The sequence below is a fragment of the Syngnathus scovelli genome, chromosome 1 (genome assembly GCF_024217435.2).
Source record: "Syngnathus scovelli strain Florida chromosome 1, RoL_Ssco_1.2, whole genome shotgun sequence".
In the NCBI taxonomy this organism is placed as follows: Eukaryota; Metazoa; Chordata; class Actinopteri; order Syngnathiformes; family Syngnathidae; genus Syngnathus; species Syngnathus scovelli.
In genome coordinates, this window is record NC_090847.1 from 27,022,765 (window position 1) to 27,083,712 (window position 60,948).

Below are 60,948 nucleotides of genomic sequence, written 5' to 3' on the forward strand. Positions count from 1 at the left end.
TAGAGTTACACTGCAGTCACCACCACCCTGAGGTTCCTTGCCATACAGATAAAGACGTTCACACTCTCTCTCATACCTTCATCCTGGAAGCGGCGTGCACCCGGCAGGCTCATCTGTCATCCAGGTACAAAGCTGGACACGTGGGGATGAATCCTGGAAGAAGAACCAGGCTTAGGAAGACTGAACCACGAGAGGAAAAGTGGAGGATGAATTAGGCCATCTGAGGAAGTGGAGAAGGTAAAAGTTGGCTTATTTGGAACAGAGAGATCTGAGTGAAGAAACTTCGGATGCTTTCAAGGTGTTAAATGCCTCTCCAGCTTGAAGTTGACTGTCGAGCTAAACATAGAACAAAGAGAAATATGTGTATTTAAAAGAAGCTAACAGCTGCGCCTTAAGAATAGCCTTCCAGCTTAATGCTAACATATAATGGAAAATGCCATTGATATGCTAATGCTAAAAGTTAACGTTGATAGTCGTGGTTTTCGAAGCAATGGATGTTGGAACACAAACGATGAGGCAACACATGTAGACATCACGATGCAGGCAACTCCACGAAAAATGACTTATTTTAAAGTCTGAGTAGAAGAAGAAGTAGAAGAACTAACATTTGTTGTGTGGATTCCTCCACTACAAAGTATGACAGAGCGAGTGAGTGACTTCCAAGATCAGAGCTTCCACAAGCTCCGGCGGGCGTGCCTCCGACGTGGCGCCCTGTTCAAGGACCCTGAGTTCCCCGCCGCCGCCCAGGCGCTCTTCTACAAAAGGGCGCCGCCGCCAGGGCTGACCTGGAAGAGGCCGCGGGTGAGGACGGTGTGGCTTCGTGACGCTGGACGGGTTTAGGCTCATTGCCGCATCTTTCCATCCCAGGAGATCTGCAAGGACCCACGTCTGTTTGTTGACGGCATCAGCACGCGGGATCTGCACCAAGGAAGTTTGGGGAACTGCTGGATGGTGGCGGCCATTTCCTGTCTGGCGTCCGAGCCCACCTTGTGGAAAAAAGTACTTCCATCGAGAAACATCATTCGAATATAGATTTTTAATCTACTGGTGGCTCCAATCTGATTATTTCCACTCGTCCCTCCAAGGTCATCCCCGACCACATGCACCAAGAATGGAACCCCAAGCGTCCAGATTTGTACGCAGGGATCTTCCATTTTCGCTTCTGGCGCTTCGGGCGCTGGTTGGACGTGGTGGTGGACGACCGCCTGCCAGTCAGCAGCGACGGGGTTCTGCTCTTCTGTCGCTCGGCCACGCCCAGAGAGTTTTGGAGCGCCCTGCTGGAGAAAGCCTATGCCAAGTTGGTCACTCTCCGACCTCCACGAAGAAGCTGATATAAGTTGACGCGGATTTGTCACGGCCGATGTTCTCGCAGGCTAAATGGATGCTACGAGGCCTTAGAGGGAGGAAACACGGCCGAGGCTCTGATCGACTTCACCGGGGGGGTTTCGGAGCCTCTCAGCCTGAAACGCGAGACCCTCAGCCTGCACGCCGACCAAAGGAAGTCTCTCTTTCAGACGCTGGCCAAGGCCCACGAACACAAAGCCCTCGTCACATGCTCCATTCGGGTAATTGATAAACAAGCGGAAACTATCATTGGTAACTTGCAATAAAAGGACTTTTTCGTTTTGGCGACATTGCCAGCCGTCTGAAGGCGAGACGGTGGAGTCCGTGATGGACTGTGGGCTGGTGAGGGGACACGCTTACGGGGTGACGGCAGTGAGGAAGGTGTGGAAGGGAAGCGGGACATCTAGATTGTTCTTGGTGCGCATGCGGAACCCGTGGGGCACTACCGACTGGACGGGTGCCTGGAGTCAGCGGTGAGGGGCCCACTAAAACCTCCGCTGCCCTTTACAATTTTCTGGTCAAATCGTGTGATTGTGATTTTTTTTTTAAACCCTTGTGTAGGTCACAACAGTGGCAGCAGATGAGCCGTGCAGAGAGAGAGAAGATGGGACTTGTCGTTCGAGATGTTGGCGAGTTCTGGTAGTTATTTATTTAAATAAACATTTAAATGTATTGCAGGTTGGAGAAACTGTAACTGATCTTGATGCTCTATTTTACTCGGAAACAAAAATTCCGAGTGACGTTTTGCTCGCTGTGAACGTGGATCCTGTCCTTCCTCCAGGATGGACTTTGAGGACTTCTGTGGCTACTTCACGGACGTGGTGGTGTGCCGCCTGGTGGAGAGGTCTTTCCTGTGGCCCAGCTCCCACTGGAGGGAGGTGCGCTGCTACGGAGAGTGGGCCCCGGCACCATCGCGCCCCAGTAGGCCTCCGTCGGCCGTTTGCGTGCTGAGCCGGAGAAAGGAGGAGCCTGTTGAGGAAGGAAGAAATGGAGACGGTGAGGAGGAGGAGGAGAACGGAGGCCGGGAGTCGCAGATGGACAAGAGGAGCCGATGCGGAGGATGTATCAACCATAAGGACACCTTCCTGCACAATCCACAAGTAAAGCAACTCTGAATCTTTCATGCGGGAGGGAACAAGCTTGAACGCGAGCGTCTCCCTCGATTTTCTTTCGCAGTTCATGTTTGAGATCCGAGGCCACGAGGAGGAGGTGCTCATGTGTCTGCAGCAGGAGGACCAGAGGATACGACGGAAGGACGGCGGAGGAGACAACTTACCCATTGGTTTTGAGGTGCTCAAGGTGAGCTCACCAACAGCCTTTGTTTATTTTTAAATTTATTTATTTATTTATTTACTCACTCCACCCTCATAGCATTTCTGGATATCGATTAAATGGTGAAACTTTGAACTCTGCGCCCCGCCTGGTTTGACCTTCAGGTGGAGGAGAACCGCTGCAGCCGAGTGCAGCGGGTGGTGGAGCAAGCGGCCAGCTCCGTCTACATGGACTCTCGCAGTATCACGCTAAAGGCCACGCTGGCGCCGGGCTCCTACGTGGTGCTGCCCACTACCTACCTGCCAGGAGCCAGCGGACACTTCCTCGTGCGGCTCTTCTCGCATTCACATCTTCACCTCAGGTCCGGCATCTTGCGTACCTTTACCTTTTGGTATTTGGTAAAGATGGGAGGGAGGAAGATATGTGCAAGTCATATGTAGGGCAAAGTTTTGTGGCTGTTTGAACTTTTAATTGATCTTCTTTTTGTCCACTAGGGAACTGAAGAACGACTTGCCATCACCACCTGTACTTCAGTGCTTTTTACCTCAACCCACTGTTGTGACCACAGTCCACCTACAGAGGGCGACAGGACTCTGCCCTCCCAAACAAATAGGTATGTGCTGTCATTCGGCCATTTTTTTTTTTTCTTGTATGGCGATAATGACTTAAGTGACTTAACTTGAGGCTTCAACCTTTTTCAATGCCCAATGCCACAAGTATCAAACTCAAGGCCCGGGGGCCAGATCCGGCCCGCCACATCATTTTATGTGGCCCGCGAAGACAAATTGTGCATCAAATTCATGTGTCATTACTAGAATTGCTAATTGTCTTCACTTTTAATATCTTTTTTTTTACATATTTGACCGGTTTTTACTAATATGAGGTGCTCATACATTTATTTGGGTTGACAGTCATAACGGCCCTCCGAAAGAAGCTACGACGACAATGCGGCCCGCGAAAAAAATGAGTTTGACACCCCTTGCTCTATGCTAGCTTAATGTTAGCACAAAAAGGGAACAACGTTGAAGCAACACAGGCTCTGCCATTTTGGGTGAAGTGATCCCCGTCTCTCGTAAATGCGGCGCTTTGATCAACAGCTCCCGATGTTTACGCCATCATTCGTTGTGAGAGCGCCACCGTTCGGTCTCAGGTGTTTAAAGCCAAAGGAAATCCAGAATTCCACCTGAGAGCCATCTTTTACAGGAGATACCCCGATGCACACATCTCAGTCGAGGTTTGCCGTCTTCCAGTTATGATAAACATTTGCCTCGGGGGGGTTTATTTGACTGAGTGTGTTGTGTGCAGATTTGGAGAAGAGGCCTCCTGTGGGACTCCATTTTGGGACACGCCCGACTCCACACGATGCTGACCGACCAGAGTCGGGACCACGCGATGGAGCTACGAGGAGGCCGTTCGGGTTCAGGAGGCCGCGTCTATGTGGAGACGTCATCGAGCGTAGGCCTGACGGACTTGTAGCCGCCTCGCCGGCTCGTCAGGTTGGTGCGGTAACAAGAACCGCGCCATCCCCTGGAGCGTTTTTATTTGAATCTACCAAAATAGGGACGATGCCAAATGCTTGGAACTGATGTACATTTGCTATCCAAAGTTTTTTGTTTCCATGTCATTTCTCAGATATTATTGTTTCTTCATCGAGTGTGTTTCTACGTTCCTGTCATCAAGCGACACCATCTAAGATTTTTTGTCATGGAAAACTAAACCGCCAGAGAGACTAGTGGCTAATTAGTCTGTATTTAAATATTTTCATTTTAGGGTGTGCTCACTTTTGTTGCCAGCATTGTCATTTCGTCACAGTTGTCTAATGAAAACGTACACCCCACTTACTCAATTGTTCTTTTCAATTTACACATTATTTATTTACACTTTTTCCTTTACCTCTAACAAAATTGGGGGGGAAATCCGACTGGATATTTTATGTCTATCTTATTTCTCAAAGACATTTTTTGTCTCGCTCAATAATTATTTTTATTACCGTTAAATAGATGCCATTTTATTTTACAGTGTACTATCGTGAATGCCTGCATTATTAGATGACTTTAAAGATTAAAAGTATTTTTCTTATGTTAGGCTATTTAAAAAAATACAACGAATAAAACTTATAAACAAATTCTTAGCTCACCTGACAGCGGAGGAACCTCCCTCGCTGACGTCATCAGCTGAGCTCCGCCCACAAACTTGCCGCATGCAAACGGTGTGGCAGTGATTCAAGGAAGCGGAGAACTCCCCACGTTTAACCCTGCAGGAGGTCGTCCGCGCCGGTTCGGGTAAGAGGAAAGAGCAACTTACGTGGACACGTAAGATATAAAAATGGCGCTTGTTGTATGTTACATGCGTTTGTGTCAAAGTAGGGTATGGTGCTAAAAACTTTTGGTTGTGTTGTTTTGCTTCTGATAAATGTGTTTTGCATTGCTTTTACGTTGCTCCCCCCCCCCCCAAAAAAAAAAAAACCTTCCTTCAATGTCTTTATCAAACAGCACAAAAGTTCTTGTTGCCATAGCTACTTGCTGAAATGTAAATGTAGTGTGCGTGAGGTGAATGTTGTGTACCTGTACTTTTGGTTAAACTGGCTCGGCTGGGAATGCGGTCCAACTGCTTCCATGTTCGGATCACGCTAACCTCTGACTTGTATGGCGACTTACTTCCCGCAACTGTGATAATGACTTGAATTCCCAAATCTTCTCCTCACCTTTAGCTCCGACCGTCATCATGTCCGACAGTGTCCTCGTGCACGTCATCGGTAAAATCCCACAACCGTCAACAGCCGTGTTAGGTGAGAGACTCCTTAAAAGCGGCCAATTTGAGGAAGGAGACAATCCTGATGTTCTCCTTTCTGCTCCCCTCAGTGCTTCTCAAGGTGCTCTTGTGCATCATCCCGATTGCTATGATCGCAGTGGGTGAGTGACACTAGTACCCTCAAGTAACCTTCGAGTTAACTGTACAAGTTAGTAAGTGTGACGTAACTCGGTGACATCAGGGGCAGAGCACCTGGATGATTGCCCCCGCCAACGCAACATTCCCGTTTACCTGATTGTGATGGGCGTCTTCCTCATTCTGCTGGTGATATCGGTTTACCTGCCATGCACCCAGCAGCCCAAAGACGGCCCTCCGAACCCGCTTTACCGACTCTGCCTGGGTTGGAAAGTTGTGTTGGCCGTGTTCCTCGTCATCTGGTTCGTCGCCGGTGAGTAGCGGAACGTTTTAGCACTTGGAGGCCAAACGGCGCTTGCTACTTGGAGACTTTCCCATGAGTACCTAATAAATCCGATATTTATTGGAATACAGATTTGTTAAGTCATTCACTCCCATTGACGACTATAGATGTCAAATATCTATTTTAACTGTGCTGGCAGTGAATGGGTTAAAAAAAATACTCCTTGAAAAAAATAATCATATTAAAATGTTAAGGGGGGAAAATGCACGGATTACTAAAACTTTCCATATTCCTTCTTCTAGGTAACGTGTGGATCTACTCCATATACAAGCCCAACTACTACAAGAACATCACAATGCATGAGCTCTACTGCGAGAAAAGACTCTACCAGTTCGCCTTCTGGACTATGACGCTACTCTACATCCTGGTGGGTGTCATCGTGGGACTCGGCTTTCTCGCGCTGGTGTGCTTATATTTGTTCGGCCAGGCCGACCCCGATGATTACGTCTAGAAGCCCGCTGAGGTTTCGCCCGACCGTGTAGCGGCGGACGAGCGGCCCGCCGCTGAGCCTTGACAGTATCATGACATTGTTGGCGGTATGAAGTGATTACAGATGACACCACTCGTAATTTAAAATTTTGATTCTATTTTTAAGGAACATTTGGCTGCAATGTCAAGTAGTACTTGCTAAAATGAAGTGACAGGTCAAAAATTTGATTGTGTTTTTATATATGGAGCTACCTAATTGTATTATTTTTTAAATAATTCAGGTTTTTTAAGAAACTGTCAATTTTTTTATTTGAAATTACAGCGACTTAAGCTAATAATGTTTAAACTGCTAGCAACAAAACACATCCAAATTGGGCTCGTTTAGTTAAATTTGCAAAATGTCTTTTTTTTTGGTGTCGTCCACTTTTGTGAGATAGCTGTCTTTTTTTTTTTTTTTCTTCAAACTAGGCTTCTTCCTCTTTGCTGCAAAGTCTGTCCAAGCGAAACAATCCTGTGAGGTTGTTGTTTACATGTTAAATCAGGAAGTCTTGTACAGCTTTAAACGAGGACAATTTAATTAGCATTTAAACTATGACAATCTTCAAGTATGACATCTGAGGTTATGTCACCATGTTTTTGTTAAATAAAAGACGCACTGAATGGTGAATTGACCGTGTACAGGAAATGATTCCGGAATTTTTTCTGTGCAAGCCGTTTTGCATGTTGCTTCGTGGAGGAATTTGTTCAAATCAAAATTAAGCACTTAATTGCCCCTTTGACCCGGACACCAGCATCACACCCTTTTTTTTTTAAACATAAATTACATAACATTGTACTGCTAATGTAGAGCAGAAGGAATCTTAGTAGGTATTACACTATAGTCTTGTTTGTGGTGCCCCGCCCCCTCTCCCTCCTGATTGGCTGACTTGGCTGTGATGTCAGACGTCAGCAGCCTTTGGCCGCCAGGAGGTCGAGAGCTTTGTCGTGCACCGACCTGTAGAAGAGGGTGAAGCTGGACGGGGTCAGGAGTCCTTTTCCCTGGGGATCTACTTTTCCCATCAGCACGTAGTTTTGGCCTGGGGACAAACATAAAACAAAAAACATTTAAATTGTTTCTCTATGAAAGGAAAGAGAGAACAGATTCTATTTGTTGTTCAAGATTGACCAAAAGCAGCGTGGACTGATGAAATTGCGGGTTGTGTGAGCAGTTAACGAAGATCGCCCAGATTGACTAAATCGAATCATGTTCTGACATTTCTTGTAAGAAATAAAATCCTTCTTATCTGGAAGGCTTCGTCGCCGTTCAACCGTCTTTTCGTCATACCTTTGTTCAGGCCCGGACATCTCTTGCATGTCGAGGTGAGTTTGACAGTGGCGACCGGTCCTGCTTTGTTGATCTTCAGTTTTCCTGCCTTATAGGTTTTGATGACAGACACTTCCACCGTGGCGGAACCTCTCGGACCAGCGATCACATCTGTAATTTTTCCTGTAACCACTAGAAGGGGAAAGGGCGTAGTATGTATTAGGGTAGAAGCGACCAAGCCTGGAAGGGGTCGGTTGTGGCTTACCGAAGTCGTTGGGGCAGAAGCTGGTCAGGAGAGTTCCTGGTTTCTTGCAGGCTTTGGTGCACAGGGGGTTCAGTGGCAAAGCTATGGCACAGATACACGAAAATAAAGCGATGGTCAAAAAACGAGTTGAAGGAGACGATAGGGCGACTTACGTTTCTTGTTTACTGCCGGCTTCTTTGGAACCACCTTGGTCACTTTAGGTTTGGGCGTCACTTTAGGTTTGGGCGTCACTTTAGGCTTGGGCATCACTTTAGGTTTGGGCGTAGGTTTGACGATGGGTTTAGTTTTAGGGGTGGGTTTCACTGGTTTGATTGCTGCTTTGGGAGTGGGTTTGGTCTTTGGTGCGGGCTTGCGTGTCGGTTTGTCGACTTTAATGACTTTGGGTTTGGATGAAGGTTTTGTTTTGGGTTTGGGTGGTGGCTTTTTCACTGGCGCTTTGGGGGTGGGTTTAGCTGTTTTGGGTTTGGCCGTCGGTTTACGCGCCGGAGGCTTTATCGGAATCTTCACCACTGGTTTTTTGGCTGGTTTCGGGGTGGCTTTAGGTTTGGGTGTGGTTTTGACGGGTTTGGGTGTGGTTTTGACGGGTTTGGTTGTGGTTTTGACGGGTTTGGTTGTGGGTTTGACGGGTTTGGCCGTCGCTTTGACGGGCTTCTTTGGCTTTACGGACGGTTGCCGCGTTGTGGTGGGGACCTCGGATCGATGGATGAAGTCTCCCCCGGCGGTGGGAGCCCGGGAACCCCGGGGCACGCTGTTATAGTAGGCCATGAAGCCATCCGAGGTCACGCTCAGGTCGGAGACAAACTGGACAAGGAGCTGATTCCCATTGGTCACGATACCCCTACGGAAGACACGCTGTCAGGTCGACAGCTACCGCAAGATCTCCCGGTTAAATCAGACTCACCCCGGTACCCTGTCGCCACAGAACTTGCCAATTCTCCTGGAATCGTCTCTCTCTCCCCCGTTGAACAGAGCCACGTAGTCATAGCGACAGTACGTGTCCGGTTCCAGGTCCAGCTTCTCAAACTTCAGCTCGATCACCTGGAGAAGAAGCGGCGACAGGCCAACACAAACTGTGACATGAAATAAATAATAAGCGGGCAGCCGAGGCGTGTTTCCTGAATCCCACCTCCGCAATACAGAGGATGCCATTTACCCCCGCTCTCGGCCCGGTTTCCTAATTCTTCAATCTATTGGCACGCTCATAAGGAACTCTTTCATTGGAGCAAGAACTGCTACTGGAGAGGGAGCCTTCTTTTGCAGGTATGTTCCTGCCTCTTCCTGCTCCAAAGAACCGCAGTTGGCAAGATTTTGGAAACTTATATAAGAAGCTATCTAACGCGAAGTTTTTTGGGGGGATCTAAACAAATGAATCTAAAAGAATTGAATTCTCAAGTCTGCTCACGTTGCTCGGCTCGACCGAGATGTACCAGGAGCAGCTGATGCCCGCTGGGTAGTTGGAGTTGGGCCAGTTGGGCGTCTGGATGGATCCCTGGGCTTTGGTCAACCGCCCGCCGCAGAATTGATTCTCTGTGGAAGCAACGGGGCGAAACCACACCAACATTTGCCCATATAGTCATCTAAATATATTTATAAGCGCCACAAAAATGCCACCACACCTTCCACATGTGGCTTCCCCGCCCGGAAGTAGGCCAGAAAGCCCCTCCCTCCCGTGGCTTCGTCCGACACCATATCCAGCATCATGGTGTTGGAGGTGGAAATGAGCGCTCCGGGTCGGAAAGTCCCGCAGAAGCGGCCCAGTTTCTGTACCAAGCGCGTGTGGCCGTTGTAGACGTCCAAGTAGTCGTAGCGACATGTAGGCTCGGCCTCCATGTCGAATAAGCGGAAGGACAGCATGACCACGTGACCTTCTGGAACCTTGAAGGAAATTAAGAATAATATGACGTCCGTTCCTGAATGCTTGCTAATATCCGTTAGCGAAGAAAGACGTGTGACTCACGGTGATGTACCAGGTGCATTTACTGTTAGCTTTGTAAGGACTGGGGAAGCCTTCGCTGGCCACGATTCCCGAATCGACGACCAGATGCCCGCCGCACTTGAAGACGGGCCTGATGGAAGGTAGAGAAGCATATACGAGGCCACCATAAAACGCAGGGCGACTTCAAATGCCAAGTTTAATGAGACGCGGCGCCTGCTAACGTTTTCGTGCGGGCTCGGAAACCACAGCGGCACAGTGCGTGTCTGTTTTCGTAGCCGATCATCGCAACTACTTTGGGAAGAGGGATTCATTAATTGAACGACTCGAATGCAGACTCTGAAAGACTCTCGGTTTTGTTTTTGTTCGGTTTGTAGTTTTGTGTGTGCGGCAGTACAGTAAAGACACATTTAGCCAGTGGTGTCCCTCCCTTACATGCCACAGGCATTTGGAACCCAGTGTAGAAGACAATATTCCAGGTGGTTCATATACAAAGTCCAGCAGGGACTTGACTTCATATCTGACCTTTGATGAAGCTTTTGAGCTTAACGAATTATTTATTTTTTGTATTTCTTAGGCTTCGGTACAATTACTTTGTTATGGTTGTGGTTCAATCTGGATTAAAAACAAAAAACACTGGTCAACAAAAACTTTTGATTGACCACTGATTTAAAAAAAAAAAAGCCTTTAGTTTTTCAGGTTTTTTATTTGTTTTTATTAGTTTTTTTTTACTTATTTTTATTAGTTTTTTAATTTATTTTCATTATTTATTTATTTTTTAAATTTGACCTATAAATGCTTGCGCAATATAGATTTTATCATCCGTTGTCATTTATAAAAATATCTAATATAAAAATAATTTAAAAAATCCACCAGTTACCGACGCTAAGCTTTAATTCTTAAATATTACTAAAGACATTTTGACACGTTGTTTTTTTTAAATAAATCATGAAAACCTAACAGATTGCAAAAGTACAATGTGGGAAAAGCATCACACGTGGATTGCATTTCTGACAAGTCAACCACATCGTCTCTAAGCTGCAGCCTGCAATTTCTGGGGCGCGCACACACACACACACACGCACACACACACACACGTATAACTGTTGACCTGCACGCTAGTGTGTTTGAAAGCCAGGCTGCCACATATACAAATATGACAAAAACAACATTCTCAACTCTCTCCAGTTTAGAAACCAGGACAACAACTCACCTGGTGTAGTTGGTCGGACTTTGCGCTTCCGTCCATCCTAGCGCCAACGTGAAAAGCACACACACCATCCACACCCCGACCTCCATCTAGCTTGCCCTCTGAGATTTAGAGAGGCGACGGTGGCGGCGGCGAGGAGAAGGAAGGAGGGACAAGCGGGGTAGAGGGTGGAGAGGAAAGGAGGAAGTCATGATTGGAGGTTCATTCATGTACAGTGATGTTGCGTATGGGTTTTCTTCACATGTGTGTGTGTGTTGGACAGAGTGCCACTGTTGGGTGTGTGTGTTTATTACTCCACGACAGTGCTCCACACTCAAGCCTTTCATTTGCTTCTACTCCAGTTGAGCCACATGTCTTGAAGGGGCTACGAAATCTGTTTTCAAGAAAATTGGGCTAAATTTGTTAGCTCATAGCTTTCCTGTATTGTGTTGTTTTTATCGTAAAAGAAATCCGCACAAACTGTGGATTTGGTCTGTTTAGTTAGTCCAAACACGGCCATTCCTTTTGTCTTTTTTAAGCTGTGGCAAGAAACCACCGCTGAATAGCTAGCTTGCGCCGGACACTTCTTTGTGTCCATGCCAAAACATGCAGATAATTTTACTAGAAATGGACAAAACAAAAAATCACATTTGAAGTTGTTTTATTGTCTTTTTTTGTACAAAGAATTTCACCCAAATTTGAAAGCAATTGACAGCAGCGACGGCCATGAAGCAGATTATCACTTGACCACAATAGCGTCACAGAGAGGGACAAAAGGGAATATGTAAATGGGATTTTTTTTTTTTTTTTTTTTTAGGACTTCACCACATTAGTGCTGTCTCTCTTTACTGCAAGGCCCTCTTTAATAAATTTTATATACATGGCACAAGCTCGGGTCCGTCGTCCGCTCTCAATTCTTTGTGGGTGAACATATAAAAATATACACATTTTAACAAAATAAAGTCAGCCCGTCTTTCACTGTACTGTACATTTAGCGTTTTTTTTTTTTTATTTACACAAGCCGACAACGTGATTAATAGAGAAGCCGGATGTTGGTGAAGCACATCTATCATACATGACAGGTGCTTTTTTTTTTTTTTTCGTCTTCCTACTTCAATAAATATGACCCACGAAAGAGGAAGGCGGATTCCAGAAGGTCTCGCACGTCAACATAAATGTCAGTCGGGAATTAGTTGAGACGGCGAGTCTGAAACCCTGAGTGATCCAACGTCTCATGATGATGTCATTGTATGTGTGCTTCAGGAAAGCGCACATTAAAAAGTTCTAAAAAGTTGTGCCATCTTTGGCCGCTGATTTAGTGACTCATGTCAGACTGTGGCGGCAGAGCGTTGTCCTCTTCCGCCCCCTCCGGCGTCGCTCTGTGTTTATCTGCGGTCAGCGCTTGGCGGCTTTTGCCTTCCTCCTCGTCCCCCTCATCTTCCTCGTCGTCGTCCTCCTTCTCCTCGGGCGCTTCTAACGAGTTTTTCTTGACCTCCTTTTGCGTGTTAAGCACGCTGCAGAGCTCCATCTCGTGGATCTCCACGTCGAAGGGGGTGGCGTGGGGGACCAATGTTGGGGACTTGCAGCCGGAGCAGCCCTGAGAGGAGCAAAGAAACACGTCTGAGTTATATGCGCCTGTCTCCAACTTTGCGTCACCACTTAATTTCAAGTAAGTTGAAGTCATTCCGTGGTTAAGACATCCTCACGTTTTAATAACTATGACTTTGAGTGTGTGGGTTTAAAAGGCGGGGCTTGGCATGGTGAGTGACGTGGGTGTCGGCAAACGAGTGTTATGGACTTCAAGTTCGGTTTGAGTTAGCGTACTGTACTTACGGAGATGTTGATGGCTCTGGGGAGGCGTCCCGTGCGCACCCACGGGTGCACCTGACTCAATTCCCTCTTCTGATCTTCCGTGAAACGGGGCTGGTGTTTCTGCATGCCCCTCAGCGCTTCGCGATCTTCTCGCAGCACCGCGTCCATGTCCCTGTTATACAATGGCGCGAGATAACCGTAAGTCACACGCCATCACGCGGCCAAAGCGATCCTTTTGCCTGATGCTCTTACCTGATGGGCAGCTGGTAGGTCATCATGACCTTGTCGTCTTTGTTGGCCATCAGCAGCCAGATGGGGTCCTGCAGGACACATTTGATGAACTGTTCCTCGCCACCGTCACCGCTGCCGCCCCCTGCTGGCTGCTTGCGGGAGTGGTCGTTCTCTAACGAGTCGATGCTGCCGAAATATTTGCTGGTGTGGCTGCCCTGGCTGCTACCTGGATAGACACCGAGAAGGAAATGTCAATGCGACGTCAACGATTTTTTTCATCAGGTAAAAGAATGTGACTGTACTCTAATGATAATTCAGCATTAGTAATGATTCTCTACTAACTGGTGCCACTGGTGCCAGAGGAGCAGCATCCGTTGGAGCCGGAGCCAGAACCCGAGGACCTGGTGCCAGATGATCCGGATCCAGAGGCGGCGGATCCTGTTCCCGAGCGCGAGTCTTCCTGCAATAGCAGATCCAGCAAATCGCTGGAAGTCGACATGGCGTCGTTGTTGGATTCATTGGTTTCCCCCTATGAGGTAAACAAACATGAACATTCATGATGAGGAACATGTTCCAGGGTTGTAATGATATCTCATATTATCACAATCAACAGACACCCAAAAAAAAAAAAAAAAAAACTCCACTGTACTTACGTTCTCATTTTCCTTGGTGTTGACATCGGAGCTCCTCTGATTGGCTGAGCTCTGCACACCGCCCGTGCCACCCTGCACGGTGGGCGTGGTTTGCTGAGAAGCCGCCAGCACGGTGGCGGCCTCTAACCGGTTGCTTGATGACTCCTCCAGCTGCAGCAAATTGAGGGGGGAGGAGCATCGGGACTGGAAGAGGGGGGAGTCGGCACTCTCGCGATCGGCTGGGGTCTGCGTGTAGGACTGGGGAGTGCTGCTACGAGACGCCGCGCCCGTGCCAGGTACGGACACGAGGTTGCAAACTGCTGCGGGGGCCGGAACCGGGGCTTGAGCGGTGCTGGGGTAGTTATAGTTTTGATTGAAAAACTGCAAGGGCGGGGCGCCTTGCTGAGAAATGGGTGCCCCCATTTGGGGGAACATGTAGTTGGGAAGAACCAAGGCCATCATGGGGGGCACCATCTGGGCAGGGGGGAAACGTGACGCATCTGGTGCGGTTAAGGGCTGAGAGAACGGCGGGTAGACCGGGTATATCGGAACCATGCCGGGTGCAAACGGAGCAGCGGGAATACTGGGCTGAGAGCAAACAGATGGCCAGGAGGAGGAGTTTGCGGGGGCTCCGATGTTGAGGGGCCCGGCTGCCGCTCTGCTTCTGGGATCTTGGTGTATCCCCGTGAGCCCCAGAGAGCTTTGCTGCTCAGATGATTCCTGGTGCCTGGGCCTCTTTCCGCCACGGCCACGTCTGTGACTGGAGCCGCCTCCCGCGGCCGGGTAGTCCCGAGAACAACGCACTCCTAAGAGACACATCATGAAGAGGATCAGTTAAATTTAAATCCAGCCCGCCCTAGAAGTTAAGAACGTACCTCGCGCCAGAGGGTTGGCGGCGGGCGCTTGGCAGCGCACGGTGGAAGATGTGGTCTGATCGAAAACACGCAGCTTGCTGAGGTCTTTGAATCGGTCGAGGAAGGCCTGCTCCTCCTGCTGCGTGTGCGCCGACAGCACCTCTTTTGTCAGACCCAGACGGCCGCCCCCACCTGCCAATGCTGCGCCGCCCCCGGAGGGCCGGCTGTCCCTCTCCGGCTGAGTTGGCGGCGCAGCTTGAGGGGGCATAGCCATTGGGGGAGGAGGGGGTGGAGGAGGAGGTGGAGGAAGAGGAATGGAGATGGTAGGTGGCCCACTGGAGAGGTTAGGAGCCGCGTGTGTTGGAGTGCTCGGGGCCTCCTCCATCACAATGTCTGTCGAACAATCAGGAAATTTTTTTTACAAACATGACGCTTGGCTGGGTATCTTTTGAAAAACAATCGTTGACTTTTCCAACCTGATTCCGGCGGCTTCTTATCTCCCACGTGCACGATGGTGCTACTGAAGCTACACTGGGACGTGACGGAGGCCACGCTCTCCGCCTTCATGGCTAACGTCAACGGGGGCAGCGGAGGGGGTTCGCCGACCCGGCCAACCGACGCACCTGGAGTGAGCGAGTGGCAAATATGATACGTTGCACAGATGAACAGGCGGCGGAAGGAATGGAATCAACACCCACCTTTGACGTTCCCGCCGGCGTCCTGCTGCTTGTCTTCATCGGAAGCTGATGTTCCCGAGTAGGAGCCGCACTTCCTTTTGACCGTATTAGGAATGTTACAGCTCTCCAGGTACCTGGAGGACGTGGTCAAAGAGGTCAGTAGGTACCGCGAGTCAAATAACGGGGCCGGGAATGATTGCAAGAACTATTCTTACCTGATGATACTGTCGAGACAGTTGATCTGTTGGTAGGAATATCCCGGCGGGGACTCTTTCTGTACCAGCGGAGCAGGCAGGAAATCTTTTAGTGGTTCCGTCATGTCAGCGATGAGACCTCGAACGGGTTCACTGTTGATGGCTCTCGGACTGCTCGTGGCAACTAAAGTAGACAAAAGCACAAGTTCAGAATAGGCCTCTTTAGCACATGTGGTTAGCTAGGTAGCTTAAGCTATGCTATCTTCTGCTTTCACTGGCTTTCCCTTCTCTATGACACTCTTTGCATCATACGTAGAAGTTGATCGAAGTTAAGACTGCAAGGTCGCACGTTATCAAATAGGCAAAGTGGTATAAGAGTCGGGACCTTGGAGGTGGGGGGTTAGACCTTCTTCCGCAAACTCGCTCCGCAGCTGGATCTTTCTGGCATATATTAAATAGTTCAACTGAGAAGGTAGCCTCCTGCTAATTATTATTAGCATAGCGAGCGTTAAAGGTAAAGAACTGGGACAAAATCTAACAGACCATATTTTACATATTTTTGTGAACATCACCTGTGTTGGGATTTGCTCGAGGGGCCGGCCTGTTTCGAGACTCGATGAAAACCTGCTGCCCGTTTGTCTTGACCATGTGAACGTCTTTGCAGATCTGCTGAAAGGTCATCTAGAACAACCAAACGACCATAATTAGCTCGTTGGGAATACGACGAAATTGTCAGTTGATGCCTAAGTCTTGAAACTCACAGGCTTACGCAACACGACCGCGCCGTCGTCCATGGCGGGCCCGTTGCTGTCGCTGGAGGAGGCGGCCGAGGCGCCGAGATGCTGCGGCTGCGAATGCCGCGAGCCCCGGGACCCGCTGGAACCCAGCGAGCTATAACCCTGAGACCCGGCGCTGTGCACCGGCTGCACCAGCAGACGGTGGATCTTCTCGCTCAGCTGCACTATATCGGGCGTGGAGGTGCGGCCCTCGCAGCCCTGCGCGGCGAACACGTCCTCGTTCAGCGGGCTCCTGGTGACGGGAGAAAACGGTATGTTCAACCTCCGGCGCTTTCACTTTTAGTCGGTCTAACAGGGCGGTGGCTTACGTTCTGACTTTGTGGCGCCCTACGATGAAGGCCACCTTGCGGCTCCAAGGGTTGACAAAAGAAGACCAGCTGGTGTCGATGGTGAGGTATTCCCCGTTGCGGGCGCACATCCTCAACGGCGCGTACTCAAAGGGCTGGCCGGCAAACTGAAAAACTGCAGGGAGACGAAAATCAGTGAGGGTAACCACGCCCACGAGGATTTTCTGACCATATTCAAATAAGCTTACTCTTCTCGTGTATGGCCACCATCGTGGGTCTGTCTTCGGGGTGGATGTAAAGCAAGGTCGGGGTTCCTACCAAATCCTGCGGCAGATATCCCAACAACGGTACCGCCCTGCACGTGGAACAAAATGAAAATGTCAGGAAGGCAGATCGCAGCAGACGAAGCGGCAGAAGGTGAAACAGCCGTAACTGCGTCACCCAAGGTGAGGAAACTGACCTCTCGTCGACTTCCTGGAAGAGGCAACTGGGGGTGTGACTGGTGGTGAAGATCCTCTTGTCTGTAGGGATCCGAGGTGCTGATGGGAGAAGATGCCAGGAAAGAGGGGCATGTTTAGACACAAGCCGAGCGCTCACATGTCACCCATCACGTTGCATCCGAGCCTCTGTTACGCCATGTATCCAATTAATGAGCATTTCTCGAATACGTGAGATGTGTTCTGTGTTGTCGCCTCTCTGCTAAGCGTGTCAGGAAAACATGTGAAGTCATCACATGTCTGAGATGAAGAACCTTTTTTATCATTCTGGCTCCGTGAAGGCTGGCTTAGCGTCAGGAAAAAAAAAAAGGGTTGACTTATCGCTTAGCATGTGCTCATAATCCATGGAGTCAGAATTTGTGTTGTTGGAAATAATATAAAATAAAAACCTGTTTGAGAATTATAAAGTTAATAGTACCTTCGTATCCAGAGTGGACCCTCTCCGCAATGAGCAGGCAACAGGGCTGCGGCTCGGAAGTATCCGAATCTCGGATGGTGAGCTGATAGGGCGTCAGGCGGAAGGGATAGTAGCGCATCTCGCCGCCCTGCATCCGGTTGGCGCTGATTCTGCAGAACATGGACTTCTCCTGAGTGCAGTCCATAGCGGGCGAGGCTGAGGGGAGGCAGGCGGACAGTCCGTTATCGCACGGCCCAATGAAGCCGTTCCGGACTTGCTAGGACGGGAACTCACCTGATCCCATGCAGGAGGCCCAAAGGGGTAGACGGCAAGGCGCCGTGCCACTATAAAAAGTGCTGACGTCCTGCGGAGCCAAAAGTTCGGAAAACATGGTGCCCTGGAGACGCTCTGGCTTGCAGCGCAGCACCGACGATCCCTGGGGTGACACGTAGACCACCTTCCCGGACAGGAAGGACACGGCCATTGAGAAGGTATCCTGGGAGAAGAAACGCAGCCATTTAAAAATATTCTTCTGGACTGATGCTTTCCGTGTGAACTTACCGTGTTCTTTAGTGTGTATTCCGAAGTGATGTTGTCCAACTCCTCGATTGTGAAGGCAGACAAGTCCAGGCTACAACCGTGGCACTCTTCCACACTCCATTGGTGATAGTACTCCTTGTTGGCTGGAGATAACACAGTAGGACGTGCATCAGCAACGAGATTCACAGATTTTGGTTCTCTTTGTCGATTATTGTCAGCCCTGCAGTTTCGGTGTCGCTCGTACATTTGTACGGCAAAGTTATAGCCGGATAACAAGTGTTGCGGACGTTTTATTTGTTACTGATTTCAAAAGAGACCTCCAGGCCTGAAGGAACTATTGGAAGAAACTAACGGATGGGCTGGAGTAGCTGGCCGAGACACTGACATCATATGTTGCAGCCCGGCCCAGCAGGAGTTTGCCAGAAAATCCAGATTACACTCTCCAGGCCTGAAAGTGTATATGTGTGAATATTGAGTGTGACAATTAAATTTGTCTCAGAGGTTGACTTCACTTTCTATGAATTGATCTGTTGAATGAAGGTAAAACTAGATCTTACCTCGGACTTGTCTGACACACTGCAGGGCGTATTTAAGAGCGTTCAGAGTGCTGGAGTGGCCCTTGGACTTGCGCTCGGATGGCAAGCGGAGCTTCAGCTCCTTGATGGCCTTCATGAGTTCCTTCTGGCTTTGGACCCTGGCCGACTGATTGCTGCTGCAGCCGGACGTGGAGGGCGGGTCGTGCTCGGAGCTGGTGGACAGCAGGCTGTAAGCTAGCGAGCCGCTCGGAGGCGACAGGCTCTGCGAGTTGGAGCTGGAAAGAGCAGCGGTTGTTGAAAAGACGGCGGACTTCCACTCCCGTTCTCCTGCCGAGAGTTCGCCGAGTTGCGAGCTTACCTCTTTTGGCTCTCTGTGGTTTCCATCATGCCCGAGTCCTTGCCGTTGGACGAGCTGTGCGAGCTGCGTGTGGACTGGCGCCCGCGGGAACCCGTGTCCCTTTCGCCGGAGTCGTTCCCGCTGGAGAGACCGCCGTCCATGTCGTCAGAGTTGGGCTCCCTTTGATCGCCGGATGCTTCGCTGGGGGACGACCCGCCCCCGGCCCTGTTTCCCTGCGCCATGTCGGAAACATCGTCACCGGCGCTTTTTGCGGCGTTTAGCTGCTCGGACTCAGTCTCCTGGTCATTGTCTGCAACCCTTGTCCCTCGCCCACGAGCGTTGTTGCTGGCCGCTGACTGAGTGATGTCATAACTCATACTAGACTAGGATGAGGCTTGCACCTCTCGTTTGAAGCTGTAGCCGAGGAATGAGCTCAATGCAGCGTCTACTTAGGTGGGACTACTATGTACGTACGAGTGAATCATAGCTGATGGCTGCGTTATGTAATCAGATGAGAAGAGAAAGTCACGGTCTGAGATCCCATCATCTTGCAAAAAAGAGCTTCTGAACAAAACGCCACTCAAGACAGTTGAGATGCTCAGTTGGATGTCTATCTGGTCCTGAGATGTGTTTCCAGCCAATTGGATGGCCACCTAAGAAGACAGAGAAAAATAAAGTGAGGACTTGATATTCTGCGCAGCATTGAAACTCAACGATCTTATTTATCACCATGTTCACGCCGCCCAGATTAACGAAAAGACCTTTGAAAATCGAAAGCCTGTTCCTATTTCCAAACTTATGCTGGTGTCTCATTATAGAACGGGTAGAACATACGTTGGTGTCTTAAATTAAAAAGAACATTTGGCAGTCGTCAGAGCTTAGTCGCTTTTGACCTAGAGGACAATCTGGAATGGATAATCTGTAAGTGTTCTAATAAACAGAGGTTTGCTGCATCGGGTGTATAAGTGGACATCACCTACGCAAGTAAAAGTCTCCGGCTATTTATTCCTTCAGTGAGGGAGACGCCCCGTAATCTTTTAAACCCTACAGACGCAAAGAAGACAAGCTTCGGGACGTCAGTACTTTCTAATTGATACAATTGCATGACACGACAATTCAATTTTAGATGCAGAATTTGGTCATGAATTTCGCGGCTCAACACAGGTGACGTGTCAGGACAACAATAACTTTTTAAAGAATTTTCCGACCCTCCTCAATATTACGATTTATTATGCGATTAATTCTTACAAGGTCCTCTTCACATTTTTTGGAACGAATACAAGCAATAATTGAATCTTGTATAGCAATAAACAATCTGACTTATTATAAATAAGTTATTTAGACACTACATAAATTAATTATGAACGTTTTTGCTGTGATTGTTTCTTTTCCACTGTGAAATGAGCGCTTAGCTTGGTCAGGAGAATGACAACACTCCCACATGACAAAATGTGTGCTCCACAGTTGGACGTATGGACGAGAAATATGAAAGCAGGCTGTGCGAGTGGGTGTCAAGGCCGGCTTTCATCCATGCGGACTTCCATGGGCTTTGGTCCGGACACACACAGCGGCGGATCAAAAAGACGGTGAGGCTAGAAAGGCCATGACAGCCGCCCACCCAAATTATTGACCGGATATGCACCGTATAACCTGTGAATGTCTTCTCAAAATATGGAAGCAGACTTGGGATATGAGCTGAGTTTGTTCCGTGGCCACGCCGGGAATGGCATTGATACGTTCCAGTTAGAGCTAAACGTTTTTTTTGTCATTCCTTCTGGTATGTGCGCAGATACAAATATACTTTTTTTTTTTTTTAAACGATTGAAGTCAAAACTCCTCAGTAGCGATAATAATAATTCTTTGCAAGGGATAAAGACAATATGCCTTATGCAAAAATACTAATTGTTAGCCATTGTTGCTTAGCATTCAGGCATCGGAGGCTATGTGGTTGTTTTAAATGCACATTGTGTTCTCTTTTTTATGTTTATTTTAATAGTAGACTTCAACTGAGTGTGACAAGTAACAGTTTGAAGCCTCATTCTTTTAATAAGTTACTATCCACCAAACTGTTGTTTATTGTGAAGTGAGTCACCATACAACACTTTTTTTTTGTTCTCTATGAATTGGCAAGCGTGTTTTGGGTCAGCTCCAGATTTGAATCAATTCTTGTAGGTCAATCTTTTATTCCCCAGTATGTTTAGATATGTAAAGATATTGACCTTTCTGACATGTTCTCTGTGCGGTTTAAAACGCGATAAAAAACTGTCTGAGTGTAACGTCGATGGAACACGGGCACATGCGAGACCACAGCCTGACACTTGACGTGACACACTTCCCCGTTGCAGTGTACAAAGACTGAATGTGGGTGGGGTCTCGGCTCAGCATCGTGCGCCTACATGTGATGTGAGCATGCCCACCAAATATATCGTACTAAAAAAACGATTGCATTTTAAATCAAGTTGCTCCAACAAGGGTGTTTTCATGTCCATTTTATGATATTTTCCAATGTCTAAACCAAAACACCAAGTCTTTATGAGCCCCGTACATCAGGCACGTGTACTCGGCAGTGGTTTCCACAGTGGTTCGCCGGGTACTGATTGGCTAAGCAATCGGACCAATCAGAGAACGCGCCGGTGAGCCGCCTGCCTGTTACTGGCTGGCTGAAACTCCGCCCCCTCGCCTGGATTTGGCCGGTATTCCAACTGATCCCAGGTCAGCGTTGACAGCTTTGCACAAGATGCGCACCATCATAATCATATTGTATGATACAAAACCTACATTTTGAGTTTCGTATAGGGAGATTCAAAGAATCAGTTAGAAGACTGAAGCCAGATGAAAAACACACAAATTATAACAAAAATCGTATTTTATGCAAAGCTATAATTGATTTGGGGTGCACATGATCCAAAATGCACATATAAAAGCCATCGGGTTGTTGTTTTTTTGCAAGTGCACTTTGTGCAGCTTGGGTACAAGATATACAGGCCACATCATTTGATTGGCTTGCAAGCTTGCAGAGTCTACCAATAGATGCACGCTATCAGCAACAGTAACGTTTTTTTTTTGTTTTTTTTTTTACCAACACACCCACCACCTTGCAAAAAAGTCCATCAGCGCATGCCAATCTCAAAATACAAAACATCGGAGAAGAATGTGTTTTAGTAAATTGACATGATTCAATCACGACCTAGTTTATTTGCCTGTAATTTATCAAGAAACCAGAATGTACGTGTTAATGTGGCGTGGGGATATACAAAACTGTTATCATCTTAGTCACTAGTAACCAAACAAATTAAAGACAGGCTGTCGATAATCGACGTGCACGCAAAATAAATCCCGTTAAGACCTAAACTCACATTTTGCTGACACCCTAAATTCAATCTTAAGCATTTGATTAAAGCACTCACTAGAAAAAAAACCCTGCGTTACTGTAATAAATAATTATTAAATGATTACTATATATTGTAGCTACAAGTTTTGGTACGGTGTCTTGCGCTATATGTTATTATCCTGATTATTACACTGCTATTGCGTTAACATGCTAGCGCTAAACCAGACCGAAGACCCGAACTCAACAGTCGGCAACGTACCTTTTTAAATTCCCGTTGAAAATGTATCAGGCGAGCTAATATTCCATTTAGAGGTATCCAGAAAAATTGACAACGTTTCAATCATCCTCGATCGCACCGACTGAATGTTTGTAAGCAATGTCTTCTCACTCAACATTTTGCAATTCCTACTCGCCCCAGCCCCCAGATAGAACAGTACGCACACGAACACACGTGAGGAAACATGGGGAAGCGAGTCGGACGCTCTCATTGGACGTCAAGACAACCCAGGCTACGCCCACAACAGCGCCCGAGCGCGTTCCATTGGACGTGAGGGGCGGGGCTCGTAGCACGGGGCTCGCTAGTCACGTTGGAAGCTGAGTGCTCCTGAGTTCATTTACCAACAGTGCAAAAACGTGAGAGGGCGGCATCATGGGGTCTCAGTTTACCGTAATACCCAAAATGAGATGCCCCAAAAAAATGACACGAGGGGCTTTTCACACTTGTTTTTTTTCACAACAGTGTCATTTCTTGATCTTTTCTCCCGTCTTGTTAAAGAACTGCAAGTAATACGTTCCACTGTTTGCCTATTCATGATGTACATACTGTACAGATATCACGGGCGAATTCCAGAGCGCATTTATTGGCGGTCTTACGGACTGTGCAGACACGTTTCAACGTGAGGGGGCGGCACCATGGGGATTTTGGTTTACCGTAATACCCAAAATGAGATTCCCAAACAAATGACACAAGGGCCTTGTCCTTCGTTTTATTCACAGCAGTGTCATTTCTTGATCTTTTTTCCCTTCTTGTTAAATAACTGCAAGTAATACATTCTACTGTTTGCCCATTCATGATGCACATACTCTACAGATATCACGGGCGAATTCCAGAGCGCGTTTATTGGCGGTTTTACGGACTGTGCAGACACATTTCAACGTGAGAGGGCGGCGCCATGGGGGTTTTTGCTTTACCGTAATACCCAAAATGAGATGCCAAAATAAATCACACAAAGGGCTTGTCGTTCATCTTATTCACAACATTGTCTTTTCTTGATTTTTTTCCCCTTCATATTAAAGAACTGTAATTCTACTGTTTGCCTATTCATGATGTAAATGCTCTCCAGATATCACGGGTGATTTCCACAGCCCGTTTATTGGCGGTTTTACGGGCAGTGCAGGCACATTTCAACGTGCTCTCAGGCACTGACGTCAGTGTCCCACGCCCCTAGTTCACAAGCACGTTGCAGGCGGTGTTGTTGCTCTGTGGCTGTAAACAGAACAAATGTAGGGCACTTCCAGCCACGTCAGTGAATAAATTGGGATCTCATGTACAATTGCACCACGCCACCATAACATCTAATGTCTTTACACGCCTATATTTGAATTCATAATGATTTAATCCCATTTTTACTGGTTCTAATTTAAAAAAATGTTTCCTCACATAGCCGTCATAAATACTTAAGTGGTATGGATGTGTTTTTTTGTTTGATAATATTAATAGTGTTAATCCCTTTTAATTGCGTTGCTGTGTATTTGGCAGAATGAGGCACATTTATATCTGGCGCCACCTGCTGGTTGGTAATTGTGCCGTCCGCCTAAGGAATGAAAGTATGCTTTTTCCCTTTAAAATTATATTTATTTATTTATTTATTTATTTATTTATTTATTTATTTTTAAAATAAATTATTTATTTATTCTAAAAATACCTCCACAATGTCCCCTTACCGATTTGTTATGTGGCATTCCCGGTTCTATGTTTGATCGAGAGCTGTGAAAGTTGGGAGACATACATATATAAAGAACTACAAAAAAAAAAAACTATTTTAGAGCCATATGCTGTTCCTAACATGAAGTCGTGATGTGCAAGTATCGTGCAAGGTCAACGTTGCAGGCTGCCAAAAATGTGCGTGTCACTTTAAGAGCAGGGCGTGTCCGCTGTTCAGGAATCAGGAAGTACGCTGACGTTTGGTAAAAAAAAAAAAAAAAAAAGTCCCTCCTCAAGCTAGGCTGGTTGTGCGTGTGTGACCGCGAAGAGATAAAGATAAGCTCCTAGAAACATCACCAGCATCCCGGCCAGCTGCTGTCCACGTCGCAGCTTCCACCCATGGACGACCCAGTGACGGTCACTGGTAGGTGTCCAATTTTACGGATTGTTCCTCGGTATGCGTGTTGTTAGCTGCCCGCCCTGGGACTATGTTTCTCCGCTGCCCGAAAAGGTGGCGTAGGGATGACCCTGTTAAGAAAGTTCTTCTTGTGCGTTTATTGCTAAGTTTTTTTTTTAGAGGACAAGATCAAGGTTACCGAATTAACTGCGCTGAGCAGATTGAGATGCTTTAAATCTAGCCTTGTAACACAGAATATTTCTTCAGACAAATAAAAGGGAAGCTGTTGGTGACAAATCCCTGACCCAGCAAGTGGGGCTTGGATCCTTGTGTGAGCTATCAAAGTCTTTTTGGTGTCTTAGAAGATGAAGGTCCTGTCTGAACTCCTGAAAAGTGTTTGACAGTCTCAATGATGAAGGTCTTCAAGACCCCCCTAAAGAGCAACTTCTAGATTATTGTGCTCACTCCTGTGTTGGTTGTTGATAAGAATATCAGCATCTTTTGACGGTTTAAAGCATGGCCACTCTGATTCAGCCACACTAACTGATGACACATAGTGTTCACGGGAAGGCCACGATGCAAACTATTGTGTTAATCTGAGTAAAGTTCATGCAAATGGAACACGTGTGACCTGAGTGTGCAAGCAGACAAAAGGCCGCATGCAGCAGCAGGACAAGTTTCCGAAAACATGCAAATCTGATCTCGGGTGGATGACTTTTTATTTCGTATGTCAGTAAACACCTTCAAATTAGAGTTAAACAGTAGATCTTAATAATTTCAAAACATTCTCCTTGATGTTTTGTCTTCTAGGGGAATCCCCTTCTCTGATTGGTTAACCAGTTTGACTTAAAATAGCCACCAAATTTTCGGGCAGGACAAAAATTCAAGACATGAACGGGTCAAAATTAATATCATGGTTTAAACGTTTACACTTGTCCTAAAAACTCAAGTTAACTACACCAGAAAGAATATTTATTATTGGTGAGAAAAACAGGTTAGGAAGTAGAATAAGTCATTTAGGGATGAGCGAGTTATTCTAAGGTATCAGGTACTAATAGAGACTGCCCATACCAAAAAAAAAATTTCAGCAGGGGTGTGTAGACTTTTCCTATCCACCGTGTGTACCCTTTGACGTAATTTTCATCTACTCTGTGCCGTTGACCTCCAAATTGTGCCGCTCGCACATTTCACCGGTCTCCGGCTCACATTACTCTCCGTCCATCTTTCCATTTGTCCTCCAGCTAGTCAGAGCACAATTAGCGGAAAAGTTAACGAAGCCAACCGGGGGAGCCACACTGACTACACGGCCTTCGTGCTGGTGCCCGTTTTCTTCCTGCTGGGGCTGCTGGGGGTGATCATCTGCCACGTGCTGAAGAGGAAGGGCTACCGCTGCACCACCACAGAGGCGCCGGATGAGGATGAAGCGGAGCACACGTGTGAAGACGAGGAAAAAGATCCAGAACTGGGCGGAGGTGAGGAAACCGACTTAGGAATTCCTAGTAACTGTTTATAATTACGAATGTCGGAAGTGACAAAAAGTACAGTGATGATGAAATCAATTCATTTCACAAAAGGCTGCACTTTGGAAATTGGTCAACAAGCCTTTGGAAAAGAAGCTTCAAAGTGATTAATCAAACTCCCAGTTACTATCAATCTAAACATAAAATACAAGCAAATCATTCCTCGTCTATTGTAAACGACCGACTTTCAGTCCACAAGTTTATGCTAATTAGCATCTGAGTTGCCATGATACAACCCAACAGATTAAGCATACATGACGGTGTAAAAACACATCTATTCTTTATCCTCTGTGAAGAGCGACTAATATAAGTGCTGTACTGATGAGCTGAGAGGAGGGGAAATGTCTGCCTCGTACTGTCCCAGGCGGCCATGCCAAAAAAAGAGAACACAATGGCAATCGAAGCGATGCAGTGTGACAAAGACGACTTAATTCCATTTAATTAAGTCAATTCTGTATGGATGAAATTATTTTTTACAGCCATTTACATTCATTGCCTGTTTTGGTAACTTTGCACAATGGGGGGGTAATAAAAAATCTGGCACAAGAATCCATCTCAGCAGCCATTTTGCCACTTGATCCCAACTGAAAATGAGATCACAGTGACTCAAGGTGACGACCAATCACTTCTCAATTTGCCGATGTCACATGACCAAACTCAGAAAACAGGTGAGCCGTGATTGGTTGCTACCTGAGAGCCCTAAGCAACTGTCATTTTCATTTGACAGCAAGTGGCAAAATGGCCGCCTGTTAGATGGATATTTGCTTAATTCATACTCCACAAAGGCAATATTTATATTGATTAATATATGATGTATTCTAGCGGAGGCTATTAGAACGTGTAAATAACATTTTTGATTTGACGTCCTCTCAACTTAGCTCAACTTTTGTTAGCAAAATGCGTCCCCGTAGCTTGCTAGCACCGTTTAGCAAAAACTACTCGTATGTGTTTAATTGGATCAGATTTAGTTTTTTTAAAAAGCTGTCTGTACTTTTGGTGACGTATAATTACGTCCCATACTGATTGTCACATATTTGACTCGTGTCATCCGACACGGCTGGTTTTGACTCGTGTCATCTTACAAAGCTTGTGCATTCATGACACTGATTACTTCATGGAATTATCACGGCAGAGCTACTTTTAATTTCCATTGGCTCCCTCGCTGCGTGACAGCTGCGGCTCATGTGTACTCTCGTCGCCGTGGCGACCGCAAGGTCATGGGAGCGACCGAGTTGAAGCCTTTTCGGTTCCTCCTTCCTGTAATCGTTTTCAAAGTCAAACGTCTTAGTTGGCGCAGACGTGATTCTTCATGTTTACACTGCGCTGTCGCAGGCCTTTCCTCACTTTGTGCAACTTCCTGGAATATCGCCGCTCCCCCACAGCGGTTCACACGGACCCCTCTCATGTGAAGCTCTCATTCATTCCCACTTTTCATGCGGACGGCGACAACGTGAGAACGCCTCGCATATCGCAAGGCTGCGTGAGATTTCGGGCTCTGCATTCCGTAGGATTTGGTATTCGGTATTTGGTGAGCAGGAAGTGAGAAACAGGCTAGCCAACAAATGATGACAATTAAGACATGATGAGAGAGAATGGGATAGTTCAAATAACTTACAGACAAAAGTATTGGAACAGCAAAGTCAATTAGTTGTTGTTTCCTGAAAGTATTTGGGTTTCTGATGAAAACATGAATGTCACGCAAAAGTTCAGAATTCATTTCATGGGATTCACGTTTGGATGTGTTGAACAACTCATGACAAAGCCTCTTTTTTTTTTTTTTTAAGCTACCCACTCTTCAAGTCAGCCAAATTTTTGGAACATACCTTATTAAATTAATAAATAAGTGTATTTCATTATCTTGTTGCATGAAAGGTTCTTAGGATTAATTTCGATTTTTCTTTCTGTAAATTGTCAGGAAAAAAATGGCTTTGTAGACAGCATTCATGAGTTACTTCATCAAATAAAAACTTGAATTACATTTTTGTTTGATATTTACCTTTTGATTCGTCATCGGTATAAAAGAAAAAGAAAAAAAAAGAAAACGATCTTGCTGTTCCAATACTTCTAGAGGGGACTATATAAAGCAACCTTGTGTTGTTATTTTTTTTATTATAGTGCCGTGGGCCCTCGAGGAACAAAATTTCGATCCTCTATTTCAGACAGAATCGACTATAAAATAACTTTAAATGCTCTGTTCAAGTGTTAAATAGCTTGTCCATCTTCCAAAGTGTTGGCATTTATCTCCATCACAATAAATGCCCAAATGTTTTTGTTTTTTTTCCCACTCAAAAGGTTTTTCTGATTTCAAATTCATCTTTGTTTTTTTCCTCCTCGCAGAGTTCAACGACACCCTCAGTGACAACAATGACACGGTGGGACAGATCGTCCACTTCATCATGAAAAATGAAGGTATGTCTCACGATGTCCCTTTTTTTTTTTTTTTGAAGATGATTGCACGAGTGCCCGTGCACGTTTGTAATTAAAAAACGCCAGCGTTGACAGTTAATATCCCGCCGCTTCCCGACGGGCCGTTTATTGATCGTGCGGTTCAACGCTTTTATTAGATCTCGGGGGCCAATAGCGGCGCACCGCAGTCCCGAAACGATGTCGGAAAGTAAATGGTTCGAATAGGCATCACGTTCTCCTGAAGGCCGTCATGCTGCGGGGCGATAAGAGAGTGCTGCAGACTGATAAGGTGGCACCTCAGACGTCTTTGGGCGTTTGTGTAGATTGGTGACGTGCGACGACTTCTGTCTGCTTACCCCTCCACTGAAATGATTATAATCGGCATTATTAATCATTTGAAACTTAAACATACCACCTACTGCGATTTCCCCTAATCTCTTTAACGGCATTTCAGATGTTTACAAATATCCGAACATTGCTTGACTCTAAATATGTGTGATGTGAATTTGAAGTTTTTGGACATTTGCGTAGTCGCCATAACAAAAACATGCGGCACTCAGCTCATTTGTGTGTTCGGATAATCTGGTGGTGGAAAATGACTGCTATCATTTTTGTTTTTTATTGATAAATGCACATTCTTTTTCCTGTTTCAGCCAACTCGGATGCCCTCAAAGCCATGATTCATGACAACAGCATTGATTCTGATGGGTAAGCTTTATTGTAATTAAGGTCATTGTCCTGCTGTGTTGAGTACGACCACAAGATGGCAGCCTAACCCTGCTAGGAAGCCTGACGAGCCTGTCAAGCCTTTTTTTTTTCTGGCACAGATCTTATTGAGAGCAAGCAGCTGTGGGGGTGAGAGTAGGGTGGGGTAGGGGATCCACCGCTACCCCTCTTTTGTTTCATGTTTTGATAGTGACCTAATTTCTCAAAATGTAGCATGCTCAAGCTCCCTGATCACACCACATCACTGGCAACAGCGTTTTAGCTAACCTAGAAAATGCAAATACTGTACAACTTGTGTGTTAATGCTGAAGATCTAAAGCAGAACTGAAAGGCTCTGGGATTGTTATTGGGTTAAGAAATGTAGGAGGGGTTCAATTTGCAAAGTAGTGGAAAGAATGGAATTTTTGGAATATTTAGCGTCAGCTCATTCAGTGTGTTTCTAATGACCACATATAGGTATTTTGCAAATTTTGACCCAGATTATTCAGATAAATATAAAAACGAAGGTGGACCTAACAAAGAGCCCTGTGGTACACCCTTGTTAATCACAATTTGATTCACCAAAACACGACGAGAAGTTTCTTGGTGCGGAATAACGTGTGAATAAAAACCAAAACCCGATTTTCCTTTTCCTTCCACAGCGCACCCGTCACCCCCACCTCCCCCTTCACGCCCTCGCCTCCCACGACCCCCATATCGCCCGGAGCGCCCCCTGCGGCCGCTAAGCACACCTGCAACCACCTGCACACGATTGGCGGCTTAGGCGGCCACAAGAATATCTGCACGCGCTGCAGCCAGAAAAAGTGGCCGCTCATGAGCAAGCCGGCAGCCCGCAAGGCGGAGCCACGCCGCAGCCACGGCGAAGTCACGGTGCTGTCCGTGGGCAGGTGGGCGCCATTCGCTCAAACTCACTCGACCTTCGAGATTTGCCGTCTTGATCTTGACCGTGTTTGTTTTCCTGTTCAGGTTCCGTGTGACAAAGTGTGAGAAACCTACCAGGGAACGGCGGATTATGTTCACAGCGGATTCCAACGGGAGCGTTCCATCCGAGGATGCTGTGTCAAATACCCGGACGGTGTCCGAGTCCCAAGAGGTTGGTGTCGGCGAATTGTTTACTCCTTCTGAATTAGAAAAATCAACAACGAAACAAAAAAAATCACGAAAGATATTTACACAAATATTTAATTGTGCTGTCAAATTATTTTGTGACTTTGACAGACGATAGATTATTGAACCTGATTTTAATTTTTTTTATTGCTCCATTCCAGAAAGCCTGACTAAAACCAAGCCATCCCTTGGGAAATAATGACAATCCAAAGGAATGAAAGGCCGTGTCGCACATTTTTTTCAGAGCTGGGAGAAAATTTGGGTGAAAACATTTCTTGGAAAACAAATTGAACAAAAACAAAAGCATCTAGAAATAACCAGGAAATAATTTGAAGGAAGTAAATCTTTTTTTAAGTGAGATTAATAATTATCCACTGCACACTCAGATATTTCGTACAATTTCGAGCTGCCTTCCCTTCCCCTTAACCTTTTTTTTTTTTTTTTTTTCATTTGAATCTTTCTGCTTTTTGTGTTAAATCAGGAGGAGAAAGTCAACTTGGACAAGGAGAAATGAGGAAAAATCCAGGTAATTATGAAATACCCCAAAACTGCATCCCCTTAGCTTTCCAGTAGATTAATTTTATATTCTCGCCCTTTCCAGCCTCTTCCAAGAGAAGACGCTTCTTAAGCCTCCCGACGCAAACGTCGACACATAAGAGCAATATCAAGTGTGCGCGCACCCCCTCACGCCCCCACGCATCTTTCCCCAACGGGACCAGAGACGTGCAGTCACACAAATCTCTTATTTACCAGCTACGGAGGAGAACGCAAGTGTTCCTTTCTCATTTTAATATCCACACGTCAAAAGGCAGGAAGCAAACGTGCGTGCCAACATCCACTCGATTTAATAAGACTCGGTCAATCGGTACGAGGAGTCGCACGGAGACAGGAAGTAAGGATACGATAATGTCGTGGCCTCAGTTGGTCGGCATAATTGAAGCGTCATATCGTGCTCCAGCTAGAAATATATCGAGTTTTGCAAACGTGTAAAGAATCGCTTCTATGTGCCAGTGAAATATTTTTAAAAATGTTAAGTCAGACGGAGGAAATTTTTACTGTCGTAACTCATTTCATTTCTAACTTTCTTCCGAGGCATACTAATGATGCTCCTTGTTTTTTTTTTCTCTTTTTTTAAGCTTCTATTATGATTATTATCATGAGTAGGAGCTAAGCGTCCTACTCATGGGCGTGAAGGGTTTATTTTTGTGTTGGGACATTTATGTGCTGAAAATCAGCCCATTCAGTCCGTTTTTTTTTTTTTTTTCCTCCCGACTTGGGTTTTACTTGTGTAAGATTGAGCCAAGTTTTTGGATGCTGGTTGCTGGTCTGAAGAGATACCAAAGCGAGAGAGCGTTGACATCATAAGTGTCGAGCTCTCATTCTTTAGGGGTTATTCACCTTTTAAAGGCTATTATTTTTTAAATATATATATATTTGTTTACAGCATAAGTATTATCACATCAGTTTTTGGATGTATGACATATATTTTATTATTTCTGCTGTGTTTTTTTTATTTAATGACAAAAAAAGATGGAAATAAAGACGAATGTACACTCTCGTTAAGTGTGTCACAATAAGATTGAACGAGACAGGACTTTGAGGGCGGTTTTGATGGGGGGGTGGGGTAGACCTGAGTATCACACAAAACTACGTCACCCTGCCCCGTAGCTGTGAGCTTTAAGCAAAGTTCCCTTCCCCAAACACGCAAGGTCGCTAAAGGGCGAGGCAGGCAGGCAGGCAGTCACTCGTGCAAATATTGACTCCTGGTTGTGCACATAAGTGTGTTGACTTGAGCTTTTTTTTTGCCAAGTATCATCCAAAAAAGTTTCAACAATATTTTGGTGGAAAATGGAACATTTATATGCACTTGTCTCTCTGGTGTTCAATTATTCAAGGCACCATGGTGACAGCGGGGAAGCCTGGTCAATGTTTAACGGCCGTGAACACAAAGATCTTGCCTCTGGCTTAATGCAATTTCCACTGAAATGAATGTAATATTTAACTTGAGCCAGCAGGCCAGCAGGGACAGCAAGGACAGCTTTTTTTCCTTGCCACCATGTTTTTCCTTTTCCTCCTCGGAGACATGGAAATGTGTGTGTGCGCTACAATTAAGGGTGACATCATTAACGGCAACAAAGCCTTGAGAAAAACAAACAGATTAGGCAGGCCTACACACCTCGGGGAGCATGTCTAATGTCCATGGTTAACTTGCAGAAAGTGGTGCTGCTGTTGTGGAAATATCTGCGACCTGTCAATTTGTTAAAATTGTCAGAATTATCATCTTGTACTTCTCGTTTGATTTACAAGAAACCAGCGCTGTGGGAAAAACAACCAGTCACACGACTGACCAATTGTCAAAACATGCAACCTGACCTGTTAGCTTAAGCATTCCCCCTCAGGGAAAAGAAAAAGGCCATCCCTTGTTTGCTAACAACAGGACATAAGGCTAGCAAACAGAAGCTGGCGGATTCAGAAGCATTACAAAATTAGCAAAATTTCTACTTAACAGTATATTTATCACTTGTTTATATTTTTTATTAGTTGTACTTTGCCAAAATATAACATTTCAAATACATAGTGTTATACGAGCAATCCATTTTGACCGTCATGCTAGCAGCCGTGGCTAACATCCGCTTGTTTGCAGTGCTAATGCTAGCTTAGTATTAAAGTAAGGCTACATTCAAATCTTGCTAGCAGATTTAGCACTGCCCTTCAAACATTTGCGACAAATTATAATGAACCCTTGTTTACTGTGACATATATATTCTTAATATTTACATTTTGACCAAATTCTGACTGGTCGCAGATCTTTCTGTAGCACCGTTATCTCCATGACGGAACCTCACTGGTATGTCAGAAATGGATACTGAGAGCAAACAATAAGCGGAATTCTATTTACGATTCTGACTCTATGCTTGCATTTTTCCTTAAAATGTGCAGTTGGAATGTGACACAAGTGTTAGCGCGAGAGCCCAAAGGTACTCATTAGCGGCCGCCGCGGCAAGCAGCCGGTCCCACGGTGAAGCTGGAGCGAGTCAACAAACATTTGTGTGGTCCATTAAAAAACACAAAGTGAAGGTCCATTGGACACAGTTTGATAAGTTATAGAATGGAACGCTCACAGTTTAGCAACCTTATTTGGCAGCAGAGACATGAGCAAGCAAAACAACTGCAGTTTTTTCAGGTATCCTACTGAGCACTCGTAAATGAGCCTTGACGAGATGGCGGACAAGATGAGATCAGATCTTGCAAAGTTCCGGCCTCAACCTGCTCATCATCATGAGCTGATGTCACAAGCCAGAAGGAAATGAAGAAATATGGACATATTTGTGCTTTTCCTCTCACATATATAAATAAAAGTGATGACGAGAGGAAGGGAAATGTGGAAATTCTGATATGATGAGAAAACGCTGACTCCATGCATTTTGCGAGAATGGCCGAGAACTAAAACATTTCCAGCTGACTCTTCAGCTTCAAACCTTTGTCCACCTTGTAAACGGTTCTGCAAGTCATTCCTCATCCTCCCCGGCCGTGGCGGCCTCCAGGGCGGCGAGCGCCTCTGCCACCATAGAGTCCGTGACGCTCCCCGCCTCGTTTCGGCCCTCTTCCTCTTCGTCCTCGCTCTTTGTCACAACGATGCCGCTCTCAACCGTGGACACGTCCGCCGCCTTGGATCTTCGCTCGTTTCTGGTGTCGGCCGACCACAGGCTGGTGGTGCTGGTCTGGATGTCCACCGAAAAGACGCTCTCCTCGTCCCCGGTGTCGCAGGGGTACTCTGGTGTCCCCCCGACGCCTTCGTCCACCTCGTCCTCGTTGGTGTTCACGCACTGGGTGACGGGGCTGTCCCAAGGTTTCAGCCCGCCAAAGACCCTCTGGTTGTCGTAGGCCTGAAAGGCGGGGTACACCGGCACCTGACTTTGGTGTTTATCCTGGATCACCCATTGTGGCCCCAGAGCGTCCGGTTGGATGATATAGAGTCCGCCCTCCACTGGGGGAGCGCTGGCCCGTTGGTGCGGCTGGTTGCTGGTCGGCGGCACGGCGTGGAGCCTGTAGTTGACGTGGTTGTTGTCCACCTCCAGTCTGAGGTTGCTGTCGCTGGAGATGCTGTAGGCCAGGTTGTGGAAGCCCTCCTTCTCCGAGTGGTGGGCTCCTTGTGAGCGGCCCCTGAGGGCCCCATCTGGGAGGTTGTGCGTTCGGTAGAGGGAGTCTGTCTTCCTCACGTCCACCGCCGACGATGGATCGGAGATGTAACTGGGAAAAAAACATCAGCAGAATTAAACGGAGGTGCTTTGGGTTGATGATAGATATAATTCTTATAAATATTATTCTTCTTTTCCTGGCTTTTTTTTCCTCAGCTATGTCTCTAAAATCTAAATCAGTCCAGGGTGCAACCAGCTTGGGCAAAGTTCCAGCTCCCCGTGACTCGGAACAGGACAAGCGAAACAGGAAATGTGGTCCTGAAGCTTTTTGTCGGGTTATTAATGATAAATATTGATTCAGAATGGCTTCAAATGAATTGCTTGGCACAGTTGTGTGTTGTTATATTGCGGTTTTGTATTGTCTTTGTATTTTTGGCAGAGGGATGGATTTATTTTCAACAGACTGTTGGACGTTGCCTGTCACGTTGTTGTTGTTTTTTCACACCAATCTCCTTTTCCTCATGTTTATTTTCTCCTCCAGCTTGCAAGCTGTGCTTGTCCACCTTGCACCTCTCCAGGTGTCCTTTTCCATGCTAATATACGCCCTCTTTGTTACCCTCTTCTTTTTCGAGGTTTTCTCATCCACAATTCATCATCATGCTCCTAATTATTACAAGAACGGGCTTTTTTTTTTTTTTCTCCTTCCTGGTACGACACGGCGAAGGTTTCCTCTCTGGACCTCACGTGCTCGCTCACCCTGAAAGCTTCTCTTTACAAAGCTCCCAGTAAAGCTTGAGAAAATTAATGTTTACCTCTCCTCTCGTACCAAGGTGATGAGCATAAAAAGAGTTGGAGGCTCAAGGACGTTTAAAAAAAAAAAAAAAAGGGAGACACAAAGACATAATGTACACTTTGGTTGGTTTCCAATCAAAATCTTTTTGGTTGTAACTGGCAGCAGCATTTTTTACGAAGTATTGTTTTGGCTCGTCTGCAGCCCCAGGTGGGCATCAGTGGTAGCACTCTAAAGTGGTTTTGGATCTTATTTGGAAGGCAGGAATTTTTATGTTAGCCTTGGTTGCCCCACTGTCGAATGGTGTTCCGCAGGGTTCAAGTTTGGGGCCCCTGCTGTTTTCATTGTATTGGCAGCCCCAGGATTCCAAGTTGATTTATTTTACACTATGCTCGGCTTAGTCAGGGTCGTGATTACTCTCAGACGTCAAAAGAAACAATTTATTCTTCACCCCTCATTTGCATATAACTCTTGGCATATCTGTAATTTTCCTTATCCTGTCCACTCGGCCTCGATGCCTCAAGTCCTCAGTCTTCTTACTCCTCCACCTGCATATCATTATGAGAGCCTTGCTACTGAAACGGGATGAAATGACGAATGATGATGACCAGTTTGACATCTAGTTTCAATTAAAATAGATCTCCTAGTGCTCTCATTGCAAACAGACACCTGCCAACCGGCAAACTTCTTCTCACCTTTTCATCATCCGGCAGCATCGACACCCCATTTGGCCAGCTGAGAGATAGAGCTGCAGAGGAACAAATCTCATTAAAATCAGCAGAAGTAAAAAAAAAAAAAAAGAAAAAACCCACTCAATCCTCATTTATTTTCGCTTTCTATATGGCCATCAAGCCTTTTGTCTTTCTGTGCTGACATGAATCCTAAAAAACAAGACACATAGACTACATGCTAATGATTAGCATTAATGATATTACAGATTTTTGAATACAAATGATTTAACAATACTCATAGAATAAATTAATTTCGTCTATATGTCAACCACTGTATCTCCCTCCACTTAATTTATTGCCCAGAACATTCAGAGTGAGGACAAATCCCGCGACGCTCTAATCGAGGGGGTTGTTTTGCATTAAAATGAATGCCAGGTCAGATTTGCAAGGCAAAAGCTGTCCGTGAGTTGAGGTCATTCGTCCTACGGGTCAGCGCGGGAAAGTCCAGGTACCGCAGGGCAGACTTGACAAGGTGTTATCTTAACACTCCTCTGAGCCAAAATGCTGCTGACGCAGTCCTCGACAAAGTGTAAAGTCTTCCCCCCCCAAAAATCTTAAATTCGTGTTGAACAACTGGAGATATTTTGTAAACCTTGGTTATTTGATGACATCATTTATATTTACTATAATTAAGTCTACCATGGACAAGTCGACGAGTAAATTTTATGCAATTGTTAGCCGAGCATCCACAATAATCATGAGATGATCGTTTCGGTGAGCACAATCATTCATTCCTTCAGCTATCTGCTGTTTCTTATTTGAATTTCCATCCTTGTTTCCGGCTCCATTGAATACATCAGATACCCTTCTCGCATTTTTATGATGGGAAAGATGTTGGGAAGATTACTAAAAGGCAGCCATATTTCAGCAGCGAGGCATTCCCTCACAGGAAATTGAAACATCTCATCTGCGGAGAAAAAGGTGCGATAAATGCGAAATCGTCGCGGGCTTGACGTGGACTGGATTTTAAATCTAGCGGAAACTTTTCGAATTGGGTTTCGTATGTAAAGAAAGACATGAGGGCCTGTTTGATGTTAAGACACTAAACTAAATGCAGGCCACCATTTAAAAAAAAAAAAAAAAAAAATCCTGCTTAGCGAGTATGACCTTCTGTTTTGAAAGACAATATTGCTATCAGTCTAGAGATGTGAAAGCTGTTGTGAAAGCGCCATATAAATAAAGATAAAATTGTTTTGTATTATATCATCAGATAGATGGTTATCTTATATCTGAGGCATGGCGTGGCCAGTAGATAGTAAGCTGTCATTTCTCAGTTCGGGGGAGATGGTGTTGCTGTGGGCGCGGCGTTGGGAAAGTGGACAAACTGGTCGGACCTCCATCTCACTCTCCGTGGTGTTTTTTTCCGCAAAAAGTAATTCCACGTTGTTAAAAGCGAGACTTTGATAAGGCTTCTTATCACCTCCTAAGCTTTTATCATCCAACTGCCATGTTGAGAACTCTAATCTAATCTTGCTTTATTGACTTTTCACTTTCAATTGTGAGTATTGTTAGATGCAAATTAGTATTTGTTTGAAGGTTTGGAATGATTGTATCTTCGATGCTAATTTCCATTAGCTCGTCTATGGCATTTCACTTTAGGTGTTAGCATTAAGTTAGTAGAAATGATGTGTAATGTTTAATCCGCTTGTTTTATGTGTTAGTTATACATAAACTTAAGATGGGAGTGACCAGCTGAGTGGTAGTGACCAGAACCGAAGACTTTTACAAGGTATTTAAAAAAATTCTACATAAGCAACGCCGCCACTAGCTTAATGCTAACACACAATAGAAAACAAGCTATTGACAGGTTAGCATAAATAGTCACGTTGTTGTATATAACCTTTTAAGCAAGGGATATTTAGCTACACCAGCAAGAACATAGCAACATAACCGGTCCATTTGCTTGCTTGCTTTAGAACAATGACGCAATACTGGGTCCCATGTCACAACCAGAGGGCCTCTGGGAGTGCTGATGTAGTACTTTGAGAAGACGCTGTGTCTTGAAATCATGTTACTGCCTTGTGCTGAGTGCGAACACCCTTCTACCGAAAACAAGGCCTCGGGCTGCAGCGTGATGAAACCGCTCAATTAGCCGACGGCCCACGCTTATCGACAGCGACTCAGCGGCTGGCTCGTTTCGCAAACACAGCCGCCGCTGTGTTTTCTCCCACAGACCACGACCAACCCCCCCTCGAGCTCTCACTGTACTTGGAAAAAGTACACATGATCTAACAACACTCATTACACAATACCACATTTTTATTTTGACTTGCTAAAGTGTGATATTGATTCTCGGTGGTGGGTACAAATATTTTACTTTTCAAGTATTTGACTTGAGGAATATTTTTTTGACAAATTATATAGTTATGTGAGATAGTTATGTGAGATTTTTTGAGTAGTTGGAGTATAATTAATACATTTGGTTAGCTTAAAACTTGGAAAAAATCTATTAAAACAAACCACTTTTAGAATTTTTATTTTGACTTTTGCCTTGTCAGACTCTTGTAAACCATAAATTAAAACCAACCACTTTTGGAATTTTTATTTTGACTTTTGCCTTGTCAGACTACTTTTTTAACGACCTTTTGTTTACAATCATCTCACACATTCGGTAGCTCAGCTTTTATATCCTGCCGCAGGTCATGCCGCCATGAGCAAATACTAGAATTTGCATCCAATCGCTAAAACTTGTTTGGTCAAACAAGCTCTCCCGCAGGGTGGAGTTGACCACAACGGGAGCGTGAGACTGGAGATGAACGCCGCCATTTTGGCCAGTGCATGATGGTCTGACGAGGCCCATGCAGGTTGGAATGTTGACATGAGCGACATGTGCAAACACAGCTCAAGGCCACATACGGTTCTTCCCAAGTAACGAACAAACCCTCTGATTAATGAGTTCCCTTCACTCATTAACCAGCCTGGTGGGAATTATTGACATAATAACAATGTTATAGATACTCACGTTCTCTCTTAAAATATAATTTTTTTATATTCAACACTCACATGGGTGTAATATCCAAGAAAAAAATAGCAATTGCATTATTTAAAGTCCAGATTTAGACATTTGGATACAATTATTGAATTAATTTAAAGAACATAAATACTTATTAAACTGTTGTTAAAACGGTCGTGATGAAACTTTCTGTGAGTTAAAACCACATTTCAGATTCTTCCATACTTTTTAGACGTCTTAATCTTTAATTTTGAAAGTCATTCCAAATGAGAAGCTCTTTTATTTTCTATTATTGACATTTTCTATTTCAAAGAGGAGTTTCGCACCTACCTGTTGCGCTACGAGAAGGTGTGGCACTTTGCCCTAGGTATCCAAAAACACACTTGACATCTAGATTCTTTCGCTTTTTAGTTTGTTTTGAAATAAAAACGATGATTCCTCTCAACTCGTTTGGAGGTAAGCCACCACCGTCCCGCGGATGAAGTTGTTTGGGTCGCCCCCACCTCGGAGAATCCTCGGTCCCATATCTCCAACCCCGACACAAGTCTGAAGAGTGCGGATGACACTCGAGTCTAGTGGACCGCTATCAAGTTAGACAAAGTAACGCACACGGGTTTCCTGTTAACAAAATAAAACGGCAATGCTCGCTAAACAAACTCACGCTTTCAACCAATGTTTTTGACTTTAACTTTACAATGACTGGACAAAACTTTTTTTCTTTTTGAAATATTAACGGTGTTTTAAATATCACAAGATAAACACATTTAAATACAAAAGCACAAAAATATTGTTGAAACAGTATATTTAAAAAAAGTAGAGCGCCAACTATAATAACACTTTCAAAGTAAAGAAACACGATATACCAGGACTGTGAAAAATATTATACACAATAGAGGCTTTACTGTATTTTTAACCCTTTCAAGCAACCGTGACGCTCATATCAAGTTCAAAACGGCGTTACAAGTCCTGAATAGTGAGTTTTACAATAAGTGTATATTATATACATAAAACAAAAGGTCTATTGAAGATAAAATATTTTGTTACACTGAGTGTTTGTATTAGCTGCACTGTCACTCAAATGACGAATGACGTGCCAGAAGATGTGGGTTTGAAAAACTGGTTTCCTATGTTTACAGATGCACAGGGTTGTCCTCAAAAGGAACATAGATCTTATCGTTTGTGTATAATTTGGTCAGTGTTGTCACCTTGAATTGTGTTGAAATGCACTTTTTGGCCTTGGCGTCTTTGATGCGCCCTGAACAGAAATGTCAGCCCAAATTGGAATTCTGCATCCGCATGAACATCTGCTCCATTGGGGCTAAATGAAGTTGTGCATTTTTAAGTGAGTTGAACAGCAATGGCATCCTTATTGGGACTTAGAGAATAAAACATTAAGGAGGAAATTAGCAACGGGAGTTAAGTGAGTCATTTGACCTTTCAACTTTATTTACTACTAGTCATTATCTATAAAAACAACTCAATAAGTATCACAAAATAATAAATATCACCAAAACAATTGTAAATAGTTAAAACAATTGCTTACAATTCACCTTTGCTTATGCGATTATTTGTGTACTGTATCTTTAAAACGGTACGCGTGTGGCAGCCAATCAGCGTGGCCTAACTTTATTACCGGAAGTGAGCACGTTAAATTGAAATCAACGCAGGATGGAAGATTTGTTTCTTCTCAAGTTTTGACAAAAGATTCGGTGAGTTATTATCAAGTTCCCGATTATGAAAATCATCCTGTTAGTTATCTATGTGAAAACACGCCCAGTAATTTTATGTTGTGTATTTTGGCTGGTGAAACAAGTAAACATGTCTTTTTGGTCAATGACGCAAGACAAATCCAATGCAGGGATGAGGATCATCATCTTACAGTGGTAAGTCGTTTTACCTTTTTTTTTTTAAATATTTTGTTTTCCAAAAAGACTGAATGTGTTGCTTCAAAGCAAATCAAACTGTTGTAGCCGGTTTTCTTATTTACAAAACAATGCAATACAACTAGAGTGTATTTTACAAAAGCTGTAAAGTGCATCAAATTGAATAATGGGACAACCACTAAAACATTGAAAACAGTAAATTAAAAGACAAATTAATAGTTCGTCGAAAGCCAAAGAATAAAAATATTTATGTTACAGATGCCAGAAAGTAGGTGACAATGCCTGATCCATGTAATGATTGTAATGATAGTGATTTGTGGAGACAAATTTGTATGCTGTGAAAAATAGACCTTGCGAGATTCTTATTTCCAATACCTTTCATATTGATTTTGTCATGATATGCTTGTTGCTATCGGTCTTACTCCCATAGACTTTTTATGCTGACGTAATTGTGGACATTATGCATATTTTCTGATTCCGCTTTTGTTGATATATTTAGCCAGGTAAGGTATTCTTGACTGCTTTATCTGTAGCAGCCAGAGGGTCCAGGTGGGAGGGAGGGAGTGAAACCGGGTGAGTCAGAGGCTTCCCTGTTGCTTCCGAATGGAAAAACCCAGGATCTGGCTCACAGGGTAAACACATCTGACAATGACCAGGTTATTTTGGGTCGGATCAGATAAAGAGGCATTTTCGCACTGTACTCGGTGTAGGAAACAAAGCGTGACCTGACGCTGGGCAAACAAGGACGCTTGCACGGCTGTGTGATGCTGTGTCGTGAGGACAGGCAGGCACCCCCAACAGACGTGATCTCACCATCATGCAAACGGGCGTGGCCAAGCCTGTGGACACCATGTTGCCGTGGAGACAGGATCCACACGGATAGATTGGCTTAGAGTGACACCGCAGGGAAATTAAAACAGCAGCTCAAAGCCCCAGGCATTTCATTGGCTAATCATTGTGAATTCGTTGGCGAGTCCTGCACAGGTGCAAACCGCACGCATCGCCTAATTTCAATGACAATCTCAGTTGGCGATGTATTCACCACGCTTGCCCAGCGTCTGTCGTCAAGCGGAGACGAGCAATTACTGGCCTTTCAGATACGTTAGCATCTGTGTAATATGCAATGAAGTGTATGTGTGTGTGTGTGGTCGAAGTTACTGACACATGTCAACGGTGTTAATTAAAGATCCAAACCACGTGGAGGCAAAAAAGTGAACCGTTTTTATTTCCGTAAAATGCTCCATACAAACAATGCATACACACTAAGTTTCATATTGCTTCGGACATAAGTTTCTTTTCTGCTCGTGAACAACTCTGTAACAAAGTACAACATTTATGAAAATATAAATCTCTAAATAGGTCATCAATCCTGACGATACAAATAATACCATAGAAACATTCATCACCAGTATGTCAACTATGAGTTGCAAACATAGAACTTATTAAAAGTCATTCAAGTTACTTTAACATACAGTTAAAACCATTTACGGGCTTCCATATGGCCACATTCAAATATACGCTTAAATTGGCATTCCAATATATTCGGGCAGGACTCTTTAAAGTTTTTTTTCCTTTTTTTTTTTTTTAAACAGCAACTTTCTTAATTATAAATAAAATTCACAGTCCAACACTGAAAACAATTTGGCAACAATATAATTACATTACAAGCCCCATTAAATAAAATGAGTCAAACTACCATTGGGACTTTGGCAATCACATATTAGAGTATTTTTTTTATTTTTTTATTTTTCAGAAACGCTTGAGGGGAATTATTTTAAAGCTGATCTTGCTACCTTGTTTGAGAGTATCCAAGGGCCATCATCTTAACGGTTGAAAATGAGTAAATGCACTAGAATAGCCCTTAGAGAAGTCTATCATGGTGAGGAGAGTGTGTGGCTTTGCTTCGTACTTGTCACATGTCAACACATCCTCCAACCTGGGCCACAAATTTTGTTGTCACCCAGTGTGCATTTGGTGAGCTCCCAAAAAAAACCCCAAAAAACTGCAGTTGTGCATTTTTTTTTTTTCATATCAACATTGGCCTTATTGGAAGTACACGGTGCAATTCGATATCATAATTGTTCTTCTACAACTACTACAAACACTTAGAGCATCTAGCACATGTGAAATAATCGTTTCATCATCCTGTAGGCAAATCCTGTTTACAAATTGTGTCAACGCACAATGCTAGACCACCTAAAAAAAAAAAACCCACAATAAATCTATGTATTTCTCACAAACCATTGATAAAGTGCTTCCACCTTGTGTCTAAACCGCTACGGTAAATACATATGCACAGACGGGGCCAAAATTGTTTAATCGATGTCCTTTTTCGATTCCCACGCTTGAACTTCACGAGACTCAAAGCAAGTAGACTGATTAAGGCGTGACTTTGTATGGTGCTATGCTACACTGAATGCTCCTTCGTGGCGGCGTTCCTCGTTGCTCGTTCGTCAACATCCCGCCAAGTTTCTTTCGCTGTTGTTTCAAAGAGTAACGCAACCCACGGCTTCCCGTTGTTGGTTTGTTTTTTTTGTGTGTGTGTGTGTATATACTGTAGTGTTTACAAATTCCCTGCATTTTTTTCGTAAATCTTGTAATCTGCACGTAAAGACATTTAGAAATTCCAGGCACTCACTTTGATTGCATTAAGCACAACTGAACATTTTAAAGAGTTGCACAAATTGCAGCAGCCAAAAAAAAAGGAGACGAGTTTTTTTTTTTTCGTACATACCGTCTGATAGAAAGGAAAATCAAAATGGTTTCTTTTCGCGGAACATAAATTGGACGATAAAAGTGGCAAAAATAACCGGAATGACTTTAACGGTGCTCTGTCACGAAAAACATTGAAATCATTTGTTCTTCAAATGCTAAAAGGACACATCATGGCAAACCCGCATCTCATACGATTTGTTTCCTTCTTATTTTATTCCCAGCGTCTGAATGTAAAATAAATTAAAACGGTACGAGATGGGGTAAGATAGTCAGACGCCTGACATTTGCAGCGGAATCACGTGGCTGTAAACAAGAGTCATCGACAACCCTCCAGAGATTGTAAACCCCCGTCACACGTCTTCTCTTCTTTTTCACTGCAGCAGCTCCGTCTTTTTTGTAGGCGTAGTAGACTCACCTTCACCGGAGTCAGACACGTTGATGGGGCTGTCCCTGGAGAAAACCTCCGTCGACTCCCTCCAAATGCAATCGGCGACGGTCTTAAAGGAATGATTGCCACATTTCGGACGGACCTTCTGCGAAGCGTTGTTGACGATCTGCCGGCTGTTGGATGTGGCTATCTTGATCTTAAGGGCGGCGTCTACACGGTCCACCACGGTATATGTGCCGATGCTGCCGTCCTCAAAGCCAATGATGATGTTCAGGGCTCTCTGAGAGAGTGAAAGGAACGTGGGGGTCTTGTATAAGGAGCACGTGCCGATACTCTTTCCGTCGGCAAGTCGCATCACAATCAGGTTGGACACCACGCCGGCGTCGTCGTCCTCGTCGCAGTTACGGAAGCAGACGTAGACGAGGTAACGGCCGTCTCGTGATAACTTCTGACGCCAGATGATACCGGCGGCGTGGACGAGCCTCAGCTTCCCGCTGTGTAGGTCCAGCACGTTAATATTCTCATCACCTTTGGACACGATTCCTTGTTTGCCGTTGGGCGAGATCTGGAAGTCCTCTAGATTTTTTAGAAAGTTGGCGGGTAACTGGACACGCCTGCAAACGGCCTCGTCCGCCACGCTCCAGATGAAGACCGTCTCCGTGGAGGTGATGAACACGACGCAGTCGGGGCAGTCGGGAATGAGTTTGAAGTTGACGATGGTGATGCCGTCGTCGCACACGAACTTCTTGGAGACGCTGCCCGACCACAAGCTAACGGCTAGCAGCTTGTTTTTGGACGTGCCCACCAAGAACGTGTTGGCTGTGGTGATCAGAGCATTCTGGAGAGTGACCAAGATGTTGCACACTTTATGACCTGTAGCTAGTCTCCAAACTCTCGAAGCGTTTTGTTCACAGAGTGACACAACAAACTGGTCGTTGTGGGTGATTAGCAGCTGGGATATTCTCTGCCCATTGATCCGAAAAATGTTCTCCCCGGTGTTGGTTTGCCAGATGTACTGACTGCACTTGTCATCTGAAGTCACCATTAGATCCCCTGAGGAGGTGAGCACGCAGTTCTCAACGATGCCCTCGTGCTTGAAGACCGTTTCTATGAATCCAGTACTGAAGTTCCACTTGTGGACCGCTTCCGAGCCATCCATGGTAAACACGTAATCCTCTCTGCCGGACAACTGCAATGTCTGGATCTTCTTGCCTGTTTTGTCGATATTGGACATTGCGGTGATGATGTCAATGTCCCAGACCGACAGCACTCCACTGCTGGCAACAGAAAGCAGCAAGTTATGGTGGACCGATTTGATGAGTTTAACGATGGCCCCCGATATCTCGATCAGGCTCGCCATGCATTGCCCGCTGTCCCTCCTCCACACAAAAATGGAAGAGGTGTTCTCCATTGAAGCCACGATACTTTGTCCGTTCTTGGAAAGAACTGCAGCGACAAAGCGCTCGCTCCGTTTCGCTTTGAACTTCTCCACCATTTTCCATACCTTGGTATCGAGCACCTCAATACTTGTGGCCTTGCAAAGCAGAATTGAGCGCTGGTCTTCCGAAAGCTCAATGCTCACCACTTCGCTATCATCTCCCCTGCAGTCGTAATCCTCCATCAGACGTGGGTTGGTGATTTCTTTGGTGTTCCATACCGACAGACTCCCCTCATTGTCAATCATCACCATTTGGTTGATTGTGTCGAGGACGAGAATGGACTTAACGAACCCGCCGGAAAACTCCGAGGTAACGGTGGCTAACTTGTCCCCGTTCCCCAGATGGAAGATGGATGCGGTGTTGAGGTACTGTCCGCAGAAGGCATACATTCCATCCGGTGAGCACTGGACACAAGTCACCTCGTACCAGCAATGGAACTGATAAAGAGGCCAGCCGTAAAGTAAGTCAATGACGTTGACGTCTTTACTAGCCTCGAGCCAAGCTAAAGCGTGGTGAGTTGACAAAGTAAAGCCGTTGATAAAGGCCACCCCGCCGGCGATGCCGCCATGTTTCGACCCCTTGATTTCAACTTCTGATAAAAGGCAGGATTTGTGATTATCGTAGATAAGGAGTGTGTTTTTAGTCGTGGCCACGACTAAATACTTCTCGTCGGTGGTTAACCTGATTCCGAGCACCACAGATCTGGCTGTGTCGATCTGCCGTAGAAGTTGCCTGCTCTCAACGTCCCATGTGCTTACAGACCCATCTTCAAGGGCCACAAGGACTATGTTGGGGGCTAGAGTGGGCAAGATCTCGACAATATGCATGTAACTTGAGCTCAAAGGTAGCCTCTCTGGACTGTAAGTGACGTCCATTGAGGAGTGAAGAGGCACAATCGAGCAGTACTTGGGACCGTCCTTGTCGCACTCCAGAAGGAGATGCCTGAGTTTGGGCAGGGAGGTGACAACTGGCAAAAGCCTCTGCTGCAGTTCTGCAGAAAGCGACGCTGGGTTTTTCAATACCTTCACTTTGATGCTACGAAGAGTAGTGGATAGAAATTTCAACTCTTTTTCTTGGGTGTAGCTGTAGGCCAAGTCGATATCGTTTAAAACCTTCTCAAACTGTCCGATCTTGATCATCGTGTACAGCCAGCTAAAGTTCATGATGACACCAAACATGAGGTCATCCGTACGGCCGCTCCGGGTGAGGTGGAACACCAGCTCTGTCATCTTCCTGTGGTTGACAAAAAAAATGTCCGGCTCCAGAAGGTTGCACTGGAAGACCCAAGGCTGCTCAGGAGTTTGTCTGTCGTATGAGTACTTGTCAGATGATGTCTTCTCATGGGATTGTTGGTGGTGGGGATTTTTGTGGTGCGATATATTTTGGGAGGTAAAATGATTGTTGTCGTAAGTGAAGATCTTCTTCCTGCCCCCTGACCACGCCCCCAGGAAGTACTCGGCCAGGAGGCTGTGCATTTGATGGACGTCTTCCTCGTTGCTCAGGTACAACTTCTGGGCAATGAGATGCAGATGGCGGTTGGCCCAGACCATCAGGGTGACGTTACGCACCTGACGCTCCACTAGGTAACCTTCCAGTTCTTCTTTGAGCCGTGCCACCAAGTCGCAAGAAATCCTCAAGGGGTTTTTGAGGTACGATACCACAATGACATCTCCAAGGACTATGTTGTCCAGGGAAAGAATGTCCTCCAGCTCAATCTCAGTTAACCCTGCTTTGGCCATGGTGATGTACCCCAACGCTCGGCAGACGAATCGTTGGCCCAACTTGTTCTCTACGGAATAGAATAACTGTTCTATGCTTTCGTGTACCGTAGAGCACAGGGATTTCTCATCCACGTCTTTGTGGGACCTCCAGTGCACCACCTCTCTGTAGATTAAGTTAACAAACATCGGCAACGTACACTTTGCTAGAGCCTCGTTGACGTAGATTTGTTGGCCCGAGGTGACCTTTCTTTTTACCCCGAGTAATTGTTGCTTTAACGTCTGGCTGCAGACCTTGCGGTCCCTCTGTATCAACTCCACGTAATTGTCCTCGTCATGGATGACATGTCGGAGCTTCTGCAGGATTCCGTGTTTATTGGGCAACGTTGAGACGACAATGCGGACTGTCCGAGGGAGTTGTATGGGAAGCCACCACAGCTTGCGAGCTTCGTCAGCGTCGGACAGCTGCTCCAGGGCATCCAGGATGATGACCAAGGGCCTGTGAAAGGACGATTCTCCAAGCAGGTTGACGAGGAGCTCCCTCATTTCCTGGATTTTGGTAGGCATAAAGTGAATCAAGCAGCGGTAGTTTATTGCAATCTGTTCACAGATGCTCTGAAGAAGGGTGCGCAAATCTGTGGAGGGTTGACTCGAGCCAATGAAACGGACAATAACCACGGGGTCTGTTTCCGGGCCCGTCTCTTTCTGCAGCCACGTGTAGGCCTGAAAGACAGCGTTGAAAGATATTTTAACATTCCCTAGCACCAAATGACACTGAAAACGTCTCACCTGTTTGGCAACTTCAGCAAGTAGCAGTGTCTTTCCCGTGCAGGGTCCCCCGTGCACAACTAGCGGACTCATCCTACTCCCCTTGGATGGCAAAAGGTACTCCTGGACGTAATCCAAGGACTCGGTCTCGTACTCGTGCAGCGCTGCGTAGGCTTTACACAGGGACAGGTGCTGGAGAATCTCATCATACAGCGGGTCAGTCTCCGTGTCAAAGTTCTGCTGGACCGTGGCCTGAATTATATCCACCATGTCCTCGTAGAACTGTTTACATAGTCCCTCCACATAGTGACTCTCCACTTCCTGGGAGTAGCCTAGCTTCATGTCGCAGTGCGTGACCGACGAGTAAACGCGGAGGTTGGACGCGGCCACCACGGTTGGTATGAACTCGTCGCGGACCTTCAGCAAGCGCTCGTACGCTTCCTGGTTTCGCATGATGCGGTCGCCGCTCATCACGATGTCCATGTAGCGGGTCATCTCCGGGAGTTTTGCGAAGCGGTCAAAGTTTGAAATCTTGCGAATGTAGCAAACGCATTTCCTGAGAAAGGCGGGAGTTTGTTTTCCGAGGGCAAAGTCTAATTCGTCTTCCAAGGCTGAAATGAGAAAAAAAAAAAACTTATTCCACGAAGACATACCTCATGGGAATAACCTAAATTAAAACGAGTATTTCCTAAAACCGCCAGTTACGAACCGCTTAAGATGCAGCTTAAGTATACCGCCCGAGATCGTCCGACGTGTCTAACAGAGTTCTTTCAGGAGATAATCTGCAAAGCTTTAGTAACCATTTTCGCCAGCGATTACATTGATCCCTTGAGCCTCATTTAAGAAGAGCCAAAGATGATATCAGTGAATGAAGTGCAAAAGAGCCCGCTGACTGAAATGCTGCCAGTGTCTCCTGTGTAGTTTTCTTCCCACAGTTGCTTCCTAATTAGATGAAAATAAATCATCTTTGGAAAGGAAAAGTTCTCGGAGACGGCACATGAGCCTCCACGGAGAACAATGATTCATAATTAGGATTAAGCTACGTTTTGAAACGAAATTGGAAAGAATCAAACCTGAAACTAACCAGAGCAAAGGAATTTTTTGGCCTGAGTGCTCGGCATTGTCCCCTTTTCTTGAAGCTGCAGAACCGCAGTCCGGAAGATACGCTTGATCTCCTCCGACACTTTCCTCCAGGCCTTGTCATTCTTGGTTTTGGCTGCGCTGCTGGACTCCATCTAAGTCGGATCGCAGGCAAAGGAGAAAGGACAGATTGATTTCATCCTTCAGCCTTGCGTCACGTGCTGAATTCTGAATCTGAAGATTGATTCTAAATGAAGTGCACGTTTGTCTTCTGTGGTCAGCGAACGAGAAGCATTTCTTTCATGAACTTCGTCCGTAGATACAACTCACCAAGTTCTGGTACTTCTTAAGCATTTGGGCTTTGGGTTTGAGGTAGTATGCGGGTGGCACAGAGTTTTCATCCCTGCAGTACCACTCGTCCAAGATGTGTGTGTCCAGCCCGGCCTCCACCGCGGCATCCAAGATCATCTCAAACTCTGCCGATTCCACCTCCCCTGGGACTCGGATGCTGCCGTACTTCTCTCCGACTAAACCCTGAAGGGCGACAAAAGGACAGCAAGAAGGGTCAGCAAGGCAAACAGTCAGTCTGGTTCCGAACATGACAGATGTAGGTCATGTGTAGAAAAGATAGCTCTTGGTCTCCTTTGTGAGGAACATTTGTGTGGGCCCATTAGTTATTCTAATCAGAATCACCACCTCCGTCTTTATCATCATTACACAACATCTCCTCACAATCTCTTTGTGTCATGGAATATTTTTGAGTGGCAGCTTAGTGGGGGATCGGTTTAAATGATTCCCCTCCATGCTTCATCCGACACCTTCAAGGACAACCTGAAAGGAAGCCTTCCACGACACGACCGGTTGATCTTTCCATCCCCGTGTAGCGCCACATTTCTAGCCTCGACACTCCGAGTCAAGGAACTGGAAAACTATGCTGGTCGGCGATGGTGTCTCGGACTGGTTGCCTTGGCGATAGCAGCGGCAAAAGTTCGATTTTTTTTCCGCAGCCCTCCTCTGTGATATTGACATGCGTCCGTGTCGTTTCAAAGGAATTAATCCAGAGTCGAAAAAGGCTAAAGATGAGACAAACAGGCAGGATTTTTTTATCTTCTTTATGAGGCTTCAGGTGAAAGCAGTTTAAAAAAAAACAATGGCTTGTCCCATCAATCAGCAAAATAGTCTTTATTGATCTGCTACACGGTCTTGAGTTTCGACTGATGCCCACTCAAGCTTCCGGGACAAGGCGATCATATTAGCCTTACATCATGCTAACATAATAGGGGGGGGGTGAAAGCTAAAAAAAAAAATCGTTACTTTATCCCCTACGATCTTCTTTCACTGGTAGGTGGGAGAAAGAGCAGAAAGTGGAAGCGGTGAAGCTGAGACGCGTCCTTGAGGCGTTTATCGAGCATTTTATTTTTACACTGGGGAATTTGAGACCTTAGGAGGGCTGAAGAAGCGAGAAGAAGAAGAAAAGACAGTTGTGCCTCATTGTCATGCTTCCCATCACCATGCCAACGCTTGCAATCACCATGGAAACCTTCTTTATTGACAGATTAGACAAAAAAAAACCTCGTCCAGGTGTGTCACGTGCCTGAGAGGGGAGCCTTGATGTCCAGCTCATGGAGCACGACTAAAGCCTCACATGCACTTTGTAATTTCAATTGAGGAACCTTCTCAGGATTCTGTATCGTTCATTTATCAAACAGAAAATCAAGACGTGATTTACATATTAATGGATTTTCTACGATATATAAAAAAAAAAAACAAGCTCAAGATAACTATAACACAAAAAGCTGGTATTTGAGCAGGGGTGTGTAGACTTTTTATATCTATTTTGCTTGCGGTCATCTCGACTGCGGTTTGACGATGCTCAGGGTCAATCACGGTGAAGGTGTCGAACTTACAGGCTACCGACGTGAACGTAATCGGCGAGGCTTGAGCGCGAAAGTCGAGACGGCGGCGCTTCTTTTCAAATCGACATTTAGCCTGACGGCGCTCGGCTTGTATTACCTGCAGTGTCGCCGCCATTCGGCGCGGCTTTGAAGCGAACAATGACAAAGGTGTCTTTATCACGGAGACCTTTTTGAGAATTATGAGGTTATTAACTTGTTCGATACGGCCGAGGTTAGCTGGGAAATCCGTGATTGTTTAACGTACGGCAATTGTTAGCGCAACGGTTATGCAACTCTTGAATAAAAGACGATTGGAAATGTATATACGTATATATATATATATATATATATATATATATATATATATATATATATATATATATATATATATATTTATATATATAAAATATATAATATATATATATAGATATAGATATATACATATACATATATATAATGTATACACACACACACACACACACACACACACACACACACACACACACACACACACACACACACACAAAAACCGATTTAAATTAAGTCACCATGTTGGGAGCATCTCATGACATTGTGCAATTGAATGTCATGACGCAATTAAAGTCTCCAAATAGAAACAAAACTCACTTAGAGGAAGGAGATTATGTTCTCAAGAGTGCTAGGATACTGTCCTACCCATAATGCATCACCTCTCCATCTCACCTCCAGAAAAAGATCTGTTCTATTTGAATAATTCAGCATCCATTACTCTACCTGTCATCTCTACCCTTCTCCCCCCCCCACCCTCGCCCCCCTTTGGCCCTTTCCCAGACCCTAAAATTGCACGACTCGTTTGTCTTAGGAAAAGTGTCATTTTTTTTTCGCTCGCGCTACTCACCACGAAGCACGGTCCCGCTGACGTCTTCAGACATTCCTCCAGGAGCTTCATCCTGAGTCGCTGCAGCTCTGGACTGTCCCATTCCTCCGGATCCACGCCCCAGTAGAGGTCCACCACCTGAGTTACCACCCCCCAAAATAAATAAATAAATCAGCCGATGATTGATAGATTGCCAAGCGGGCTCGTCTCCGACGCCGCGGCAGCCCCGAGCAGATTACAGATCGATCTGGAGGAAGCTCACAGCTTGCCACATCAGTCACGGCGTATCAGTGTCACTTATCTAGTTCCCGCGATGGGCCGCGTGCCGACGAGCCGCGGCCGGGGGAAGGAAATGGAACGAGTTTATGACGGGTGTCCGCCGGGTTCTAGCAGGTGACTGCGAGGCCGCGTTGTAATCAGGAGCTAAATTAATAGTCGTATCTATTCGGCGAGCGTCCGTGTGTGTGCGAGCGAGGGAGGGAGGGCGAGAGAATAGGCTGATTAAATTTGCCCCGTGATCGTTGCTCTTCATTGCGGGACGGAGGAATGGATGGATGGATGGATGGATGGATGGATGGATGGATGGATGGATGGATGGATGGATGGATGGATGGATGGATGGATGGATGGATGGATGGATGGATGGATGGATGGATGGATGGATGGATGGATGGATGGATGGATGGATGGATGGATGGATGGGCAGTTCAGAAGCCAGGCAGCAATCCAAGTTAAGCAAGGAAGCATAAACGAGGCTAAGAAGAAATTTATCTGAAGTGTTTTTTTTTAAATAGAGAGGGTGAGACAGGATTTGGCACCCCCCCATCTCTCTTTTTTTTTTTCCCTTCATGCCAATTTGCCAATCCTCTCCGATTGATAGCACTCTCCCACTCCTGCCCTCAACTGCAGTTTGCTTTGCGTAAGAGCTGAAGCAGCTTCTGCTAAGCGGCTTTTTAACGCCCTTGAAGGAGTTTGCCTCCGGCAGGTCAAATGTAGAAAAAGTTTTCTTTTTTTTTTCCACCCCCCCAGTGTATTGATTGTTAGACTGTTAAACATCAGGATAATGCCCGTGAAGCCCCGAGAAGAAAGGTCACGAAATCGGCCGTGAGGCAGAAATCCCCGTCTGCGAGTATAAAAAAAATTCCAGGCAAAAAAAAAAATTGCCAACTTTGAGATCTTATAAGCTCCTTTTTGCGATAGAAATCCAGTCACTGTTTTTTACAAATTGCAGAGAGGCCTCCATTTGCCAATAAATCAAGTAGAAGAAGGCAAAATGCATTTCCGGGACTTCTTAGTGGCTTAGTTTGGGAGTTATAAATGGGTCCAGCGCCCCGTGGCCCCCCCACGCTACTGCCGCCTCTGCATGGCAACCGGGACGCAGCCTTTTGCCCCTAAGGCGGATCGCCGTGCCTACCTTTTGGCCTCGTCTTCCTCATCCCGCCCCGTCCACACAAAGCAATGAATTTCCGGGAGTAAAAGTGAGTCAAGTGGCGAGGGAGCGACGAGACTGGGATTTCATCAGCCCCGGCATATGTGTGTCAGTGTGTGCCGCCGGGAGGAGACTGAATTGCGGATTGTGCGCGTGCACATGTTGTCGCCGTGGCACGTGAATATGAAATCAAAGCGAAAAAAGATGACCGGCAATTTGACTCCCGCCGCGACAATGATTCATAATCCAGCTCTAGTAAACCGGTCCCCACCGAGGCGCCAACGTGACACGGGTGAGGAAGGGGGGAGGGGTTGTGAGTACTCGCGGCTTTTCTGCATAAATCATTTCACGCTCATGCGTCATGACAGCAAGCTGAATCACCAGACGTGCACATAGCCGCACATCGTCGAGCCAAAAAGTGTCTTTGCGCATTTCGCTTCCCCAGCCGTCACGGCGCGCCTCCACGTCACGCACGCTCGCAACTCTGACCATCTCGCGATGTCATGCCGAGTGACACGTGTGACTTTTCCGTGCTGTTTCCATGCGTCCTTGGGCGAGAGTGTTAAATCCCGTCCACGCTTCCCCGCGGAAAAACAGACTGTTGAATTGTTTGAGGGTGTAGTTGTGAACAAATTGCGGCCAAACTGATTTGCTGCTTCTAAAAAAAAAAACGACAATTCTTTAAATGCAGTCGAATTGCAATCCTGCATAAAATCGAGATGAACAAATCGCTCCTCGCTTTTCCAAGAATTATCTGAAGGCCAAATCTCCCGCTGGCTCGAGGGCTCTCCCGGATTTGTCCGACAAACTCCGATAGCGATCTCGACGTGCACGTCGATGCCGATTTGCAATGCAGATGTACCGCGGAGGGAGGCCGACGACAACACGGAAAAGCCCTCACGTCACCGCGCCAGACGCCTTATCTCTTCCGGCCTTCTGTCCTCCGACGTCGGGGGTCCTTTAAGGTCCCGAGTGCTTCACGTGCAATCTGACAAATCCCGATAAATGCGACTAACCTGGAATTCAATGCCGTAATTCTCCCTGCAGAAGTCACGTAGTTTGGGGTAGACGTGCTCTTTCAGCGCGTTCCTTTCTGCTTCTGTGTCTGAAAGCAAAGGGGAGATAGAGGCTTCTATTTTTGTGACCGCCGCAAATCCACTGCAGTGTAAATTTGCTGTCAAAATGGGTGTTGGTAATTCAGTGACCAGCGCAAACCATTCAATGTTTCACACCGACGACGACAATCGTGACGATGATCGATTGCCGTCAATGCTTTAAATTCAGAAGTAAAAGCGATGACATAATATACTGTATACTCTTCGTAGACACAAACACGGCCATTACTAAATACTGCGACTATTAAATCGTGTGCACTGGAAATAGTTAGTGAATTTTGTAAAATTGTTACTCTGATGATCTTTGTAAATACGATTTTGCTGTCAAAAGCACATTTTGAAAAAAAGCACTGTTCAGGCATCACTAAGACAAGTCGTTGTGCAAAAAAACGTATTTTTCGGTCCTAAATATTGAATTAGGGTGAAACTAACCCATTTATGATCTTCTCTATGGCTGATTACTAAAATATTGATCAAGGTAGAATCTTTTTTTTTTTTGTAACGAAAGAATAAAGGCTAGTCTTTCATTTATTTACGTCGGCATTGAATAAGGGGCTGTCTGCGCCGTTGTGGGTGTGAAAACAGCCGAGATCATTCGCTGCTAGTCACTGCAATCCATCCATAAGCAGAAATGTTGCTAGCTCTCAGACAACATTAAATACAGCGTGACCTGATTGTAACCGCTAGTGACTTAAATATGTCCGCAGACAATATTTGACATTGTGTCCCACTTTTTTGTTTTTTCCTGCTCTCTGTGTGCAAAATGTGGGCTAATGTGCCAAAATGCTAAGCTAGGCTAGCTGCCACCAGGCTCCGATCATGTCGGAACGGCTGAATTGTTGTTGTGTCCCACTTTTCTCCCCTCTCTGTTTTTCCGCCTCTCCAAACGCTCTACCGTAATCGATTCAGACAAGCCCCGGTCTCTTTCCCTGGAGGGCGCAGATGGACAGTTCAAACAAAACATGGCCGACAGGGAGACCTGCACGGAACGCCCCTCGTAGAACGAGCGGGGCCAAGCCGGCAAATTTAGTCTGACGTATTTTTCCACTCGTCTATCTTTAGCGAAGCTCGGGGCTCGGTCCGGACATGCGTCTGCCCGCAGCTGGCCGGCGAAATGTCACATTGAAGCTCGCCGATAATGTGCAGTAAGTGGCGACATCGGCGCATCTCGTTCCATCGCGGCAACACTGCGAGGAATCATAAACATCTTCATCATTGGGTGTTTGAAAGCTTTCAGATTAAACTGTCTGAGGGTGAGTTATGGTCACCTGATGTACGGCGCGCTTGAAATTCAAAACACGGCGATGATGCGAGACAAAAACGAGCTTTGCCAAGTGACAGGTTAGTCAGCTTGACAAAACATGGACAACTTGAGAAACGATTAATTCGATGGGGGACTCGTAAATCAAAGTAACAACAGCTCCAGTTCATTAAACCGGTCAAGACATTTTTAGAGCCAAATCAAGTTTTCGATATATTATATTTGCGCTTGGAAATTCAAATTCAGAAATAATTGCATTCAGATCCGGTGTGCCTCAAGGGTCCGTGCTTGGCCCCATACTTTTATTAATTGAAATGCCTTTTTGTTGAGCTCTTTAACGATACAATCAACATTTTTCGCAAACGTCAAAATACCAATAAATTGTAATTTACTAAAATCATATTGCGCAATCTTTTCAAATCCAAGCGTCCAGACCGTCACTATCCTCCAGTGTGGAGGCTCTGCAGTGATGCAAACACAAAGCCAGTGAGCAAATCAATAGAAGATGACCCGGAGAGGATGCCGAAGGCGGAGCGAGGAGGCGCCGACCGGCCATCCGTGAAGGCCAGACAGATGTTTGCTGCGTCTCCAGAGTCCCTGCAGGTTATCTGACGACCGTATAGCGACTCTGGAGCCGATCTGCTGCGCTCGCCTGTTGAGTTGAGGCGATCGGAACACCGCTTGCTGTATGTGTAGTAAAGCGGACGGGGGAACTCCCCCCCTTTGCTCCTACGACCGTATTTGTAAGTGAGCGCTGGAGCCAATGTCAGTCTGGCTAACATCTGTGCTAGCAGCTGTTGAGTGCTAAAAACGTTATGTGGAAATTGAATGCCCTGTTCATGATATTAACAAGAGGCTCGTTTGAACTCTTTCGGCGTTTGATGACCTCTGTGTCGCATGTTGCAAATGGTGAGTTCTCAATTGGATTTCATCTCTTGGGTGTGCAACCTTCTATTTTGTGTTGTTGCTTGTTTTGGACCAATCGGATTTCAGGAAATGATTTCAGGTCTGGTTTGGTAACATTGCGTTTTCTTTTCAGAAGAAAATTTGTAGATTTTACACAGATGTGTTCGGCTGGATTGGATCGATAGATATTTTGCGTTTGATGCAAAAGTGGTGATCGGACGTAATCTTATAATTTGACGATCGATCAATGACATCATTGATGGCAGCCGCAAAAAAGACATTATAGCAAATACTATCTTGTTCACTCCAGGGTTGTTCTGAGATGGCTTCGGAAATAATTCAAGCATTTACGGTCGTATATTTTTCTCCAATATTTTTAAATCACGTTTTTTTTTTTGGGCAGAAAGCCACACCCCTGACATTTTCCACATATTGAATAATTATCAGTGTTTTTTGGTGAATTACAGTTTTTTGATCCCACTCCATTTTAAGTGGGCATATTTTGCATATTCATGGGCCGGGTTGATCCCAGTCCGCTGTGAATACTGTACTATGTTGGACATTATAAATCGCTGATCATCTATCATTTTGTTTTTAACTTGCTGATTGGTGATCGGCTTCAAAATCCTGATTGCGTAAAGCCAAAGATGAGTACTCTTTGTAACCACAGCGATACTGATAACTTGGTAACCCATTTCTTGGTTGCTTCAATTCATCAGTGTGTGTAGTTTATACCCCTTTTGGATTAATTTTTTTACCCAACGTGCTGGGCGAGGTCAAATCCGGAACCCACTGTGCTGGATATAAATAAATAACCCAGCAACTGAGCCCATTTTGGATCCAGTGCTGGGTTAGATATTTCACCCAATCTAGGTTACTTTCAGTTTTCAGAATCTAATATTGATATTGCTGCTTATGATGATAAGAAGGTCTAGATATGAATTTGTAGCCACTGCGTTGAGGTGCTTAGAGTGCTCCGAGCTGAGGTCACCAGTTTCAAAAGGGTTGATAGCTACCGTCAGGGTTGGCGCAGATGAAGACACGCACGCTGCGGCCGCTGGGAACGTGGTGCGGCGGCAGGGCCAGGACGTTGCCGCTGATGGCCGCCCTGCGCAGCGCCGACTCCCGCGGGCAAGGCTGCCGGCTGCCCACTCCCGACGGCCACATGGGGGGCGACTTCCAGCGTGGCTGCGCAGAAACACACACGCGCGCGCGTTTTAGTGCGCGACATGCCTGGCTAATCCGATGAACTAACTTTAAGAAAAAAAAATCAAATTGACGTGGAGATGGCAGTGGGAGAATTACATGCAAACGAGACGTTTTAATGAGGCATGGGTGGGATAATGAGAAATTAAGATACGGCCACGGTGCATGCGTAACGCGTGTGCACATCCATGGACGCATGCATTGACCACAAAAAAAAAAAAAAATGCTGCGGAACGACACACAACTGAAAGGGACGAACAAGGCAAGCATCGGCCGTTTTCGCACACCCTAGAGAGGATGCTTGCAAAGCCGAATAACCACCGTGGGTGCTTATTCCGCCGGGAACAGGTGCAGACAAGTCGCCGGTTGTCCAAGAGTTGCTCAATCCGGCAATGTTTGTGTAGGAAAAAAAAAAAAGAGAGGGAACAAAAGGAGGAAAAGTTGTCGGTTCAACTCAACATGAAATCCCCCGAAAAGGGACAACTAAAAGCAGCGAGGCGTCGCATCCAGGGACGACAAGTGATGCTGGAGACAGGCTCAATAACGGTCTTGGTGCTCACATTCATCCGCTTCATTTCGCCGCTTCCGGTTAGATCCGAGCGTCGAGGGCGACAAGAGCACGACAAAAACGCCCATCAGGGTGGTCGTGGGACGGGAAGACGGTCGGCGCTCGCTGGGCTGCACCCCGCCGCATCCTGCTGCCTCTGCGAGCCGACGGAGCTCTGGCAGCCGCTGAGAGAAACGTCAGCTCGTACAAAATAAAAGCGGAAGTGCGGTGGCTTTTCAAAATAAAGTTCGTTTCGCTTTGCTGGGAGCGCTCCTCGAGGGCTGCGCCGACAGATCAGGCAACAAACAGTGTGCTTTTGTATTTCAACTTAATGTACACGAAAAGCATCCATTTATTTGCTAGGGAAATCTTAATGATCGTGATTGTAAGTATAGTGTTGCTATCTTACTTTGAAAACTAAAGATAGGTTGTGATCAAACTTTGATTTGGTTGTCAAACTTGATATAGGAACACTCAATTTGATTACCCAACTATTTAAAATCAGTGGCGGGCAGAGCATTTGGTACTTGGTACCACCTGTATTATGTTGCAACTCTAGAAGCTGTCAATGCGGAACAATAAATAAATAAATGCTGGATAACAGAATAAAACATCATTTGGAACCGTTCACAATATTATTTATTTCATAATACGACAAAAGCAAATTGATTGACGCTGACCAGTATGAAATGCAGATTGATAATGAAATATTGATACCCTTGATGGAAATATCGATAATTTTGAGGCAATGTATGACAAACGATTTTGATCATGCCCAGAGAAATATAAAATGCTACAAAATAAAAGCTAACCAAATAATATATTGACACTAATGTAGTAGGCTTGGTAAACTAAGCTAGGCTCTTGTAGCGACCGCGTGGTGGCATGATGGCTAGCTTAACTTACCTTCTCTAAATTTTGGCTTTCGTTATCAGTATTTTTACCATCGCAATGTTGCTACCAACATCAGCACAACGCAATTCCGAAATTATATTCACTCGCAAAGAAACATAAGAAACCTAAACATTAATTTCAGTCCGTACTTTGGCACGCAAATAATTTTTTAGCCATACAAAGTCCTCTCACACAGCAACAGCCGAGCACATTTTTTTTTTGCTTTGCTCTGGATCAGGCACAAAAAAAAAAAAACCACTGGTGTATTAATCCATCTTTCCTCCGCCTATGTTTACATTCACATGTCCGATAACGAGGCAAAACCCAGGGGACATTTTAACGCAATGAAAGCCAGCGGGCATCGCTAGCTATCAGATGGGCGGAACCGCACTTGAGGAGAAGCAGACAACTTGAAACTCTACCTCCCCTCCGTCTCCTTTGCGGCCAGACAGAAGCCCGTCAAAATGATTTTGTGGCTATTTCGGGCGGCAAGGAGCTCTTTTCATCGCCGCCCAATTAGCACTTTTTGTCTGAGCTCCCGCTGTGACCTTTGCCGCTAATTGATTTGCGGAGGAAGCGGCGTAACGCTCCGCTGTACACACCTCTTCGTTCTCATTGCCTGGAAACTTGACGCTACTTGATTTCACTCGTGAGTCATTGTATAACAGTGATCAGTCGTGTAAAAATGCACTTGTCGCTCTCTCCACAAATTAAAGTGTCGGGTTGCCAAGTAGAAGTCTGACAGTAATGGCCACATGCTGGCCTTTCCCGTTACACGTCTCAGCTCACTGCCATGTAATTCCCCTCCGAACCATCAGGTGGCAGAAGTCAGTCATTCGAAACAAGGTCATTAGAAGCTTTAAATTCGGGCCACGTGACGAAAATTGCTAATTCAAATCTAGCAAGCGAGCGTGCTGCCGCCATCTTGTATAGAAGTGAGACTGTAAAAAAAAAAAAAATCTTGAGATTTAAACATTCAACAAGAAAAGCAGAAACACACTCACGAACATGGTGGAAACGTCGAGAAGTGTGGAGAACGCTGACGTCTTGCTTCCCAAGGAGTTGACAGAAAGAACAAACAGGTTGACAGGGCAAGGCTCGTCACCTATCGTAACCCTCACGTCAACGCCATGTGCGGCGTACTGGCTGTGTTGTCATCTTGTGGCATCACGACACTGTCAGGCCGAGAAATCCGAGTCTCCATCCAGCGGTGATAGGTCAAGTGTTGGACGGGTGATTGATGGCAGTGGAGTCCTGCTTTTCAGTTGCTGCTCAGTCCTGGAAAGCAAAAAGTCAGCGATATTCAACTTTGGGGTGAAGTTTTAGGACGAGACTATAATTTAATGGAGCCTTTACAGGTGAGCTCGGTTCTTGTCCTCTAACAAGCTGCTGGATGTCAGATTTAACAACAGGGGTTTGATCCCTGGTTCAACGACCTTGGCAGCAGCTAAAAATGGCTCACCAGTACCTTGCCATTGCGAATCTTCAAACAGGTTGTTAGATAAGTGAAGTTGCCACTCAACAGAGACTGGAAGAGTCTCTGAAAGGCAAAAAGGCGTACACGTCAAGTCACGGTTTTGCAGATCAGTTCCTAGGTTCTGACCTTTGTGACTCGGACTTGACTTGGACTCGGACCTTTGTGGCCTCTGACTTGACTTGGACTCAGACCTTTGTGGACTTTGCAGATCAGTTCCTCGTTCTGACTTTTAGGACTTGGACTTTACTTGGAGTCAGACCTTTGTGGCCTCTGACTTGACTTGGACTCAAAACTTTGCGGACTCTGACTTAACTTAGACCTTTGTGACTCGGACTTGACCTGGATTCACACCTTTGAGACTCGGACTTGTCTTGGACTCCCACCTTTGTGGACACTGACCTGACTTGGACTCAGACCTTTGTGATTCAGACTTCACTAAGAGTCGGACCTTTGTGGACTCTAACTTAACTTGGACTTGACCTGGATTCACACCTTTGAGACTCTAACTTGACTTGGACTCAAACCTTTGTGTACACTGACTTGGACTCAGACCTTTGTGATTTGGACTTCACTCAGACTCTGAACTTTGTGG

General features: G+C 45.6%; 7 protein-coding genes across 12 annotated transcripts in view; 3 read left to right on the plus strand and 4 right to left on the minus strand.

The window, feature by feature from the left end:
* Nucleotides 1-4,457, plus strand: part of si:dkey-19b23.12 (calpain 5-like) — a 6,403-nt gene extending 1,946 nt beyond the window's left edge. For both annotated transcript variants that reach the window (XM_049756720.1, XM_049756716.1), the window contains 13 exons: nt 1-237; nt 636-801; nt 868-999; nt 1,086-1,297; nt 1,373-1,565; nt 1,642-1,817; nt 1,906-1,983; nt 2,126-2,444; nt 2,521-2,643; nt 2,781-2,977; nt 3,111-3,229; nt 3,714-3,850; nt 3,922-4,457. The exon at nt 1-237 is cut by the window's left edge and continues 5 nt beyond it. In XM_049756720.1, the coding sequence (XP_049612677.1) occupies nt 637-801; nt 868-999; nt 1,086-1,297; nt 1,373-1,565; nt 1,642-1,817; nt 1,906-1,983; nt 2,126-2,444; nt 2,521-2,643; nt 2,781-2,977; nt 3,111-3,229; nt 3,714-3,850; nt 3,922-4,092 (2,022 nt within the window). In that variant the 5' untranslated portion in view covers nt 1-237; nt 636 and the 3' untranslated portion in view covers nt 4,093-4,457. The remainder of the gene's footprint in view (nt 238-635; nt 802-867; nt 1,000-1,085; nt 1,298-1,372; nt 1,566-1,641; nt 1,818-1,905; nt 1,984-2,125; nt 2,445-2,520; nt 2,644-2,780; nt 2,978-3,110; nt 3,230-3,713; nt 3,851-3,921) is intronic.
* Nucleotides 4,458-4,765: 308 nt separating this feature from the next.
* On the plus strand, nt 4,766-6,941 carry LOC125990085 (transmembrane protein 272). 2 transcript variants are annotated; one of them, XM_049756803.1, is made up of 5 exons: nt 4,766-4,898; nt 5,327-5,404; nt 5,478-5,528; nt 5,609-5,815; nt 6,088-6,941. In XM_049756803.1, exons 2-5 carry the CDS (start codon nt 5,341-5,343, stop codon nt 6,294-6,296), a joined length of 531 nt encoding a protein of 176 aa, XP_049612760.1. In that variant the 5' UTR covers nt 4,766-4,898; nt 5,327-5,340; the 3' UTR covers nt 6,297-6,941. The 2 variants fall into 2 exon arrangements, with proteins under 2 accessions (XP_049612760.1, XP_049612771.1); XM_049756814.2 differs by having other exon boundaries at nt 4,833-4,928.
* pcolceb (procollagen C-endopeptidase enhancer b) lies at nt 6,832-11,153 on the minus strand. Its single transcript, XM_049756735.2, has 9 exons — nt 10,989-11,153; nt 9,800-9,908; nt 9,459-9,717; nt 9,245-9,369; nt 8,744-8,880; nt 7,995-8,680; nt 7,843-7,923; nt 7,599-7,769; nt 6,832-7,350 (listed from the first exon to the last, which is right to left on the minus strand). The coding sequence occupies exons 1-9, from the start codon at nt 11,072-11,074 to the stop codon at nt 7,220-7,222; spliced, it is 1,785 nt and encodes a 594-aa protein (XP_049612692.1). The 5' UTR covers nt 11,075-11,153; the 3' UTR covers nt 6,832-7,219.
* Nucleotides 11,154-11,608: 455 nt separating this feature from the next.
* On the minus strand, nt 11,609-22,494 carry per1b (period circadian clock 1b). The gene is made up of 20 exons (XM_049756639.2): nt 22,346-22,494; nt 18,777-19,408; nt 18,440-18,693; nt 17,904-18,025; nt 17,637-17,838; nt 17,364-17,558; nt 16,909-16,987; nt 16,697-16,803; nt 16,470-16,623; nt 16,126-16,393; nt 15,937-16,045; nt 15,386-15,548; nt 15,192-15,304; nt 14,970-15,116; nt 14,515-14,886; nt 13,661-14,445; nt 13,350-13,536; nt 13,029-13,233; nt 12,798-12,948; nt 11,609-12,561 (listed from the first exon to the last, which is right to left on the minus strand). The coding sequence occupies exons 2-20, from the start codon at nt 19,130-19,132 to the stop codon at nt 12,280-12,282; spliced, it is 4,251 nt and encodes a 1,416-aa protein (XP_049612596.1). The 5' UTR covers nt 19,133-19,408; nt 22,346-22,494; the 3' UTR covers nt 11,609-12,279.
* A 1,779-nt stretch (nt 22,495-24,273) lies between these two features.
* LOC125984134 (RELT-like protein 1) lies at nt 24,274-31,724 on the plus strand. 3 transcript variants are annotated; one of them, XR_007486849.2, is made up of 9 exons: nt 24,274-24,434; nt 25,649-25,879; nt 28,265-28,336; nt 28,987-29,041; nt 29,701-29,946; nt 30,026-30,152; nt 30,328-30,428; nt 30,648-30,692; nt 30,768-31,724. XR_007486849.2 is itself a non-coding variant. In XM_049746075.2 (8 exons), the coding sequence occupies exons 1-7, from the start codon at nt 24,410-24,412 to the stop codon at nt 30,678-30,680; spliced, it is 789 nt and encodes a 262-aa protein (XP_049602032.1). In that variant the 5' UTR covers nt 24,274-24,409; the 3' UTR covers nt 30,681-30,692; nt 30,768-31,724. The 3 variants fall into 3 exon arrangements, 2 of the variants coding, with proteins under 2 accessions (XP_049602032.1, XP_049602041.1); XM_049746075.2 differs by lacking the exon at nt 30,328-30,428; XM_049746084.2 differs by lacking the exons at nt 30,648-30,692; nt 30,768-31,724 and having other exon boundaries at nt 30,328-30,602.
* A 951-nt stretch (nt 31,725-32,675) lies between these two features.
* Nucleotides 32,676-39,371, minus strand: zgc:194930 (uncharacterized protein LOC557813 homolog). The gene is made up of 3 exons (XM_049746099.2): nt 39,110-39,371; nt 35,791-35,843; nt 32,676-34,417 (listed from the first exon to the last, which is right to left on the minus strand). Exons 2-3 carry the CDS (start codon nt 35,820-35,822, stop codon nt 33,676-33,678), a joined length of 774 nt encoding a protein of 257 aa, XP_049602056.1. The 5' UTR covers nt 35,823-35,843; nt 39,110-39,371; the 3' UTR covers nt 32,676-33,675.
* Nucleotides 39,372-41,860: 2,489 nt separating this feature from the next.
* Nucleotides 41,861-58,173, minus strand: LOC125984010 (NACHT and WD repeat domain-containing protein 2). 2 transcript variants are annotated; one of them, XM_049745783.2, is made up of 8 exons: nt 57,999-58,173; nt 57,249-57,420; nt 53,967-54,055; nt 51,543-51,659; nt 49,101-49,304; nt 48,775-48,925; nt 47,712-48,301; nt 41,861-47,645 (listed from the first exon to the last, which is right to left on the minus strand). In XM_049745783.2, the coding sequence occupies exons 1-8, from the start codon at nt 58,011-58,013 to the stop codon at nt 43,749-43,751; spliced, it is 5,235 nt and encodes a 1,744-aa protein (XP_049601740.1). In that variant the 5' UTR covers nt 58,014-58,173; the 3' UTR covers nt 41,861-43,748. The 2 variants fall into 2 exon arrangements, with proteins under 2 accessions (XP_049601740.1, XP_049601748.1); XM_049745791.2 differs by lacking the exon at nt 57,999-58,173 and adding an exon at nt 57,726-57,980.
* Between the last annotated feature and the right edge of the window lie 2,775 nt (nt 58,174-60,948).

Coding starts and splice junctions, on each gene's coding strand:
- LOC125984134 (XM_049746075.2), top strand. CDS start 24,410: ATGGACGACCCAGTGACGGTCACTG. Junction 25,880..28,264: donor AGATCCAGAACTGGGCGGAG/GTGAGGAAACCG, acceptor TCCTCCTCGCAG/AGTTCAACGACACCCTCAGT. Junction 29,947..30,025: donor ACGGTGCTGTCCGTGGGCAG/GTGGGCGCCATT, acceptor TTTCCTGTTCAG/GTTCCGTGTGACAAAGTGTG.
- LOC125984010 (XM_049745783.2), bottom strand. Junction 48,926..49,100: donor TTAAGAAGTACCAGAACTTG/GTGAGTTGTATC, acceptor GATCCGACTTAG/ATGGAGTCCAGCAGCGCAGC. Junction 48,302..48,774: donor CAAAAAATTCCTTTGCTCTG/GTTAGTTTCAGG, acceptor TTCTCATTTCAG/CCTTGGAAGACGAATTAGAC.
- zgc:194930 (XM_049746099.2), bottom strand. CDS start 35,822: ATGGGGTGTCGATGCTGCCGGATGATGAAAAG. Junction 34,418..35,790: donor TGCTGCCGGATGATGAAAAG/GTGAGAAGAAGT, acceptor TTTTTTTCCCAG/TTACATCTCCGATCCATCGT.
- LOC125990085 (XM_049756803.1), top strand. CDS start 5,341: ATGTCCGACAGTGTCCTCGTGCACGTCATCGGTAAAATCCCACAACCG. Junction 5,405..5,477: donor ACCGTCAACAGCCGTGTTAG/GTGAGAGACTCC, acceptor TGCTCCCCTCAG/TGCTTCTCAAGGTGCTCTTG. Junction 5,816..6,087: donor CGTCATCTGGTTCGTCGCCG/GTGAGTAGCGGA, acceptor TCCTTCTTCTAG/GTAACGTGTGGATCTACTCC.
- pcolceb (XM_049756735.2), bottom strand. CDS start 11,074: ATGGAGGTCGGGGTGTGGATGGTGTGTGTGCTTTTCACGTTGGCGCTA. Junction 9,909..10,988: donor AGTCCGACCAACTACACCAG/GTGAGTTGTTGT, acceptor ACCTTCCATCAG/GCCCGTCTTCAAGTGCGGCG. Junction 8,881..9,244: donor TCTCGGTCGAGCCGAGCAAC/GTGAGCAGACTT, acceptor CTTCTTCTCCAG/GTGATCGAGCTGAAGTTTGA.
- per1b (XM_049756639.2), bottom strand. CDS start 19,132: ATGAGTTATGACATCACTCAGTCAGCGGCCAGCAACAACGCTCGTGGG. Junction 17,559..17,636: donor GGCCTCCTGCATGGGATCAG/GTGAGTTCCCGT, acceptor GCCTCCCCTCAG/CCTCGCCCGCTATGGACTGC. Junction 16,988..17,363: donor GGTCCACTCTGGATACGAAG/GTACTATTAACT, acceptor TTCTCCCATCAG/CACCTCGGATCCCTACAGAC.